At 46.1% G+C, this 72089-nt stretch overlaps 1 protein-coding gene across 3 annotated transcripts; it reads right to left on the minus strand.

The window, feature by feature from the left end:
• Window positions 1–4804: 4804 nt before the first annotated feature.
• ST3GAL5 (ST3 beta-galactoside alpha-2,3-sialyltransferase 5) lies at window positions 4805–54372 on the minus strand. Of its 3 annotated transcripts, none has more exons than XM_082672050.1 (7): window positions 54183–54372; window positions 28661–28784; window positions 26015–26126; window positions 15687–16030; window positions 11813–11999; window positions 10193–10351; window positions 4805–6018 (listed from the first exon to the last, which is right to left on the minus strand). In XM_082672050.1, the coding sequence occupies exons 1-7, from the start codon at window positions 54271–54273 to the stop codon at window positions 5770–5772; spliced, it is 1266 nt and encodes a 421-aa protein (XP_082528176.1). In that variant the 5' UTR covers window positions 54274–54372; the 3' UTR covers window positions 4805–5769. The 3 variants fall into 3 exon arrangements, with proteins under 3 accessions (XP_082528176.1, XP_082528177.1, XP_082528178.1); XM_082672051.1 differs by lacking the exon at window positions 54183–54372 and adding an exon at window positions 53636–53708; XM_082672052.1 differs by lacking the exons at window positions 26015–26126; window positions 54183–54372 and having other exon boundaries at window positions 28661–29110.
• Between the last annotated feature and the right edge of the window lie 17717 nt (window positions 54373–72089).

Genomic DNA, 72089 nt, shown 5'->3' on the forward strand with positions numbered 1-72089 from the left:
CTCTCTTACAACAAAGCTGTAGCAGTGGGTGTTAATAGACGTTTTGGATTTCCCCAGTGCATAGGCCAGCTGCAGGGCTACTGAAACCCAAGTTTGTTATGCAAAGGAGGTCATGCACAGAGACTTCAAAAAGCCTGAAGAAATGAAAAATGATCTAAATAAGCTTTTCTTCTTTCTATTTCATATCTCAATGCTAAATGATATTTAAAATCCTGTTAACTTTTTTCAGGAGTATTCAAAATTGGACAATAGAAATTAGATAGTCCTTTGTTTCTGCAGGAAGTTTTGACACAAGGCTGTGGTTTTTAAATCTGCCTCCTAGCTCCAGGCCAGAATCTCCTCAGTTGTCAGCCTAATTTCGCAAACTTCCTAAAGAGGAAGGATTCTTTCTAGCTGGAGAGAAGCTAAATCAATGTTTAGTACAGGATGTGAACAGGGGGTGGGGTGGGCAGAGAAAAGGGAGAGGGGAAGAAAATCAGGACTGGCTCTCTATAGAGAAAGGTTTGGGGAAAATTCTGGAGCAACTTTGAAGTAGCTTCAGGCTGAGATGTAAGTGGTCCGGAGAACCCCTTCTGAAAGTTACTCCAACTGTCTTGGCATAAATACTTTAAAAAAACACAAAATAAGTCACTAGGAATAAATCTATAAAGCAATGAGTATGGTGATTATACTATTTAAAGTCAAAACCAGGATATTTGACAAGCTAATTGGACAGTATAATTGGAACTGAGCCTGCCCACCCCTTCCAGATGAGAGGTGCCAGGCTGGCGTGCATGAACCCTAAATGCTCAGCCGTGAAGCAAGAGGTCGACCAGATGTTTCCTGATTCCTGGTCCTGTTTCCGGATCATGAGTGGTGGTGATGTTGGGAGAACAGGAGAGGTTAGTAAGAGAACAGAGGGTCTGTCCCTCTGACTTCTCCTCAGCTCACCCTCCAGGATCACAGCACACACCGTGTTCTTAAATTTAGGTCAATTTAGAGCAAAGTGACACAGATGAGCCACAGACGAGACAGAGGGGGAAAGGCCACTGCTGGGACATTCCACTCAACTTTTAACTTTAGGACAAGACTTTTGGTTTACACTGGAATCTATAGTTTTGCCTGTTTGGAGCATGTGTGTGTGTGTACGTATATTTTTTTTGAGTCTTCCTGTTCATACTAAATATCACACTGGAAGAGGAAGCAGCTCTAGAACAAAACCTCATAGTCAGAAAGTATTTTGTCCACCATTTATTTTATTATTTATTTATTTGTTGGCCACACTGTGTGACTTGTGGGATCTTAGTTCCCCCACGAGGGATTGAACGTGCACCCTCAGGAGTGAAAGCGTGGAGTCCCAACCACTGGACCGCCAGGGAATTCCGTCATTGTCTTTAATGTCATTTTTCTTGAAACTGATTTTCTTCGATAAATCAAAAGAATATAAGCCAGGTAACAGAGAACAGAGTGGAAATTCATTGCTCCTTTAGAAGTTACAAGTTTTTAGTGTACGAACAGTTATTGCTGTTATGACGTATCTCCTGAATAGTTTCTTACTGTACATTTTCTGAAAGTTCACTTTGTTAATATTTCCAGCTACACAAAGGCTGTAATGGCTACATCTGCCCAATCTTGGATGGCTGCCTGACACCAGAGCAAAACTTGACATCTCACTTCTGCCAGACAGAAGGAAACTTATAAACCTGTCATTCTTTGGACATGTCTTATTGACACAGCTCATTGGAAAAATCTGCTTTTAAAAAAGTCATAACTAAATTTCACAGCATGTAATTTATTCTCATTTCACCACAGCCCCGCTGAGTGGCTACTTTTCCTGTCTGCAGAATGGGTTGGAATTTAATACTGGGAACTAGTCAAATTGAATCATTTGGGTAATGAAAGTCCAACTACGAAGACTGCAGTTTCCTTTTGGGGAGCACTACTTTCTTGTCAAAATTTTTTTTTTTTTTTTGCGGTACGCGGGCCTCTCACTGCTGTGGCCTCTCCCGTTGCGGAGCACAGGCTCTGGACACGCAGGCTCAGCGGCCATGGCTCACGGGCCCAGCCGCTCCGCGGCATGTGGGATCCTCCCGGACCCGGGCACGAACCCGTGTCCCCTGCATTGGCAGGCGGACTCTCAACCACCGCACCACCAGGGAAGCCCTCTTGTCAAAATTTGAATGTGCATAAGAACGAATGGTTCTCTTCAATTTACTTCAGTTTTATGTTGTGTCGGTTGTAGGTAAATACAGATAAACACCTTGTTCTGTGGACACAAAAACAGGCTAAAATGGCATTGGGATGTAGGAAAGAAGAGAAAAAGACAAGTTTGGGCCAGGGTGCCTGGCCCTCCAGGGAAGGGCAGGGGGTGCGCTATGTACTGGGTCTTTTCCCCTGTTGTCTGCACTTTAGTCTGAGAGCTGAGGGTGCGGTCATCTGGGCGGCCTTCAGGGAGGGTCAGCGTCTGGGAAGACGGTGTCGGTCCCACGGGCAGCAACACAGAGTCCTTCGTTTGAGGGAAGCATTTTGTCACCATGTGCGTGAACGGAAGTCAGGCCCAGCGTTGCACAGTTCCTGCTTGCTACACAAGCATTCTAAAAGCTCACTTCATTCTAAGGGGAATTCTGCTAAATCACAGAACTAGTTATTTCCTTCTTTCTTAATGCGCTTGACTGAAGTGCACCAAAGAAAGGAAGAAAAAATAACCCACACCTGGATGCTGTAAACCTGCCAAGGAGAATAGATCCGATTTCAAAATCTTCCTATGATGCTGGTCTAAAAGTTTCTCCTGAGACAGAAATAAGGCAAACGTAACAATCCCTTTGATATCAAGTCCAAAAGCACTGGAGTTAGAATGTAGTTAAAATAAAGAGGTCCTTGGTTTCAGAAATCTTTAATACCCTGGGGAGACTAGGGTGTGACTACTTGTTGTTCTCTTTTACAATCAGCCCATGTCTGCAAACCAGATTGACTGTTGCCGGTCAAGAGGTCATAGTTCAACAGAAACAGTCCAGAAAGTGAGCTTGACAACTTATTTTAACTAATGGGTCCACAGATGATGAGACCCGCCCCCACCCCCAAATCTGTGAGAATAGACATCACCAATGCCTTATTAGTACCTTGTTGGGAAATTTAAAAAAAACACCACCACCACCGTGACACAAAAGTATCAGTGAAGAAGACAAGGTAACACCTAGAGGCATGAAGTTGTTCAGAAGATCCCAATTCATCTTTGCCTAGAAACATGGCACACGTCATCAGGAGATACTCATCCTGGTCCCAAAAACATTTTTCTACGGCCAGCCTAGGTTTCTGGAGAGAATAAGCTCTCTGTAGGAAAAAACAGAAAACTAAAACTCACTGAAATTTTCTGTGGCTCAAAGTTCTAGTGAGAAGTATGTTAAAGTACAGACCATGTGTAAGTCATCCTAAGTTGCCTCAAAACCGATGATTACATCCACGTAAGAGCATGTGTGCCTACAAGGCTGCACAAAGTTGAAAATGTGATGGAGGAAACTCAGTTACTGGAGACCAACCTTGTGACACCCTGGGGCACCTGGAGGTCTGTTCCCAGAAAAGCAGGCGGAGACACAACCCTGAAGCAAAGAAGCAACTTCTAATGAAAACTGCCGAAGTGCTTAAAGTTCTCAAAGATGGTCTCTGGTCAACTCTGATTGGTGGACACCATGAAAGGTCATTGAAAAAAATATGCCTTTTTATCCACTTAGGGCACTTACTGCCTGCCAGTAATTAAACATTGAGAGGCACGGGCAAAACAATGTAAAAATGAAAAAAAAAAGACACACAGAGTAGGAGGGGAGGGATGAGGCCAGGTCTGGTATCTGTTGAAAGCTGAGGAAGTGCTGGACGGGCTACTTCCCAGCAGCTGTGCAAGGCAGGGGAAACGGGACCACGAGACCACGCGCACCCGTGAAGGGATGCACCGGGAAAGCTTTCCAATTGTTGGACCCTGGCTGTTTCTTGTCTTTTCTACTAAGCATTTGGGCTTCTCTAAGTAGCCCCTGAGGAACGAGGGGGTGGAGGTGTGTGGTGCAGGCCTGGCCTCACCTGAAACACAGGACAGCTGCAGACCGTTTTCCTGAGTCTCCATATTCAGAGCTAAGTCTCACCGTTTAACAGATAGCAATTTTCTTTCTTTTTTTTTTTTTTGCGGTACAAGGGCCTCTCACTGTTGTGGCCTCTCCCGTTATGGAGCACAGGCTCCGGACGCGCAGGCTCAGCGGCCATGGCTCACGGGCCCAGCCACTCCACGGCACGTGGGATCCTCCCGGACTGGGGCACGAACCCGTGTCCCCTGCATTGGCAGGCGGACTCTCAACCACTGCGCCACCAGGGAAGCCCCAGATAGGAATTTTAAAGCATTTTTTCCTAAACAGTGTCTTACAGAGTAGAATCCATAGAAAATTTTAAGAAAAGACATAAAACCAGAGAAATCCTATTTTGCTACGCAGGCTGCTCTGAGCTTGACCCCAGAACCCTGGAGATCCAAGGGACTCATTCAGAGCTATGACCTGGCTCCTTGCCCCGCATATGCCGAGGAGCCGGCAGATGCGGGAGCCATCGGCCTGGCCTGGGAGTCAAGAGCTGCACCGGGGGCTGTGGGAGAAATAGAATTGGGGGAGGGGCGGCAGTAGCAGCCAGCGGAGGAGACCCCTTCATCCCCCAGCCTTCCTCACAGGCATCTGCAGTGAGGTCCTGACTAGCAGTGGCATCCAAGAAGGACATTTTAGCTAGACTTATAAACTTATTTTCTGGGGGAAAAAAAAAAAGCACTCAAATTAACTAGACTGTAAGAGTTCCTCAAAAGCTTTTATTCTTTTTTTTTTTTTTTTGGACCAGCACACTGCCTGGTACACACTGCCAAGGAGGCATTCAAAAAAAAAAAAAACGTTTTTTCTTAAACAGGCAATTTATAACACGGGGAAGACTTCATTTCAGTGTTTCAGAAAACATGATTATTCCTGGAAAGAGTTTATTTCTCTACGACTCTGGAGAACAGAGGTTTTGTCCTAATTTTTATAAGCCACCTCAGACAGACAATGGAATAATCTGGATTAACATTTAAGTGTTTGGAAGGCAGTTAAAAACTCTCAAGAAATCCAAGAGTTGTCCGCCTGGGGCAGCGTTGCAGTACTCGGAGGACACAGAAAATGTCTCTGTGTCCCTCCTTGACCTGGGACCTGCAGGACAGCTCCCCTGCTTGATTCCTACAAGTCTTCCTGCAGAAGGCAGATCAACAGAGAGGGACGGTGAACTTCTCCGACCGGCCCAGGCCTCATGCAGCAGCATGGCCCAACCAGTCCCAGTGGTTTAGCTACCCAGCACGTCACCCTGGAAGTGCTTCCGACATCTGTCCCACCGAACAGACTAACAGAGAACCAGAGTCAGGCATTCAGGGCTGTCATCAAAGGAGTCGCCTCCCTTCTTCCACATAATGACCTGGGATTCTATGTGCAGTAGACATGAACAGAGTTTTTACAAATTAAATAACTTTCTTAAAATACAATAAAACATCATTACATACAATTCTCTTTGGAAAGTCTTTCCCATTCTCAAAATTAACTTCCAAATTTTTGTGCAAAAACACTGGCTTCAAATAAATAGGGAAAAAAAGTGGGAAGAACAGAACTTTTTGTATTGTTTTTGTTTTTTAAATTAAAAGTTAAAAAACACCAGCTGCACTTCAAAGTTCTTGCAGGACGCGTCAAGAAGGCTGTGAAAAACAGCCCTCCTGGTCAGAACTGCATTTTCAAGTGAGGTTTTCTGGGTTCAAAATTCACAATGGATGCCTCCGCTGAGATCCCTCACCACGCCCTCTCTGACCAGCTTCAGGAGGAACCCCGTCTCTGTGGTCACATTGTGCATGGTCTGAAAGTTCATGGCAGCCATACAGAGATTGTCAAAGTAGTGCAAAGGTGTTCTGGGTTGGCTGAGGTCATAGCCAAAGCCTGCCAAACTGACTTCATCGCACAGATGCGTGGCTAAGACAACGGCAATGACACCAATCGTGGGGACGTTCTGGAAAGGAGAAAAGACAAAAAAAAAAAAAAAAGGTCTTAGCACAAGTCGCTGCTTTACAGGTAGGCTACATGCCATGCAAAGTGATGAAAGTGGCACTGGGGGCTGCAATTTTATACATCACACAATTTCAAATATCACCCAATTCTAAAGTCTGACTTGCCATCCAGGTCAGGAATCTAGACTCTAAATCATGGTCTGTGATGTGAATTCTTTTAACACACAAGCAAGAGGCAGCCTGGCAGGTCCTGCTGCACCAAGCTAAAAGGTGTTCTTTCTAAAACTTCCACCCACCGGTCCTGCACAGAAGGACCATAATAGCAAGACTAACCCATTTCCTCTCTCATGCGACAAACGTCTACAAGGTCTGCTCTGGGACAAGTGGCCACAGCCCTTCTCCGGACATGGTTTGGGAACCCGTCCCGTCTTGGCTGGCTCCTGTACAGCCTCTGCCTGAGAACAGAGCGGGCTCAGCTCTCGTTGGTGAAGACTGTTTTCACCCCTTACTTGTGAAGACAGTCTTACTTCACCCCTACTTGCCTTTCTGGCAAATAACACCCCCAGGCCATTTTCACACGTCCTGCAGCTCAGCCAGTTTCTGCTGGCTCTCTGTTCAGGCAAGTACATTTTTCGCCTCAAATTACGGGCTTTCACATTTGTTTTTTCCAAAATGTACCCCTGCTGACTTCGGCCTAGAATGCCAGATGTCCAGAATTTTGTATTCTGACTGTATCACCACTCCCTCTTCACGTCCAACATCTTGCCACTTGTACATCTGGAATTGGTTCTCTGGATCTCCCTCACAGACTTGGGTAAAGACAGCACACAGGGCGGCAGACAGGAATACGGAAAGCCCTGCAGTGCCTAAGCCCTCCTTGGAGACTGCTGCCCATCTAGTACTTGATATTCTCTTGTATCGTCTTTCATGTGCAAATATACGTCCTTGGTTCATCTCAGCCGAGCCTGTGACTTCCATAACCAGCTCTCCTTTTCTGTAAACTGGAACAACAGTGAACCTTTCACAGTTCAGAGATTAAGGTGGGAATAGCGAACATCCAGGGAACCCATCATTTGATAAAAACTGCTTCCTGCTCCCCAGTGTGTCCCGTCTACCTCTCAAAGCCAACCTCCCTTATTAAAAAGGAACTCAACAGTCATTTTACATGTTTGGAAATAAAAACCAAGGGAAATTGACCCTAAAGAAGCCAGCCTCCTGTTTGGGCTTAGGACTCTAAGGCAGTGTGTCCTGTCTTCTCCACCTGCGGCAGCTCGGCACACAGCACCTTAGGAGTACCCATCGGTGTCTGTGGAGGAGTATATAGGGGTAATGCATGGAGAGAAACTCAGAAACTATCAAAAGCTCCCCAGAGCACGTTATCTCCAGAACACGTCCCCCAAGAGCAGCCCTCACTGTCCAACAGGCTTCTCTGTCTGCTGGGAGGGCAGATGCATGAGGGAGTTTCTGACGATGCAATTTTAGATCAGAAGCCATCTTCCAAGTTACTGTTTTTATCCAAAAGAAGAATACCATTTTGACAATGATAAAAAATAAGCAAATATTCAATTCAAATGATAAATTATAAAGTAGAATGTAAAAGACTCCTATAGACTCACTCTCCAGAGAAGGGCATTCTTCACAGTTTGGTCATTCTTTCCAAGCTTTTTCCTATGCAACTATATATACATTTTTAGTTTTTAAACAAAAACGGGAATAAATGTTCTGTAACTTGATTTTCTTGCTTAATACATTGTGGAGGTGTTTTCATATCTATTAGTTTTTCTTCATCCTCGACAGTCACACGATATTGCATCGACTATACCATAACGTTTAAACAATTCTCTAATGATGAATGTTTAGGCTGTTTTTAGTCCTTTGCTATCAATGCTACGATGAACATCCTAGAATAGCCTTGCAGATTTTCTCTAATTTCCTTCTAATAAAATTTTTAGAGTCAAATTGCGGGGTCAAAGACTATTCATATATATATATATATTTTTTTTTTGCGGTACGCGGGCCTCTCACTGCTGTGGCCTCTCCCGCTGCGGAGCACAGGCTCTGGACGCGCAGGCTCAGTGGCCATGGCTCACGGGCCCAGCCGCTCCGCGGCATGTGGGATCCTCCCGGACCGGGGCACGAACCCGTGTCCCCTGCATCAGCAGGCGGACTCTCAACCACTGCGCCACCAGGGAAGCCCAAGACTATTCATGTTTTAAAGTGATATATGTATTGCCAAACCACCATCCGGAAAAAGTGCCAACTTATAATTCTACCTACATTCCTGCCAAACAAGGACATTATCAAGCTTTTAAATCTCTGCTAAGAAAACAGGCAAAAAATGTCACTGTGGCTCTAATTCGCTTTTACTTGATTACTGGTGAAGATGAACATTTTATCATGTATTCCTGGGCTGTACTAATTTCTTGTGTGAAATGTCTGTTCATATCCTTTCCTCATTTCTTTATTGGCTCATCTTTTTCTTTTTGATTTAATAAGATCTCTAAATGCTTTGAGAATATTTACTCTGTGATTTCTATGATAAATTTTCCCCCACTAACTTTGTTTCTGATACCCTTCGCCATTCAGCAATTTCGTATTTCACGTAATTAAATCTGTCCATTTTTTAAAGGTTATTTTTAAAATAAAATCGACCTGCAAGCCAACAAATGAGCATCTGCCTGTGTTTAAAAAAAATACTATGGAATCTAATAAAGAAACGGGGCAGTTTAAAAGATACAGAAATCTAAGTGCACTTATAGTGAAACCTCTTTATAACTTAGTTTAAGAATCTTGCCAAAGTATGTTGTCTTTTTTATAAAATTGTTTTGTTAAAAGTGATGCCAACAGGTTAAAAGTTGTAAGCCCACATTCCGGAGGAACCCATGTGCTCTGTGTGGGAGAGCCCAGCTAAAGCCAATCAGAGACCCGACAGTCACTGGTCGGGGGTAGGGCTGCTCTCCTATGAGAGGGAAAACACATCACGGGTTCTGGACACGTTCCTGCAATGGGCAGAAACTACATGGCCCTCCTGGGCTCCCCATGGATGGAGAGGCCAGAGCCCTGGAGGAAAACGGCGGACTGAGAAGGGAACAGCTTCCACTATGTGAACCATTTCACCCGAGCTGGGTGTTCAAGCCTGAAGTTGGAGCCAGAGTTGGATTTAGCTCTTACTGATCGCAGTGAAGAACTAGGTTTTTGTTTTTAAGGAGACTATTCAGGTATTTGTTTTCCTTAACAAGCACAGAATTCTTCCTTTAAAATTTACACAGTTGTGTTAAAGCATCTTTTTAATTAGAATTTGATTCAAAGGGCAAATAGAAGACCCTGCTCATCTGCCTATTGGATGAGGACCCCTGAGTCTAGCTCCATTTGCAAATTGCACCCTGAACCAGCCCCATTTCCTAGGAGGTATCTCAGGCCCCCAGTGTGGGTTGCAGTCCCCATGTTTCAAAATTCCTTGCTTTTCCTTAAATATAAATGTTTTGCTTAAACCATTTCCACTGCTTTTAAAAAAGTTTTATTTAAAGACACAGGTTTAGCTATTCAGATCATGAAGAAACAGGTAATAAAGGCACCTCCGCCCAGTAGCAACACAGGCTAATTGCAGGTAAAGAATCTACCGCAGTGAACAGCCTATAGCACCAAGGTTCTCAGAGCAGGCTGAAAAATAAAAATCACCCAGGGAACTCTGAAAATCCCAATGTACAGACCATAACATAGACAGATTAAATCAGAATGTCTGGGGTGGGATCCAGGCATCAACTGAAAAGCACTGCTCTCACCTATAAAGTGAGGATAAACGTCAATTTTCACCCAAGTGGCCTGTAGAGTCAAAATGTAAAGAACTTTCTGATCACCGAAGTTCCTTTCAGTGTCCTGCAGCTAATTATATGGAATCCTGGAGTAAGAATACCTTAAATAATATCTCAGTGACCGAAGTGCTAACGTGCCGACTGTACTAGTCAGATGAGCCACCAGGAGTGGGGGGATCAATCAGTGGGGAGCCCTAAGGTGAAGATGTAGAGAGGGAAAAACACATGGAACATCTAATCAATGACTAGGTTTCACCCCCGGAAGATGCTTCTGGGTATACAGCTGAGCCTAACTGAAAGCTGTATAGGTGCCTCCTTTCCAACACAGAGAAGAACAGTTAAGTTTCAGTAGCGACAAAAATACCTTATCTCGGCCCCAGAACCTTGACTGAGGCTCTGAGTATCGAAGGATGTCAAAGGCAGTCTCTTTGATGATAACCGGATTCAAAATCCTGAACTGTTTTGGCTGGAGTGGGATTTTTTCCGCCACCTGCTTCCAAAAGAAGAGTCGCACCCAAAACGGCTAAGGAAAGAAAGCAAGCGATCGTTAGGGGGATTTAATCAAGTCATCTTATCAGTGGAGCGGGCAGAGCGCATCCCCTGCTAATGAGGCCAGAACCGTGGGTGTGGCCCCTTGTGGGTTTGTAGGCTGCATTCTGTGGCCAAGTCACAGATCTATGCAAATCCAGTACCTCAACTCAGGCAAGCAACTCTAAGGATCTGATCTATGAAGGTGGCACTGGACAAGGAAAGGAACTGCAGAAGCAGCTCTTATTGATTTGGGGAAGAAATTCTTCAGGTAATGACCTGAGATAGTCAGCCTTTTTAGGATCCAAAGCCACCATTTTGCCCAGGGAAAACCAAGCAAACAGATCCAATTCGAGGGTATGAAGTGTTCTGGGTGCCCCGCCTGTGCTCAGGCCCCCACCACGCACCCCCTTCTCCACTTACTCCACTTCCTAGTCCTGTGATGTCTCTTGGTAACTGACTGTAAGTCATTTCGTATGTGCTTCATCTTTCAACTAGAACAACTACCCAAGAGAAAATCCAGAGGACCACAGTAACCTGTACGGAATCGAGCTTTGGAGATACAAATTCTCCAGCACGTGAAGCTTCTGTGAAAAGTCTGATATGTCCTGTTAACTTTACAGTCAGCTGGTTTGTGCAAGTGCATATAAACGCACACACACTGCTTAACAGCTGACCTCTGGAATTCATTTCAACATAATGTGGGGGGCTGGGGGACTATAAAGTAAGGTGATAAGATTATTGTAAAGACAAAGAATAGGAATATGACCAAGTTGGGGCCATCTCCTCCACATCTGCCCCTCTGGAACGCCGTGAATTGACTCCAGCGAGAACACCACCAGGGGTTTCCCCGGTGGCGCACTGCATAAGACGCCGCGCTCCCCATGCAGGGGGCCCGGGTTCAATCCCTGGTCAGGGAACTAGATCCCACAGGCATGCCGCAACTAAGAGTTTGCATGCCGCAACTAAGGAGCCCGCCTGCCACAACTAACACCCAGCGCGGCCAAATAAATAAACATTAAAAAAAGAAAAAAAAAAAGAACACCACCAAAGCATTTTTGGAGAATCTCTTTGAAAATACTCTTCGGAGAATTTATGTATATTCTTCTGAATTGCCTCAATAATGGTTTATATTCATGCACATAAAACTAATTTCTGAAAATAGTCAGAAGCCCTGTAAATTCATGTCTGGTGAATGAGGTGGGTGGCCAACCTCAATGATAGCCATTTTGGTCCCAAGCTTGTTATTTCCACTAAGTAATGATCCCAGTTTCCACATGTGACTCAGTCAAGTTCTGAAAGCAATTTCCAGGGGAAGTTCTGAGGGGCTTCTACAAAGGGAGTGTTTATTTGAAAGCATGTGTGTTAGTTTAAAAATAAAAACCTGTTAATTCCAATCAGAGGCCCCTTCGCTTTTTACGGAGGCATATCTGATGGCTGAATTTCTAGTGCTTACCAGGGTTTCATTTTTGACCATCGCCTGAAGCCAGTTGAAGTCAACACTTTTAAATAAAACAGCAACAAACAAGTCATTGGAATAATATTCAAGGTCAGACAGTGGTGCACCCTCCGGATAAGTCATCCTTATAGTAGTTTTATTTCCAACATGCTCTGAATATCCTTCAACCGGTGCACTGTTTAACCTATTTAAGTAAAAAGGACAAAGACAAACTGACATTAACCACTTTAACACATGCCAAATTCCTGCAGCGTGTTTTCCACATTTTTTTAGGACTGGGAACGAGGGTGTGGTTGGGGGGTAGGGCACCCCTCCCAGCAGCCCTGTCATCCCTCAGCTCTGCCCTTTCCAGGTGCTTGATGAACGCAGTCTTCAGTCTGCAAGAGACTCCCGTATCCAATTTCTGAATGACAAGCAATTCCATCTAGTCCTGCCACTTTAAGCCAACCCAAACACATTACACTCTGGGCACTAGTAATGTTTCCTTGAAAGCTTCCCATTGTGCTTAGATATTAGTGGTTCTTGCCAGAATTTCAAAAAGGGAATCAAAAAAGAAAACCTAAAAACCGGGGAAAGGCAGACACAAACCATAGTTATATATAGACAGGGATGGGCCCGAGGAGGGCACTGGGTCCAAGTGCAACCTGGTCTTAAATTAAAGCAGGAATTTGGGGCACTCAGAACTGTTAGATCAATGAAGGCTTTGCCAGGGTGGATGCTCTGGGGAAAATGCTAAGAATTCTTCCCAAAGCAGTACCACTCACACAGGTACACAGTTTTGAAATCTCAAAAAAAGTCTGTTTGGTTCTTTCCCTGTATTATCACACCTGTACAAACCTTTCTTTTCTATTCCACCATCACTTCCTCTTCCAGAACTCAGATACCTAACTCCTGGATTATTAAAAGCTATTATTAGGGCTTCCCTGGTGGCGCAGTGGTTGGGAGTCCGCCTGCCGATGCAGGGGACACGGGTTAGTGCCCGGATCCCGGAGGATCCCACATGCCGCGGAGCGGCTGAGCCCGTGGGCCATGGCCGCTGAGCCTGCGCATCCGGAGCCTGTGCTCCGCAACGGGAGAGGCCACAGCAGTGAGAGGCCCGCGTACCGCAAAAAAAAAAAAAAAAAAAAAAAAAAAAAAAAGCTATTATTAGACATGACAACTAAATGCACGGCATGATCCTGGATGAGGAATTTTCTTTTTCTTTTCCTTTCTTTCTATTTTATTACTTATTTATTTTTGGCTGCATTTTTTTGGTCTTCGTTGCAGCACACAGGCTTTCTCTAGTTGTGGCGAGCAGGGGCTACTCTTCGTTGCGGTGCATGAGCTTCTCATTGCGGTGGCTTCTCTTGCTGTGGAGCAAGGGCTCTAGGTGAGCAGGCTTCAGTAGCTGTGGCACGTGGGCTCAGTAGTTGTGGCGCACGGGCTTAGTTGCTCCGTGGCATGTGGGATCTTCCTGGACCAGGGCTTGAACCCGTGTCCCCTGCCTTGGAGGCAGATTCTTAACCACTGTGCCACCAGGGAAGCCCTCTTTTCCTTTCTTTTTAAATAATGGACACGACTGGAATAACTGGTGAAGTCTGAATAAGGACTGTAGCTAAGGTCTGTACGGCATCAGTGTTAATTCCCTAATTCTGAATATCGTCATGCGGTTCTATAAGAGAATGTCCTTGTTCTTAAGAAATGCACACTGAAGTATTTAGGGGTAAAGAAGGAGTTTGAGATGTGTAACTAACTCTTAAAGGGTTCAGAAAAGAATAATAGTATATAAAGAGAGAAAATTATAAAGCCAGTGTGATACAGCGTTATCAACTGAGGAGACTGGGAAAAGCGTGAATGGGAGTTCTTTGTACTACTCTTGCAACTTCCCTGTTAAGTTCAGAATTGCTTTAAACCTAAAAGGTACCCCGGGGGGGAGAGGTCAATTGGGAGACTAGGATTGACATATACATACTACGATATATAAAACAGGTAACTAATAGGGACCGACTGTATAGCACAGGGAACTCTACTCAATACTCTGTAATGACCTATATGGGAAAAGAATCTAAAAAAGAGTGGAGATATATATATATATATATATATATACACACACACAGCTGATTCACTTTTCTGTACAGCAGAAACTACCACGGCATTGTAAATCAACTATACTCCAATAAAAATTAATTTTAAAAATAAATAAATAAAATAAAAGTTACCCCAAAGAAGTTTTTCAACTGATCTCCATCATAATCAGTCTAAGTCCCCTTCCTTGGTCCCCAGTGCTCTGTGTCCCCCAGTGCCTGTGCCTGAAGTCCATGCTGTCCAGTCTGGCCTCACCATCACTGCGCATCGAGCCACCTGCCCAGCCCCCTTTCCCTCTCCCAGGCCCTCGTTCCTCCTGCCAGGTAAGCTTCCCCATCCAGATCTCCTGGCCACCTCCTTCCTAAAGGGCTAAATGCCACCATTCTTCAAGGTCAGCTCAAGGCCGCCCTTCTCTTCCACTGCATCTCTCCTCTGGACCGGAGTGCGCACCCCAGTTTCTTACCTCTTCTCCTCCCGTATATCGGTCGTACACCATTAGAAGGGCATATGGGGTCCTGTCTGCCTCCCCCAGTGCTGCCTGTGCACAGCTGATCATTCAGCTGCTTACATAGAGTCAGGGTGAGGTTCTGGAAGCCTCAAAACCCTGCATTCGGAATGCTAGGCTCTGGCCTGGACTCTGTGCCCTACAGTGTCTCTGTGTCCTCATGCCTGACACTGGCTAAGGGGATGGCTTCACTGTGGAACGAGAACATCCAGGGCACGTGACAGTGTCGGGCACACAGGAAGCACTCAGAGAAAGGAAGCAGTTCCCTCCTCCTTCACCCCACCAAAGCCCACAACCCCACTCCCACACCCTCACTTCCCACCTTTCACCTGAAAACGTAGTTCTTGTTTCTTCTATCTCTTGGCCCTTACAAACGTCTGGTTCTTTCCTACAAACATCTTACACCCTGTGTCCTTTCCTCCTTAGCTTCCTACACATTCTCCCAAAATAGCTGCTAACATGTACTGAGCATCTACCCAATTCTGACACTGTTCCAAGTGCTTTACATCTAGATGTGAACTCGTTTTGTTTTCACAGTCACCCTGTAAGGTCTGTGCCATCACTGCCCCCATTTACAGATGAGGAAACGGAGGCACAGGACAGTGAGGAAACGGAGGCACAGGACAGCGAGGAAACTTGCCCGAGGTCACAGCTACTGGGGCTAAAGGCATTATGGGGATCTAGCACCACTTTCAGGCTCAGAATATCTGAGATGGATCTTGTCATCCTCCCTCACTAGCCAGAGATTTTCCTCAACTTCTCCGTTTCTGACAGCGGTCCCACTAACGTCTCAGACCCCAGACTAGAAACCTTGGCGTCCCCTGACGTGACTGTCAAACTATCAGAAACTCCTGTAATGTAGGATGACTGCCTATTGCCTGTTATGTGGCTTTCAAACACCTCTGTGTGCTTTCTGGTCCCAACCGGTACCACCTTCCAGGGCTCACCTACCCCAAGCCCCACTCCCAGAAGCCAGGCGTCCCACGGACTCAAGCTCCCTGCACTGCCTCCTCCTCTGGGCCCTGCCTAGCACAGCCTTCCACCTTTGCTGGCTTATCTGAATCTACCGATCCTTCCAACCTTCACCTCCTCTGAAAGGGTTTTTACCAAAATTAGGGTCAGTACTGCACAGTTTGGGGCGTCCAATCCTTTCATGTCTTTGTTTCCACTTCTCAAACAGCGAGTCCCCTGCAGGCAGGGACATGTAGGGCTGCCTGGGTCCCTCCTGTTTTTGGTGCTGCCCTGACCCACAGCAGAGAACTAAAGTCCAGAGGGGAGAGGATGGTCTGAAAGCCAACGTACCTTATCACAACATCGAACTGGTTCAGGGCCCGGCCCAGCTCTAGCCCGTGGAGGATTCCACCACTTCCAATGACCACACAACGCCTGCAGCTCTTGGCTTTCAAGTGTGCAGGAAAGTCATGCTCGGGCAAGAGTTCCAAGAGGCTCTGGACTTTCTCGGAGAACTTGTGGAATCCGAAAGGAGGGTCGTACTTGTACTCGGCCTCGCTCCCTGCGGGGGCCTTCGTCACGAAAGGTGGCAGGTCCGAGGTGTACCTGTGCCTGAAGAGCTGCACCATCGACCTCTTGGCGAACTGGGGCCGGCATTCCTTCTGCAGGACTTCCTGGGCATACTGCTGGGCTCTCTGGAATGAAGCACACAGGCCTGAGCTTCAAAGGCTCTCAGGCATCATAAATTACTCTGACAGGTGACACTTTGTCCTGCGATGTTTGGTGTAGCTCCCTTGTGGATGACTGTCTTGTAACACAAAACGTCTGCTTTAGGGGGCTTCCCTGGTGGCGCAGTGGTTAAGAATCCACCTGCCGACGCAGGGGACACGGGTTCGAGCCCTGGTCCGGGAAGATCCCACATGCTGCAGGGCAACTAAGCCCGTGCGCCACAACTACTGATCCTGTGCTCTAGGGTCCTTGATCCACAACTACTGAGCCCACGTGCCACAACTACTGAGCCCACACGGCACAACTACCGAAGCCCGCGCGCCTAGAGCCCGTGCTCTGCAACCAGAGGAGCCACTGCAATGAGAAGACCTCGCACCGCAATGAAGAGTAGTCCCCCTCTAGCCCGCGCGCAGCAACAAAGACCCAATGCAGCCAAAAGCAAATAAATAAAATAAATAAATTTTAAAAAACAACAACAAAAATCTGCTTTAAAGAGTTAATTTATGCTAGAAACTTGAGGGGGAAACATGGGAGAAGCACATGACAAGGAGACAAACTCAACAAGGGTATTTATTTCACGGCACAAGTAGAACAGGAAGGACCCCCACCTCCTACCCTCCCAGCCTAAGCTGTTCAAATAAATTCCGGGTGTTCAAATAAATTTTGAACAAGATTTGAACAAATCTGAACAAATTTTCAAATAAATTTTGAACAAGTAAATTTTGAAGAAATTTTGAGGTGTTTAAGCTGTTCAAATTTGAGGTGTTTAAGATTTCATGTTTCATAAAATCCTGACATGGGAATTCCCTGGTGGTCCAGTGGTTAGGACTCTGTGCTTCCAATGCCGAAGGCCTGGGTTCGATCCCTGGTCGGGGAACTAAGATCCCGCAAATCGCGTGGTGTGGCCACACACACACACAAATCCTTACATGCGCTACAACGTGGATGAATCTTGAGGACATTATACTCAGTGAAATAAGCCAGCCACAAAAAGACAAATACTGTAGGACTCCATTTATAGACGGTATCTATCGGTCAAATTCGCAGAAATAGGAAGGACAGTAGTTACCAGGGGCTGAGGGGGAGGGGAAATGGGGAACTGCTGTTTAATGGGTAGAGTTTCAGTTCTGCAAGATGAAAATGTTCCAGAAATCTGTTTCACAACAATGTGAATATACTTAACAGGGCCAAACTATGCATTTAAAAATAATGAAGACGGTAAATTTTATGTGGGTTTCTTTTTTAAACACAATTAAAAAAAAATGATTTCCGGGACTTTACTGGCGGTCCTGTGGTTAAGACTCCGAGCTCCCAATGCAGGGGGCATGGGTTTAACCCCTGGTCAGGGAACTAAGATCCCACATGCTGTGCAGCACAGCCAAAAGAGAAAAAGATTTCCTATTTCAGGTTCCTGTCTAGTTGGATGAGAAACAGGCTTATTTATCAGAGGGAGTAATGCGCTTCACACAGTCTGGAATGGGAACCAGGTGTAACCTGCCACGGTGTCCGGTCAACAAAGAAGTTGCCTTGGTTTTGTATACCATCTTCCCTGCACGTTAATATTTTGCAACAACAAGAAATGACTGTTGAAGGCCAAGTACACTAGCCCGGCTGAACACAGCAAGACGCGGAGAAACAAGGGGCAGACACCCACTTGCCCCCCAGTCTGCCCTGGGCTCAGTCTGGCCAAATGCTGCCTCGGGATCACCTGGCAGCATCACTGTGCTTTCTGTCCTCATCGCCACAGCAGTCTTGGCCCTACCGTATCCCTCCTCCCACCAAGCTGCATGTGTGTGTGTGTGTGTGTGTGTGTGTGTGTGCGTGTGTGCGTGTGTCTGTGTGTGTGTGTGTTCCTCTATTTTATTTGCTGGGATATTTATTTTTAGGATTGAATATGTCTCTTGAACTGTGTCAGGACTATTATGAGGATTATTATTGCCATATACAGTTTTAAATGTTTGTCTCAACTATATTTTTCCTCAAAGTCTTGTCTGATTTTTGTATAATAAAATTTTTGTAGAAATAATAATCTTACTGCAGGAGAACCCCACTCCCTTTTCTTTAAATTACAGCTTCAAAAAGTTCTTAGTACTGGGAAGAGCACGCCGTCTACATCTTAAGAGTCTGGCCCCATGTCTGAAGAAGGGAATGGATTTTCTTTGAGCCTCAGAAGATGCCGCAGACACAAGGTCACTGTCTGAGGTCACCGGCACGACACCTAGGACGCCTCGCAAGACGGTCCTGAGCGTCTTCGCTTTGTGGGTTGCAGGTGGCACACCCAGGAAGAGGGCTGAGCTGGCAGGCTCACGTCGCCTGATCACCTCCCAAACCCCTACAATCCCAGCCTCTGCCCACAGAGAGCAGGTGACAAACACCACCACTGATACCTCGCGAGTTAGCATCTTCGCGAGGAAATCGGTCGTGACCCAGAACAGCCCCTGAGTGGAGGGCTCGCCCTGACCGGGCCTCCAGGTTGGTGACACTCTGCACCTACAGGCACTTAATGCCCAACTGGGGGGCAGGGCAAGCAGAGGAGCCACATGTACTATCCATACTTGTCTCTACACCCCGGGCCTGAGGGTTGTGAACAAGTTTTTAGAGAACAAAAGGTCTAATTCTTCACTATGGAAGGACATCCCAAGCATCTTGTTCTACAAATCTCCTGGGATGGAAATGAACATCCGAGAAGCGCCAAGAGACAGAAGCTTAGTGGCTGACTCAGGACTGGAGAGAGGTGTGAGGTGATGGAGCCGGACACCGGCGCACGACTTTCTGGGGCGCCAAATGTTCTAGTTTCATTTGGAAGGAGTGACATTTCATTCCGTTTCCATTCTGGCAAAGAGTTCCATCTCAGGCTTCAGACTTAATTTTCTAGACTGTGGAAAGAGCATCTTCTGATGGTGACCCCTCCCGTCCCTCCGCAGGTGCAGTCAATCAATCCCAGGGACAGTGTTCTAAATGCCACTGGAAATGGCCAAAGCCACAGCGATTCCTTTTCTTCTCTTGTTCCAACTTGTTTAAACACGTAACACGCCCCAGAAGCGTCTCAGCCTCCCTCCTTCCTCTTTCAGGTTTCAAAGCTCAGAAGAAAAATGCCTTGGGAGGACAGCTTGCCTCGTGGAGCTGCGGTCATGACCGCAAGCATCTCGACCTTCCTCTTCTCCACTGCAGACAGTGCCAAGCCTGGGAGCCGGAGCAGGCTGGAGAGGAAGGACGCAGTGGGGTCCGGATGGCATCCGTCTCGGATGAGAACCACTGGGAACCAGAGGACTGGTGACCTCCCCAAAGATACAGGAACCCCTCTTCTCCCAAATCGAAGCTCTTGTGAGCTTCATTTCTTGAAAGGCTTCAAGGCTGAGCTTGCTGGCTGCCCACAACTGAGAATAAACAGACATCAGGCAGTTTCAGTTGTCACTGATGTGGCGATGTACCACGGAAAACCACAATGTGAGAATCCCCTGAAGGATGTTAAACCACAATGTGAGAATCCCCTGAAGGGTATTAAAAAACGAATTTTCCTCAGTAAAAATCTCCATTTTCATTTCTACCCCGTAATTTTTAGGACAACCCTTCTCAGAAATATAGGTAAGTGGCATAATTCTTAGTAAAAGGCAATGTGTTCTTTTATTTATTGATTTAAACCCAGGACAGGGCACAGCATGTGGGATGAAGGAGAGTTTGGGGCCTGGAGCTGACTGGACCTGGGTAGGAGCCCAACTCCGCCACGGACCGCATGAACCGAGGGTATGACTTATGCAACGACACTTTCATTTCCACGTTTGTAAACTCTGGTTTAACTTCCATGAGTCAGCTGTCTGTAACTTTTACCGGTTAAAAGCAGAAAAATCTGAATAAACAAGTCACAGAGCGAACAGCACAGTAAAATCTCAGCCGATCAATGGTTGCCTCGGGCTGGTAGTTGAGGGCAGCGATTGACCACAGAAGGGGTGAGAGGGAATCTAACTTGTGTGCTGAAATGTTCTAAACAGGATTGTGGTGATGGTGTAAATTTAACTATAAATTTACTAACACTCCTCCAACTGGATGCTTAAAAGGTGGAAGTCTTAGGTATGTATATTTTATCACAATACACGGTTAAGAAGAAAACAATCAGACGATCTGGATCTAGACCCAGTTTCGGATCTCTTTATCAGTAAACTTGGTTAAAGCATGAACTTTAAGGCTTTTCAAGGCTTCAGTTTCCTCACCTGTATGAGACCACTGAAGGATGGTCTGGGAAAAGCAAGAGCAGGACCCAGGAGAGAAAGGGATCGGTTTGGAAGTGCGAGTGTCTGGACTGATTTAACTCAGCCCAGGGTTACTCTGCTTACTTTTTTTTTTTTTTTTGGGCCACACTGCGTTGCTTGCAGGATCTTAGTTCCCCGACCTAGGATCGAACCCGTGCCCCCTGCGCTGGGAACGCGGAGTCTTAACCACTGGGCCGCCAGGGGAGTCCTACTCTGCTGACTTTGGATATGTGAGTGTAGGTCTATGGAGTCACGGTGAAGACGTAAACTTGGCCATGATGAACCACACAGCCCAGGATGCAGTCCCCAGGGCGATGTGTGGTCTTTAGTTCCTAAGAGAAGGCCAAGTTCAAACTGGTGCTACCATGCGGTCTGAACCTAAATTGATGTGAATGTGCTCTTCACACATCTTTTTTTTTGTGGTACGCAGGTCTCTCACTGTTGTGGTCTCTCCCGTTGCGGAGCACAGGCTCCGGACGCGCAGGCTCAGCGGCCATGGCCCACGGGCCCAGCCGCTCCACGGCATGTGGGATCTTCCCGGACCGGGGCACGAACCCGTGTCCCCCGCATCGGCAGGCGGACTCCCAACCACTGCGCCACCAGGCAAACCCTTCACACATCTTTTAAGTGCAATTTCACATCTGCACCACATTCAAACTATCCAAGCATCCCTGCAGAGACCACTGTTCGTCTTTTTTCACAAATGGCACGTTCGGGGACATCTTTAAATAGAAAATATAAAACCCACAGCAAACATGGCCACACTTCCGCTGTATACATGCAGGCAGAATGCAACCAGGTGTTCAGAGTCCAGCAGGGTTATTGACCATTCAAGTCGTTGAATGTCATCAACAAAGCTCACAGGGCCCCACTCTCACGACCCTGAGACCCTCTTCTGCTAATACACAGCCACAATCATTCCGATTCGCCCAAACTCTCTTGGTAGTAAGGCTCAATCTCCACCGAAGCCTGGAGGCAGGGTTTTCTTTGTAGAGAGCTCACGCTGAACACCATCTCCCAGCCCTTCATACCAGCCGGCTTGCTGGCTACTTCCTCTATTCTGGGGATTTGAGAGAGGATTTCTCTTCTTGTTTAGGGACGTGTGACCAGATATCAAAGTCAGGAACTGCTCAGTGTGGCATTCAAGGCCTCTCACGCTCTGGCCCTGTCTCATTTTCAGTCTCATATCCTGCTACTCCCCACCCCAAATCCTCAGCAGTATCTAACTCTTGCTGTTCCTCTACTTTGCAAAGCCCGCTGAGACATGGGCTTTCTGCACACGCTGTCACGACCACTGTGAAAAGCAGGGCAATATGACAGAGTCAATAGTGCTAAAAAGCTACATTTTTTAAAAAAAAGTCTCAAGCAATAGAATAAAAGTCACCCCTCATTCCACCACGGTTAGAGCAGGCTTGCACTTTCTACTTTATTAATTTCTGAACGGAGACTTGCACAAACCTGTTTGACTTAACCGTGCCCCCGTTCCTCCTTCTTTCCACACCATTACGGGGGACTTTCTAATTGGAAAAAATAATGATCTTTTTAGAAGTCTTTCGGAAATGGGTTGACGTGGCTGTCACCGTGGGCTACCTCCTGGGTCTCCATTTCCTGTTCCTTCCTCTTCGGGAACCGTAGTGTCCTTCCTTCAGGCAGCCGTCACCCCTTCTCCACGCAGGCAGTGGGGCTTGGGAGGCTGATCTCACTCATCAGGTCCTTCCATCCCCCCATCAGGGACGAGTTAGGAATCCTTATTGGAGCCAGTCGGGACAGGGCACTAGCACCCACGAGAGGCTGTTACTGGCCCAGCAGTGAACTTAGGTTTAAAACTGGTCCCACCAGCCTTAAGGGGGGGACTCACATGCCATGGTTTAGGGGGAAAGAGAAGGGAGAGTCTGTTTACTGGGGGATAGGAAGAGTTGGATAGGAGGTATCTGTCCTATTCCTCAAAGGGATATTAAACTTAATGTACATAACTGAAAGTCCTCAAAGAATTGCCTGTTAAAATTTAACTGCGGATTTTCTGTGCAATCTGGAGTTCAAAGATGAGACACCGTGCTGAGGTTTGAGTAATATCTCTCCTCCCTCTGGAGTTCAATACATATAAGTACATATTCGTTAATGTAAAATGTTATCCCACAATCCCTATCTCCCAAGGGCTTGCCTGGAGGACAAATGGGGAAGACAAAACAGTTAAAGTACCACAGTGGTAACTGTCAAGATTAAGGTATGAGGGGGTTCCTAGAAGACAAGAGGGAAGGGTGATCGGAGAAGGATCTTAGGAAAAGTAAGCCCTGAGCTGAGATTTGATGTAAAAGATGAATAACAGAGAGGCAAAGGAAGGGCTCCAGGCAGAGAAGAAAGAATGCAGCAAATGCAAACTATTACAGAGAGAATGGATAAGCAACAAGGTCCTACTGTAGAGCACAAGGAACTATATTCAATACCCTGTGATACACCATAATGGAAAATATGAAAAAGAATATATGCGTGTGTGTGCGTGTGTATATATAAAATATAGAAAACTGAATCACTTTGCCATACAGCGGAAATTAACACAACAACATTGTAAATCAACTCTACTTCAATAAAATACATTAAAAAAAAACACACAACGCAGCAAACACAGAGTAAAGTGCTCAACAAAGATGCTGGGACAACTGGAAAGCCACAAGCAAAAGAATGAAGCTGGACCCTGACTTCACACCATATATAAAAAGTAGCTCAAAAGTGGATCAAAGGCCTACATATAAGAGCTACAACTAGAAAACTTTTAGAAGAAAACATTAGGCAATGGTTTCTTAGATATGACATCAAAAGCACAAGGAACAAAATGAAAAGTAGATAAACTGGACTTCATCAAAATTAGAAACTTGTGTGCTAAAAATGATACCATCAAAAAAAAGTAAAAAGACCACCCACAGAATGGGAAAAAAATAGTTGCAAATCATATATCTGATAAGGAACTGGTATCTAGAATATACAGAGAACACTTCAACAGCTCAATAATAAAAAGACAGGCCAATTAAAAATTGGGCAAAGAATCTGAATAGACATCTCTCCTTAGAAGACCTACAAATGGCCAAAGAGTACGTGAAAAGATGGTCAACATCATTAGTTATCTGATCAAAACCATAATGAGGAAGAAGGAAGCTCATTCAGAATAGGAAGAACCCAGGTTACGAAACCAGCCTACACTTTCCAGCCAGGTACTAGACGACTGCAGTGAACCACGGAATTCCAGGGCTGGAAGGGAGCACAAGGTCCTTGAGCCAACAACTGTCTGATGCCTGAGTTCTACCCCAAAATAGCTATCCTGGCTTTGGTCAAAGACCTCCAGAGATTTGCCACAAAGGTAGCTCAGTTTTTCCATCTTTGGACATCGTGGACCATCAAACCCTTCTCCTTGCGGCTTGGCTGTCACCCTTGACCCGAAGTTCTTCCAGTGAGGCCACCGGGGCAGGCTGACTCTCCCCCGGGCCAGGCCTCTGGCTTGTCGGCAGGAGCTGCCATGTGTCCTGCACTGGTCTTCTCTATGCAAATGTTCCCATCCCTTCAAAGGTTCCTCGGGGACAAGGTCTAGAATCTCTTCTCTGGTCCTTCTCAGAAATCACTAGGGAATTCCCTGGCGATCCAGTGGTGAGGGCTTGGTGCTTTCACTGCTGGGGCCCGGGTTCAATCCTGGGTTGAGGAACTAAGAGCCCGCAAGCCACGAGGTGGGGCCAAACAAATTTTACAAGTCACTAGAATTCCTTAGGGGAAACTTAAACAGACCACCACTGGCCTATTAATGTAGCTAAAAAGAAAACAGCTGTAGGCCGTCACAGCACAGTTGATGCAGACAGCGCTGGCCAGGCACGAAAACCACTAAGTTGATTTCACCCAAGGTGTTAGCAAACCACATCTTCTCCATCTATCTCACAAGTACACCCAGTGCTCTACTCTTGCACAGAGAGCTCACATCTCTCCTCAATTAACCCAGACTCGAGGGCAATGATCTCTGTTGTTGGTCAGGAGGTCAACGGCCTGATGAATGAAGTGGACAGGACAGAGGGGACGCACAGAGAATGCGGAGAAGTGTAGCGAAGGGACGAGTTCACAGATACCAGCAATCGTATATCACAGCGCCAAGTGTCAGCATTTCAGGGTTTTTCCAGGAGACAAAAAACAGAGACAGGATGTCTGCAAAGTTTATCCAAGCGAGCTGTGGAAGGCCTTGGAATTGAAAGGGATTTGGGAATGTCTGCAAGGCCAGCCGTTCGGGAGGGAAAGCCCGAGCGGATGATGCGGGACCACATCCTGCTCCAGCAGAGAGGAGGGGCTCATGCTGCCGAGATGAACTGAGTCGGCCAACATCTGAGGGACAGAAACAGCAGGGGAGGAAGGCCCCGTGATCAGCAAGACCCCTGAGACACAAGGGTTCTGCAAAGGCCAAGCTGTGCATGTATTAACTACAATACGCTCTTTTCATTTACATGTTTATACCTGTCTGTACTATGAAAAATGTGAGGTACTTCAAAGCACGTACAGAAGAGAAACATGTGAATAAAAACCAGGCCTAGAAAAGGAGCTTTGTGCCTACTAGCTTACTGGACTTGGATGACCACCCCACTGCACAGACGCTGTTATCTACACCTCATGGCTGAGGAAACTGGGACTCCAAACGATTCAGTCGCTTGCCTCGGGTCTCACTGTTACGAAGTGGCATTTAGATTTGAATCCAGGTCAGAAGTTTGAGCTCTCTCCTCTGCATCATGCCACCTGTAACTTCTGGCTTCCTCTCGGTGGACGCTCCCTACCCCAGCAGAGAGCAGAGTCATCAGGAGACGGGACTCTGAAACCACACTGCTGGGTCCAAGCCTTCACACCATCACTTACTTGCCGAGATAACCTTAGACAGGTTACTTAAGGTTCTTCCCTATACTCATCTATGACGTGGGGATGATAACAGCAGCTGTATCCCCAGGACTGTTATGAGGGTTCGATGAGTTTCTATTGCTAAAGCATTTTCAGAACAGCTACACAGTATATACTAAACTAGATTAACTAAAATAGTTAACTAAACTAGGTGTGAACTTGGGCCAGCAGCCTAACCTCCCAGGCCGTCATCTGTAAGATGCAGAGAACCCTGGGATATCTCTCAGTCATGATGATCACTAAATGAGATAATATATGTAAAGCAGCCATACATGTCGGTTATCATTATTACCATGCTACTTTACTTAAAATCACCTGTCTTTTGTCCAAGGCTGAACAGTATCAGATAATTTACAACTCAAACAATCAGTGAAATCAGGATTTAATATGTCAACTGATTAAAAAAATAAATATACATTGAAGGAAAAATCTTGAAATACAATGTGAAATCATTAAAACGAAAAATAAAACACAGAAATGACAAATGATACTAAAAGAATTTCTTCCTGATCTGCTTTAAGAACAGGTACGCTGGCAGCGTCATGGTGTATTAACTCCATGACAGGTGCCCTACGGGGTCAAATGGAACTCACCTCACCCCACGACTTCAGTACATGGGGGAAGAACAGTGAGTGTCAGGTGGGCGTTTTGAAGTGCTAAGGTTAAGTGTTTTCCCTTCTGTTTATAACTTTCATGAACATTTATTTATAACACTTGAGAGACAACATTACTATTTAAGCGTACACTTGGAAATATTCTAATTGAAACCACACTGATGGAATATCTAACCTTTATGCGGTTGGGGTCCACATAATGCACTTTTTTCATGTCACATTCTTCAGTAGTATAATTTAACTTGAGGATATAAAGGATCCACACTCCAAACACAAGCAATGTACACCTAGAAAAAAAAAATCAATTACGTATAATGACGTCGTCATGTGATAATCAAGAGAGATCATGTGAAACAACTGAAAACCTAACCCAAATAGAGTCTGCCTGCCACACAGCATAAAAGTACAGTCTTTAAGAAGACCTCTTAAAAAAAAAAAAAAAAAAAAAGAAGACCTCTTAATTTAAGGCAGCATTTCTTATTTTTCTAACAAGTCATTTATGACTGTCTTTGTTATAAGCAAATATAGAAAAAACATTTTTCTGCAAAGGTACTGCAATAAAATCTGAATCACAATATAGATTACTGGACTTAAAAAAAAACTAAGTAATAAATTTTGAACGACAGAATCTCAGCTTCAATTTTTTGCCACTTTAAAATAGTCAGTTCTGAAGATGGTTATTTTGAGACTTTAGTCTGCCATCTTCTCAGATGCCTGGCTTTCGGAATAAAGTCATATTCCTTGCCTCAATTAAAAAAAAAAAAAAAAAGTCAGTCTTGGGACTTCCCTGGTGGCGCAGTGGTTAAGATTCTGCGCTCCCAATGCATGGGGCCCGGGTTCAATCCCTGGTGAGGGAACTAGATCTCACATGCATGCAGCATTAAGAGTTCACTCTACAACTAAGGAGCCCACGTGCCACAACTGAGGAGCCGGTGAGCCACAACTAAGGAGCCCACCTGCCACAGAGAAGACCCGGTGTGACCAAATAAATAAATAAATAAATTTTTTAAAATTAAAAAAATATATATATATATAGCATTTAGCATAGTATACCATAGATGCTAAATAGTTCTTAATATTTGAGGATTATGTTGCAAGAAAGTATTGCTAGGAAGTGTTTTCAAGACTTCTTGATTCTCATTTCAATAGACTCTACCATGAAAACTTGGACAAGCATCTTAATTCTTCTCTGGGATCAAATACAACGCTAAGTGAATGGGATGCAACCATTTGCATAAAAAAGAGACGGTCGGGGGAGGGGAATACACACACACAGTATTTCTTACATACACAAGACTGCTAATATTGGTCATCTTTAAGTGGAAAGAGGAAATGTGGGGAGCAGGGATGGGAAGATGTTTTACTGAGTACCTTTAACATCTTTTGAATATTATGAATGCAATATGACCTATTCTTTTCTCCAGTCCCAGAAAAGGTATTATATTCAGTGCATTAATAATTCCCTTATTTTGATTATAAGAGAAAAAAAAGGGGGAATTCCCTGGCGGTCCAATGGTTAGAACTCCGAGCTTTAGATGCAGGGAGCACGGGTTCAATCCCTGATCGGGGAACTATGATCCCACAAGCTGTGCGGTGTGGCCAGAAAAGAAAAAAAAAAAAGGAAGGAAGAAAAGGTTAAAAGCAGGCCCAGAATCTACAGCCCTGATTCCGTTGTTCTGTAATTCCTGGTTGCAAGTCTGTCTCGGCCACACTGTAAGCAGCACGGGGCCCAGGTCTATCTCCCATGCGGCCAGCATGGTGCCAGGCATATGGGGGCCTCGATAACTACTGGCTGATGACAAAAGGAGATGGAAAATGATCTGAGTGTTTATTAACATACATTTCCTTTCCCACCTTTCTTCTTCTACACCTCCCGAATTAGTAACATGAGACGGGAGGCTAGATTTCAGGGTTGGATTTCTACCTGTCGCCATGAAAGAAAGGGTAGTTTACCACCTAGTTTGGCTGGTACCAAGTAAAACGGACAAGTTCCTCCTTTAACAATTCTATCTCGGGAGTTCCCTGGTGGTCTAGTGGTTAGGATTGGGTGCTTTCACTGCAGTGGCCTGGGTTCAATCCTCGGTCGGGGAACTGAGATCCCACAAGCCTTGCCGAGTGGCCAAAATTAAATAAATAAATACAATAAAATATTAAAAAAACAAAAAAACAATTCTATCTCTTACTAGGACGTACGGGTGACCTGGCTGGTACCCCTCTCATCCTTTTTAGTGTTTGATGTTCAATGTTATTCAAATGCCTGTAGGGGACTTTAATTAACTGTATTTTTAGATTCACTGGAAATGGCAAAGGCAAAGGGGACAGCCCTCTTGCACTAGGCAGCGGCTGGAAGGGCTGTGCACCGGAAGCTGTGGAGCCTGGAGACTCCCGGGCTGGTGCTGTGCTGCCTCCAAGCACAGCCTGATGCAGGAGACCACAGCACCTGTGCTCTGAGCCTTGACTCAGATGTGCCTTATTTCTTTTTTTTTTTTTTGTGTTACGCGGGCCTCTCACTGTTGTGGCCTCTCCCGTTGCGGAGCACAGGCTCCGGACGCACAGGCTCAGCGGCCATGGCTCACGGGCCCACCTGCTCCGTGGCATGTGGGATCTTCCCGGACCGGGGCACGAACCCGTGTCCCCTGCATCGGCAGGTGGACTCTCAACCACTGCGTCACCAGGGAAACCCAGATGTGCCTTTAAATGATCCTGAACAAGGGTGACTGCAGATGAGAGCCATCTTCAGGGTTCTCACTGAATTTTTCCCCCAGTTCTACCCAGTTGACCCAAATCAGAGGTGTCTTGCAACCTGAGGGCTCGTGCTTACTTGAGGATGTCTTTTAACAACAAGCTGGGTCTTCTCATCTTGTTCTGAGCACGGGTGTACCATTGCAGGGAGGGCCGCGAGCAATCGCTTTTCAGCTTCACACGGTTGTACTGGCTTGGCATTGCTGTGAAGAGAGGAGAGGGCAGGAGAAGGGAAAGAGGAAAGTGAGTTCAGCAGATTATGCTTTTAAAGAGCTTTTTTTTTTTTTCTTGGCCTCTCTGCGCAGCTTGCGGGATCTTAGTTCCCCGACCAGGGACTGAACCTGGGCCCTTGGCAGTGAAAGCGCTGAGTCCTAACCACTGGACCGCCAGGGAATTTCCTAAAGAGCTTTTTTTTTTTTTTTTTTTTGCGGTACGCGGGCCTCTCACTGTTGTGGCCTCTCCCGTTGCGGAGCACAGGTTCCGGACGCACAGGCTCAGCAGCCATGGCCCACGGGCCCAGCCGCTCCGCAGCACGTGGGATCTTCCCGGACCGGGGCACGAACCCGCGTCCCCTGCATCGGCAGGCGGACTCTCAACCACTGCGCCACCAGGGAAGCCCTCCTAAAGAGCTTTGATGTGGTATAGCCATACCACGAAATACTACTCAGCCAAAGAAATGAGTGACCGATTGATACACGCCACTGGATGAATCTCGAGGCAATTATGCTGAGCCAATACTAAAAGGTTACATGTTGCAGGATTCCATTTATATAATATTCTTGAAATGACAAAATTACAGAAATGTAAACAGATTAGGTGTCAGGGGTTAGGGAGGGGGTGGTGCAGTGGCTATGGAAGGGCAACAGGAGGGGTCCTTTTGGTGATGGAAATATTCTGTATCTTGACTGTACCCCTGTCACTGTCCCAGTTGTGCTATTCTACGGTTTTGCAAGATGCTACCATCGGGGGGAAAGTGAGTAATCTGTGTTATTTCTTACAACTGTGTTTGACGCTACAACTATCCCAAAATTAAAAGTCTAATTTTTGTTGAGTCTTTAACTATTAGAGATACTTACGGAACTATTTACAGATGAAGCAGGAGAAATGAAATCTGCTTCAGAAAAAACCAGGAAGGGGATAAGTGTTTGTGGGAATAGCTGACACAAGTTGAGCTTTAAACTGCTGTAGAATCTGGGCAATGGGTACATGGGGCTTACTATACAATTCTCAAAACTTTTTGAAATTTTTGATAATAAAAGTTTAAAAAGAAAGTGGTATATTAAAAGAGAGGAAAAGGGTTACACTAAGAAAAAAAGAAAAAGAAAACATAGCAGTTTAAAAAAATTTTAATGGCAACTTTAAAAGAGGTTTTCTTTAAAAAATACCTATGTTCTCTTGTATGCCTGCTTACTTATTCTTTTGAATTAATTTTATTCTCAAATTTTCAATTTTTAAGCAATATTACAAGGGGTATTGTAGTAGAAATCAAAACATCTCCCCTCATATCAGTTTCCCCCTTCCTCTCTCCTCTGGATTTTTAGCTGGGCACATGGCCTCCCAGAAAAAAGACTACATTTCTCAGCCACCCTTGGAGCTAAGTACAGCCTTGTGACTAAGTTCTAGTCAATGGGATACAAGCAAAAGTGACCCGGAGAACTTTCAGGGTGCTTTCCTTGGCATACGCCCTTTTCTCCTTTATCCCCCTTCCTGCTGGCTGAAATACTGACACTTGATGAGCCAGTTTGGACCACGCAGCATGTCACCCAAGGGATGGAGGAGCAACAAGAGAGAAGGGGCCCGGGTCCCTGGACCAGCCCAAGGACAGAGCTGCCAATCCACCTTAGACTGCCTGCCTCTGGACTCTTACATGACGGAGAAATAACCCTCCATCTTGTTGAAGCAACTGTTAATTAAATCCCAGCTAATACAGGCACCGATTGTGTTATGATATTTACATATTAATTCAAGAAATAATGTCTTTACTATACTTAGTCTTGAAGCCAGGAGAAAGTTATACCTCATTATTCACTTCATTTCCCCCATTAGTGCTGTGCCATTTTCTTTGAAAAAAAAATCTTTTATCAAATTGACATCCAAGTATTTGATTTCTTGCTACTGTAAACACTCTCCCTCAACTGCAATTTTAACTGTGTAACACTAGAGTACAAGAATTTTCATAGACTTGCATCACTCCATTTGAGTAGTTTCAAAAAACTGAGCCAAGGGCCTCACTAGCAAACCTCTGCTGAAGAATCTACTGAATTCTTAAAGGAGAAGCGAGATCAACTGAGACCCTGGAAGGTTTTCAATCACCACAACTTCATGGTTACTTAGATGCACAGTCAGCCAAGTGGTGGGTCCTAGGGGGCTGCCTATGACCAGGCCATCTATAAAAAGGAAGAGTCTATGATGCCCATGTTTTTATGACCAGAATGACACTTCATACCCGCGTGGACCTCCCGAGAACAAAGCAGACGGTGGTATTGGAACCGGGATCCCACCCTTGCCCACGGCTGGCGCGCTGGATGGCGCTGTGGGCTCCGGGCTCTACTCTGCCCCCTCTTTCTCATCTGCTCTGCCACTCAGGCCGCAAGCCTGCAAACTGCATTCCCAGACTCTCTCTTGTGCCACCCAGCTTCCTGAGGAACTGTGATTGTGTGCTGTCTGCGTGGAAAACTGGAAGGCAAAGGGAGGGGGCAGCCTTTCATATCTCCATGGTTTCTGGTTTCCTGCTGGATACGGACTGGGACATCAGATGACTCTCTTCTGCTACTTTTAGGAAAGTGGAACCAAACAGGAAGAGGTTCTGGAGGTGAGAGGAGGGTCTACAGTCCTGGACTCCTTCCTCTTCTCACCACTACTGCCACACGACACACTCATGCATCATTCAAACGCTCAAAAAAAAAAAAAAAAAAGAGAGAGAGAGATACAAAAGAAAAGAAAAAGACAGTTGTGTTTTTGTTTTGTTTTTCCTATCACACTGGAGGGGATCTCAGGAGAGACCCCTAGGCTCAGCTCCTCCACCTGCCACCTGAGAAGTCTGGGGCGACTGCCTCTAACTCTTGTAGCTCAGTTTCCCCATCTGGAAAATGGGTCCAATATTACCTACCTCCCAGGATTCATGTGGGAATGGTGGTTGCACATAAGAAGCACTACCTCAGTGCTGGCTGTTGCTACTGTTACACAGAGAGGGAAGTGACAGGCATTTTATACAACTATCTGACAGGGCTTTAAGACATCTGCATCCTTTAGGCACTCTCACTTCTGGCCACAGGTTTCCGCTCCAGCCCCATCAGGGGCCTGTCTTCAATCGTATCCATGTCCCTTCCTGGGGATCTCTGGAGAGGCAGCGTCCTCCCAAAGCCCCTCCTGCGCTCACCCAGTCAGGTCCCGGTCAGTCTCTCTCTCCCCAGCCCCTTTCTAAACGCCCAGCTTCCTTCACCGGCCTCTCCTCCCCACCCTGACGGCCCAGCCGCTCCTTCACTCGGTCTGCGCACCACGCCGGGTGCCTTAGAACCACGCTTCCCTCCCGACCCCTGCAACGGTAAACTCCCCTACACACGGTGCAGGACCCCAGGGTCCCGGTTCCCACCCTCAGCACCATTTCCTCCTCGCTCACGTATATTCACGACAAGGTTCACCACTTGCCTTTTACTCACCTCCTCAAGGGATCAGACCCCAAATCCATCACCCTCTGCAGGCCTCTCACCCAGCTCAGACCTGTCTAGCTAACGACCTGCCTGCTATCTTCTCCTCAAACAAAATCACAAAGCAGACTCTTTTCTCCCATCATTTGGTAGCTGTACCATCTACTCAGTCATCTAAGTCCAAACCTGCAGGTTGACCCCAGACTTCTCCCTGGCAACCCCAGGCTCAATCAATCCCCAGGGCCTCTCGATCACACCTTCCTGAACTTCCCGGGCCCACGGACATTCTCTTAGTGGAGGTCACTTACCCAGACTCCCCTGTCTCAGTTTTGTCCCTTCAAAGCCATCTTTCCGTGTACCTGCTTACTGGCTCCCAGCTCATCTCAGGTGCTGTGACGTCAGGTGACACCTTGTCTGTTACACTCTAGCCACAAAGAAGTACTGTTAGAAGCCTGGATGTGCCACACTGTTGCCTCCGTGCCTTTGTACAGATGCACGCTCCGTCTGGAATCCTGGTGGGAATCCCCCCACCAACGATCTGCCTGGTGAAGTGTCTCCTTTCACCCTTAAACCCTTCTCCTTCTCTGTGAAGATCATTTTCAACACCATAACTGTCCCTGGGCACTTCCCCATCTCTGTTTATGAACTGAAATGTTCTGTGTACATTTGGGGTCTCCTCTACCTTTCTGCAAGCACCTGGAGGACTGAGCCGCAGGGCCGGGGCTCTGCTCATCTTTGTAACCCTAACACCTAGGATAGGGCTTGGCACACAGTAGGCCCTTAAGAGACATCCCACATTGAATGGAATGTGCATGACTCGCCTATGGCCTGTTATCAAACAAGATAAACTCCCCCCCCCCACAAGTGTACTTTCCCAATGATATTTAAGATTAAAACTAAAACTGAATGTTAACAGCAATTCTAAGAGCAAAGAGTAAAGTGTAAACTCTACTGAAACATCTAACATGTCGAGCAGCACGGGAATTTGTTGGTAAATTATGGTGCAAACCACTTAGAATACTCTGCAGTTGTTAAAGCCTTTGCTACAGCAAGTGCAATCTGTGGCCACAGCCTCAGCATCAGCTGGGAGCAGGTTAGACTTGCAAAGTCTCAGCACTGCCCCCTCCATCTGCTGAATCACAGGATTCATACGAACGTTAAAGTCTGAGAAGCACTCAAGGTATTCGGTCCATACATTTATTGGCACAGAAAGATACTGCAAGAAAAAAGCAGGTCTGTAAAAAATTATGTCTATATACCTGTAATCATGTTCTAGGGTGCACATACTCAAGGCAGGAGAATTTGATTTCCCGTGAAGTCAGTGAATCCTCCTACTTGGGTTGGAATGTCTTCTTCCAATTTAGAAGGGACCATATGGATTCAACACGACAAAAGGAGGGCCAAGCAGAGTCATCTTCACACACGTGCTGTTGACGTACGGCTGGGTGGCCTTAAGATGCTCCCTCGGAGAACCTGGGGTTTACGTATTTCTAGTCATGATCATCTCTACACCATCTGCACTGTGTCCATTCATTGCTTTTGTCTTTAATGTGCTGTTTGGTGGAGGACGGGTTGCAATGAAAAGTGCAATTAAAACGCTTATCATCATGAGACGTGTTACACATCATTTCTGTCTTTTTAATGTACATTTATCTCTCGTCTTCCCCACCGGAATGTAGACTCCATGAAAGCAGGGGTCTTTGTTTTGCTCACCACTGAGTTCCCAGTGCCTAGGATGGTAAGGGGCACACAACAGGCAACTAATACGTATTTACTGAATAAATACTCAAGCTTCTTATGAGGTTTCAGAGGTGATGCTGGTTTCAGGCATTCCTCCCAGGACGTGTGTTGGCAAGCCATCACCATCTGTCCTGTGGCACTCTCCTGGCTCTGCTTCTCCATTTCCTTCACGGGCAGCTCGTCCCCTACCACCTCCTTCTAAGTGCTAGGGTCCCAAGGCTCATAGATGTGTCCCTCCTTTCATTCAGACTGCCAGAGTAAGAGCCTCCACTAACCCTTTCTACGCAGAAAAGGCCTGGCTTTCAAAATTATATATTTCTACTCACAGGTAAAACTGTCACAGATGCTTCTCAAGTGCCTGTATACCTGATGAAGAAATCATTCTTATTAAGGCCCTGATGAAGAAATACTAAGGCAAGGTCCAGGCCTTCAGTCCACTTGTAGAACTGGCACTAACGTTTTCAAATTAAGACTTAACCATCCAAGATAAGAATACAACAGACGCTGCAAAGCAGTACATGACAAACTGTCAGATTAACTGTAGAGCCAATTACTGGTGCAAGAGAGGGTAGGACATTAATATTTATTGGGAGGAATAAGCCTACACACGATATCATTAAATCCGAAAAACACCTTCTTTGGGGACTTCCCTGGTGGTCCAGTGGTTAAGAATCCACCTTCCAATGCAGGGGACGCAGGTTCGATCCCTGGTCAGGGAACTAAGATCCCACATGCCACAGGGCAACTAAGCCTGCACGCCGCAACTACTGAACCCACCCGCTCTGGAGCCCTCGCACCACAACTAGAGAAGCCCGCATGCCACAACAAAGATCCCACGTGCCGCAACTAAGACCCGATGCTGCCACATCAATCAATCTTTAAAAAACCCAAACGCCTACTTTTTTGAATTGCTATCTGCATTTAACCTGCCGAAGGTCACACACAGACAAGTAGGGAGCTGAAATTTTCAACCAACATCTATCCGTGTCCAGGTCCACGCCCTTCCACCGGGGGTACTTAGGCAGGGTAGATATTGGAATTAGGTGGGTATGCCTGTATGTGAAGGTTTTTCTGGTTCTTTATTTTTTTAATAATAAAGGCACGCCAAAGCACAGATTTTTAACAAAAACCTGAAACTGACAAAGCAGTAAATAAACCGACACAGCTGGAGCGGACAATCTGGGAAGATGAGCAGGTAGAGCTTAGATATTAACACGGCAGCCAGAAGAGCATATGCCCTTCAAGGTGGAAGGTGTCTTGAGAAGGACTTCACAGCAAGAGAGAAGGAAGCCTCACCCTAGGCTGTCCGGGGACAGCGGGGCACGACACTGGACGCTCGGGTGGAAAGGGAGCCTGAGGCCCATCCTGGTGAGGAAGAGGATGGGACGAGGACAGAGATCGATCAAGAAATGATGAAGGGGCTTCCCTGGTGGCGCAGTGGTTGAGAGTCCGCCTGCCGATGCAGGGGACGTGGGTTCATGTCCCTGTCCGGGAGGATCCCACATGCCGCGGAGCGGCTGGGCCCGTGAGCCGTGGCCGCTGAGCCTGCGCGTCCGGAGCCTGTGCTCCGCGACGGGAGAGGCCACAACAGTGAGAGGCCCATGTACCGCAAAAAAAAAAAAAAGAAATGATGAAGACTAGCGCCAAAAAGAAGCAGGCAAAGATCAACCTGGGTCCCGGTTATGGAAAGCAATAATTTTTGTGGTTTAGTGATGATGATGTGAAGAACTTGAGATGATAAATAACTCGACAAAGACGCCCAGGATGCAGCTGGAAATGCGGCCTGGACTCCGCGGAACGCCCCTCCCTCCGGCCGGCCTTTCTTGGCAGGTCCGAGACTGATTCTCTCCTGTGAACCTCTACTGGTACAAGTGACACGCCATCCACGGGAAAGTGGAGAAGACAGTCACTGAAATCATGCTTGGATTTTATGTTTTAGATGAAGAACTGTACTTGATAAAGGAGGACAGGAGACAAGACAGAAAGCCTGCCTCAGGGGGAGACGGCTTTGGAATGCGCAGAGATTAAACACTTCCCAGTGCCAAGGATAACACACCCAGCTACAGCAGGAGCAGAGGGGGCTGGGTGAGGAGGGGAGACCCACCCCGTGGGCAGAAGGAATGAGCAAAGCAGAGGCCTGGGGAGTCTGGAGAGCGAGTGACCAGGTACAGCTGCGAAAGTATGGCCTGGGGTGTGGGCGCAGGCAGGCGTTAAGGGCAATACTGTGGTCTCGTTGGACACCCCAGGGCTGGTGCCACATCTCGGCTGTGAGTGTTGACTGCTGACAGCACACCGCTGCCCCCTTCTCTGAGGATCTGTCCTCTGTCCCCAGCCAACGATTGATTGACAGGGGGACAAAAGGCCTGGGATTACCCTGGAGAGCAATTCAAGCTCCAGAGCTCCCTGGGGGAGCAGCTGAGACCACAATTCCTGTTCCAGGCTCTGCTTCTAGGGAACCTGACCTAAGACAGGTCATTGGGTCAGCAGGGTCAACATATGGGTGATGGCAGAAGGTCACGGACGATCATGAGAAGCCCTTGAAGATTTTATTCAGGGGGGTCATGAGATGTGGAAGAGAGTCGCCGGGGAGGCAGCAGGGACGGGGTGGAGGGGGAGAGCCAGAGACGGGACTGGTCTCAGCAGCAGACCCTGTGCCCCAGCCCCCATGCTGTGGCCAGGCGGGCAGGAAGGGCTTCCAGCTGCATAAGAGACAGGGCTTGAGGCAGGTCAGATGTGGCAAGCAGGCGGGCGGGAGGAGAACTCAAGTGTCAGGGAGGTCACAAGGAGGACGTGTGCCCTTGTGGAGTCCCCAGTGCCAGTGGGCCATTAGGCTGATAAATGCCAGCTTGGAGCCCTGGGGAGGGATCTAAGCTGGAGTATCAGTCAGGGGTGCACTTGGTCGCACGTAACAGAAACCTGGGCACCAGCCGAGGCTTTCAGCCAACTGGGGGTGTCTTTTTTTCTTTCTTTCTTTTTTTTGGCCATGCCGCGAGGCATGCGGGATCTTAGTTCCCCAACCAGGGATCAAACCCGTACCCCCTGCAGTGGATGTTTGAAGTCCTAACCACTAGACTGCCAGGGAATTCCCCAGGCGTGTGTTTTTCTTACAGAACAGGCGCAGTGGCTCTGCAAAGCTGTCCCTGTCCCTGGCTCCCACCAGCCTCTGCTCCAAACTCCAAGCAGGAAGGAGAAGAGGGATGAGCCAGAGAGGAAGGGGAGGCACCCCCATCAGGAAAGGAAAAACTTCCCCGGAAATCCCTGACGGGCTTCCAATTCTATCTTGTTAGCCAGAACTGCGTCACGTGACTACCCCCAGCGGCAAAGTTGGCCAGGAGCTTTTCACAAATTGGGCAAGCTGCTTCCACACAAAATTAGGATTCTGCCAGTAATGAAGGAGGAGAGAGGGAATCTCTAAATCAGCAGTAGGGCCAGCCACAGCCGAGATAAGGGCCTGGGGCTGTTTAGATAAAGGAACAATTAAGGCTGTTCTAAAGAGATTAGATCTCCAAGGGGAAGAACAAAAGGCAGAGCCTTCTAGGGGTTGGAGAGGTGAGGAAGAAGCACAGGAGGTGCTGCTGGAAATCAGAAAGGAAACCTCAAGTAAAATCTGTGACTCTGCTGTGACAGTTCCAAGCCTGGGTTCCATAACGCTCCGGAAATTCAACTATTTAAGAAAGGAGCACAACAGTTCCTAAAACAAAATGCATTTTGGATCGCTTTAACCTAAAAAAGTAATATGGGTGCCCCCACTGTACACAGAAAAAAGGGTGACTTCTAATTTCATCAGTTCCTCCAACATGCTCTGTGGGAATGCCAAGATGAAATGGATTCAGTCCCCGCTTTCTAGAAACCCGAGGTCCAGGGAAATGACAACAGGAACGTGACTCCAACTGCGTGGGGAGGGCTTCAGGAAAGGAGGCTGTTCACAAGTGTGGTGCCTGACATCCAGCGCAGACACAGGCACGGTGGCCTCCCCAAAGCCCACCCACAGGTACTATCACCAAAGCCACGGGGCTAGGGCCCAGAAGCTGGGAAGCAGTGGGTCAGAGTGAAGTTCTAAACTAAACTTTCTTCTGCCCCCAGCCAACAGGAAGGAGAAGTGGCGGGGGGAAGATGGTCTCGTTGGAAAAGTTCAAAAGCACACCAGCCAGGGCCTTATCTGGGGCTCACAGAGTCTTGGTGACCTGTGCTCCCTGTCCAACCAAGCTGACAGGCATCCTCATATAATCTAGGTGGCTAATTTCAAACCAGTTTCAGCCGTGGAACTCTTTTTGTGTTTCAAACAGGAACACTCGCTTAGAATCCTAACATATAACACAGATAAGAGGCATGGAGTTGATCGCTTGCAGGGTTCCTCTGCCTCGGCACTACTGACATTTGGGGCTGGGTAATTCCTCGTTGTAGGAGGCAGGGAGGCTGTCTTGTGCACTGTGGGATGTTTCACAGCATCCCTGGCCTCCACCCACTAGATGCTGCTAGCATCTCTGGTCCTTGCCCTCTCTCCCAGTTGTGACAACCAAAAATGTCTTCTGACCTTGCCAAACATCCCCTGGAGGACAAAATCGCCCCTGACTTTACCCATTGGGATAAAGTCACTATATATATTAAAATCTCAATACTGCTGTAGTTTTTAAAGGATTGCAGGTAATTAAACAATGCAAAAACTGAAAATCAAAGACTGTGGGCTGAAAATTGATGTTACTTGACCTTCGGTATCCAATCTTTTTCTAGATTTGGTTTGGGTTGCATAAGCTCAGAAAATCCTGATTCAGCAAGATACGTGGTTGTGTTCTCATGTGTACAATGGAACAGGAACCAACTGGCAGGCACAGCCCTGCATTCACACACCAGCCTGCTGAGGCGGGTTCACAGGTGTGCATGGGGGAGGAAGGACCGCTTTCACTCCTGGATCCATGCAACTCAAGCAGATCACCTTAACCATCTCAGTCCATGCCCACCGGCAAAGGGTGCAAACCTCTGCTATATGGGACCTTCCTATTTCTGCTGGGTAGGCAGTGTCTCATTTCTATTTTAGGAATGTGAGATTTCACCCATGATGTCAAAACCACAACAAAAGTGCTGGTGAGAGCACTGATGCTGAGATCACGCTCAGACATCTCCCCAAAGCTTCTTTGTTCAATTTAATTGATCAATGCCTCCACCCGTCTCAGCCTGCGGTTCTCCAACCTGACCACGCACAAGAACCACTTGCTGCTGTAACATCCCCAGAATTTCCCACCTGGCAGGACCAGGTGAGGACACCAGATGTGCATTTTAAGCACGTTCCCCCGAGTTCTGTGGGTATGGCCCTTTAGGAACCCTTGCTCTCCAGCAAGCTTCTCACAGCTGCGATTAACAACAGATCTCAGCCTAAAGATTTTCAGATCCTCCTGCAAACTGCACAAAATTATGAGGACCTGTCTTCTGAGAAAGCAAATAAAAGTGTTGCTCTGCGAATATGTAGTCTACACTCTACTAATTTTGACCACCTACCAAGAGGCAAGCAACTGCAAGATGATTCTGAGGTATGCTTTTTAATCTACTTCTAATCAACTGGTATAGCTCCAATGCGGAGAATACATGATGACTATCATTCAATCGCCTGCTTTTTATATGTTTAAAATTGTTCAAGGCAATTAACTGAGCCCTCACAGTACGTAAACATTTTCCAAAATGAGAACATGCCCGGCAACTGCAGATGGTATTTCTCCAAGGCTTTACTGAAGTGACAAAAGATATTAACAGGACATCGACTGTTGCAGTGTCAAATCTGGAGCCCTCTCCCCGTCCCTGCACTCTCCTCACTCGCCTCTTCTCTCTGCTTCAGCCTAGCAGGCCTCCTGCTCTTCCTCAAGGGGTGGGGAGGCCATCCCCACTTCCACTTCAGGGTCTTCACTGGTGGTTCCCTCTGCCCCTCTTCCAGAAGGCTCCCTCCCGCACCATCTTTATCCTGGTTTTTATTCAAAAGTCGCCTCCTTGGGCTTCCCTGGTGGCGCAGTGGTTGAGAGTCCACCTGCCGATGCAGGGGACACGGGTTCGTGCCCCGGTCCGGGAGGATCCCTCATGCCATGGAGCGGCTGGGCCCATGAGCCATGGCCGCTGAGCCTGCGCGTCCGGAGCCTGTGCTCCGCGACGGGAGAGGCCACAACAGCGAGAGGCCCGCATACCGCAAAATAAATAAATAAATAAATAAAGTCGCCTCCTTGATCACCCTCTGTAGCACTGCATTCTCACCCTAAGCCCTGTGATTCACTTTCCTGCTTTACTTTACCTCATACACTCATTACGACCCGTACGTATTTGCCTACTGTCTGCTCTCCCCCCTAAAACATAAGATTCCTAGACTGTCAGTGTTGTTCACTGCTGTAACCTCAGAACCTAAAACAGTGCCTAGCATGTAAAAGGCACTTAAATACTTGAACGAATGAACCAATGAATAAATGAATGCACTGGTCAGCAGCCTGGACTCAGATCCCCACAGAAAAGCTAACCCAAACTCAGCAAGATCCTAACAGGAGGCAGATGTGAAGACCAGACCCTTCTATGCGTCCAGATATCACAATCATTGGTTATTTGTACAGTCTCCAGGGCACACCTGGCATACAGAGAACAGGGATAGGAATCCTTTTTCAAACAAGAATCACTGCGTGTGTATGGTGAGGAAGGGTGAGGAAGGGAGATAAATGATTGTCCCACTCACCACCAAGGAAATAAAAGAGCAACTGGAACAACACTTATATGTGGAATCTAAAAAAGCATAACTCGTAGAAACAGAGAGTAGAGTAGTAGTTAACAGGGGCCGGGGGGGTGGGTGGGAGAAATGGGGAGGTGTCAGTGCCCAGTTATAAGAATAAGTTCTGGGGATCTAATGCACAGCATGGTGATTATAGTTAGTAATACTGTATTTGCATACTTGAAAGTTGCTAAGAGAATAGATCTTAAATGTTCTCACCACAAAAAAAAAAAAAAAAAAAAACTATGTGAAGTAATGGATGTTTTAGCCAAGGCTATGGTGGTCATCATTTGGCAACATACGAGTGTATCAAGTCAACATGTTGTACAACTTAAATTCATACAATGTTATATGTCAATTATATCTCAATAAAGCTGAGGAAAAATCCAATAGAAATAAAAGAGAGACTGGATCTGTTTTGTTTTTCAAGAAAAGAGGGAGAAAATACTTAACTGTTTGGCTGTTGCCTGTGTCACGGTGGCCAAGTCACCTCTCTGAGGATGTCTGCTAACATGTAAGAAGCAGGTTGGGTGCTAATGAAGTTACACTCTGCCTGGGAAGCCTCTTTCGCAGGACAGCTGGAGGTCTATTCTCAACCAGGCAAATGTGTGCATTGGAGTTGGTTGACCAGATACCCGGGGATGCAGCAGGAGCGACGCCTTCTGGGACAACAGTGGTGGCGACATCAACAGGGAGTTGGAGAAAGAACCTTCCTGTCAGGTGAAACCACACTGAGTGGTCTCTATCCTGTATTCTATAAAACCAGTTCTGAAGAGAGCTCAGTGTTGCTGCAAATGATTCAGTAGCAACCCTGGAAAGGGCAGCCACTGAGAGCGCTGGCCTCTGATGCTACACTGGCCGCGGCACCATGATCTGGAGGCTTCTGGGTTTTAAAAACTTTATTTTTGGACATAATCTCAAACTTACAGAGAGACTGCAAGAAAACTACAAAGAATTCCCCTCACCCAGACTACCCACTTGTTACCATTCTACCACATTTGCTTGGTGATTCTATTATATGATGCACATACCACTTTTTTTTTTTTTCTTGCGGTACACGGGCCTCTCACTGTTGTGGCCTCTCCCGCCTCAACCACTGTGCCACCAGGGAAGCCGATACTACTTTTTTAACCACTTGAAAGTAAGCTGAGGACACAATGACTTTCACCCCTAAATATTTTAGTATTTCCTAAAAACAAGGACATTCCCAGACACAACTGCAGTATTATGATAAAAATCAGGAAATTACTGTTACTTTAATACTGTTCTCTAATTTAAAGACCTCAGACAAATTTCTTTAGCAGTCCCAATAATGGCCTCAGAGCAAAAACAGGATCACATGTGGCATTCAGCTGTCATATCTTTTTAGCCTCCTCTGATCTGAAAGAGTTCCTTTATCTTTCATGACTTTGGCCTTTTTTGAAAAGTACAGGCTAACCGTTTTGTAGAATGTCCCTCAGTGGAGATTTGTCCGTTTCTTCATGATTCAAGTTACACATTTCCGGCAGGAATGTCACAGAAGTGGTGCTCGTCCGTCTTGGTGCATTTTCTCAGGAGGCACCTGATGTTGCTTTGTCCCATTACTGGTGATGTTAAATCAATTGGTCAAAGTTGGGTAAGGCAGCGGGCTTCCCTGGTGGCGCAGCGGTTGAGAGCCCGCCTGCCAATGCAGGGGACATGGGTTCGTGCCCCGGTCCGGGAGGATCCCACATGCCGCGGAGCGGCTGGGCCCGTGAGCCATGGCCGCTGAGCCTGCGCGTGTGGAGCCTGTGCTCTGCAACGGGAGAGGCCACAACAGTGAGAGGCCCGCGTACCGCAAAAAAAAAACAAAAAACAAAAAAAACGGATTCTGGCTCCACTATTAACGGCAATTTGCTTCATGTTTCTGAGCTTCTGTTTCCTCCTCTATGAAATGGAAATAAAAGTAGCATCTACTTCATAGTGTTGCTATGAACATGAGATGCCTAATACATGAAAGTGCTTAGACGTGTCCCAGGCACGGAAGAGGTACTCAGGCATTGGTGGCTGTCTTCCATCAAGGGCGTGCTTCAAGCCTGCACTACCGTCGGCTGGCAGTGTGACCATGACCTTTCACCTCTCTTGGTCCCAGATGTCTCATCTGCAAAATGTTGGTGGCACCTGTGTAATTGCTTCGCGGTATTGTTGGGATAGTAAACTGGAAAAGTTCTGCACGCACGTAAGATTTCAATTTGTTCTTAGTGGCCCCTTCTTTTTCCATTACAGTCAACAGCGTGGTAAAGGTCTCTTTTCCTGAGAGAGGATGCTGAGTGCTGGACACAGTGCTCAGGCCCAGCCTAGGCATCCACTGGTCACCATGTTGGACTCAATGCAAGTAACCAAGGCACCCAGGGAGATGCACTTCTTGGATCCTCCCAGGGCTCGTGAATGAGTCCAGAGCCTGGTTTTCTGTCTCTCCTTTTCTCAATTAGGGAAACAGTTGAGCACTGTGTGTTCTTTTTCAGGTCTCCACAAGCCCTGGGGGTGGGGGGAGGAGAAGAGAGGAGACAGGAAGAAACTCTCCCTGTAAAACTTGGCTTTGACAGAATAGCTTCCAGTTGCCTTGAAATCCAATCTTCTTTTGAACTTGAATTTGCCATCAGTCACATTCTTGGAAGGCAATGAGCTCCAGCCCCAGTCCTGACAGTTGGGAGGGATAATACCTTTCCAAGAACCCCACTCCTGGTGTGGTAGAAGCTGACCGCCAGCTAACGCTTCTTCTCACCTGCTCAGGGAGAGTGGAATGTCATGGACTTCAGCTCTGAGAGACCCTACAGACATCCTATGATCTGGTTCAGGAGAGAAAGTGCTCTCTTTCTACCTACTGTCTCTAGAACTGAGGGATAGTTTGATATCTCTTTCATACACTGTTATTGAATTCTCAAATGCTTGGCTTCCCCACTGCAACCAACAAAACTTGACTTCAGGCTGGCATTCACTAACTCATGAATTAATTAATTCAACAAATGTGTATTCAGTACCTACCATGGGTTCTAGGCATTTGAAGAACAGTGGACAAAATGAACAAAACACCTGCTCTCCGTCAAGTTCACCCCCAACACTTAGCCAACCAGCAAAAATCAGGACTGAAATCTGTCAGAGAGAAAGACTTGGACCACAAGTCAGAAGATCCAGGTCTGAGAGAGAGAGAGAGCTTTACCATGTAAAAGACGTCTGACACCAGATATACCACTTAGGTTCCCCGAGCCTCAATTTCTCATCTATAATGGGCATTGTATGGCCTGCTCATCCCCTGTCCTTGCAATGATAAAATGAAGGGAAATAAGTGAACTCATTTTGTATGCTGCAACATTGCATGCCAACTGGTCCAGTACAGATCTACCATGCCAACGCAAACTTTTTATTTGGTTACGGAAGGAACGTTTCTTGAGCACCTACTACGTACCCCGCATTTGGAATACAAGGATGAAGAAGATACGGCCCCTGCCTTCCAGTAGAGGAGACACACACAAAGCAGTTGGTTATACAGCTGTGTGATGAAAGCAGTGATGAAGCCATCCAAGAGAACCATGGGAGAGTAGAGGAGGGGGTCTAGCCCCATCCTCGGGTGACGAGGATGATGGGACACTTGAGCTGAATCTTAAACGACACATTGGAGGTAGCCAGATGAAGAGAGTGGGAGGGGAGGGGGATATGCTTGGTAAAAAGGTGCTGAGAACAGAAGAATGGAAACCAATGACAGCTCAGTCCTGTGGTTCTCAGGCATTGAGTATTGACAGGAAGTGATGGAAGAACAGCTGGCTACAGGAATGAGCTTCTGGAAGGCCTTGTCTACCATGGTGATGTGTTGGGGTATATTCTCTAAACAGCAGGGAAACATTAAAAGGCTTTGAGCAAGGACGTCAAAGCATCAGCTCTAGGTTTTAGTTACTGGTAGTTGTGTGACAGATTGGCTGAAGGGGCACCTGCAGAGGTTGTGCGACAAGAATATTGCTGTAGGGCTTCCCTGGTGGCGCAGTGGTTGAGAGTCCGCCTGCCGATGCAGGGGACACGGGTTCGTGCCCCGGTCCGGGAAGATCCCACATGCCGCGGAGCGGCTGGGCCCCTGAGCCATGGCTGCTGAGCCTGCGCGTCCGGAGTTGGTGCTCTGCAGCAAGAGAGGCCACAACAGTGAGAGGCCCGCGTACCGCAAAAAAAAAAAAAAGCTGTGTAAGGCAAGTTTAACTACTGTCAAGTTACTCTTTTCCCTTTGTAATTAATAAGTAACTTGATGGGAGATACTTAGAGACTAAGTAATTACCCTGTTCCTCATCCAATCTACTGGTTTCAGCACCCAGGATAAGGATACAATTCTGTGTGAGGTCAAGCAAGGTCAAAGTTCAGGAAAAAAATCCAGGGCTGGTTGAAGCAGTAGCTGATGAGCAAGACGTAGCATTGAGACGCCTCTACCAGACTTAATTCAAATAACCACAAGGTGTGTTCACTCTTTGCTATTAAGAAAAAAACACCTCTAGATTTGCTTTGGAGAGTATACCATGAGTGCCTATGACTGTGCTATTTTCTCTTACGTTGAGTCATGCCTGCTGGACACAGCCGTTCATTTACAAGTGTCCAGTGGCAACACCCAGGTTCAGAGGGCTGACAGCTACCCATCCTCCTGTGGAGGCCTGGTTCTCCAGGGGCAATGCTGAGGGGTCAGCTCGGTGATTTCTGGTCCGCTGTGGCATGGCACAGGGAGCTATATTCAAAAACAAAACTCCAACTCTCCCTTGCCTTATATTAAAGCACAATCAGGTTTAGGAACTCCGAGTTGGATTATTCAAGAAACGTTAAAAAAAACAACAACAACAACTCTGTTACCGCAAAGTTAGAAACTTCAGAGAGAACATTTTGAAATCACACACCGGTCGTTACACTACAGTGCAGTGATATCCACTGCTAACATTCTGGTCTATATTCCATCTGCCTTTCCTCTTGGCGTATGTATATTTTATCAGGTTTGGGATCATATTACCTATACTAGCCCTCTTCAGGCTGGGTCCACTGGAGATTAAGCCCTACAGAAAAGGATTTGAGTGTCTATTTTCTTTCAAGATTTTTTTTTTTTTTGACGTGGACCATTTTTAAAGTCTTCATTGAATTTGTTACAATATTACTTCTGTTTTACGTTTTGGTTTTCCAGCTGCGAGACATGTGGGATCCTAGCTCCCTGACCAGGGATCAAACCCTCACCCACTGCCCTGGAAGGTGTGAAGTCTTAACCACTAGACCGCCAGGGAAGTCCCTGAGTGTCTATTTTCTTAATTCTCCCAAGGATGGTATATAACTAGAATCACTCCAGAAGCACAGGAGAGAAGTTCATTCATAGTATACAATGGTGACCTTAGCGCATTAGGGCTTAATTCTCTTGTAGAGCCCCAGCTGGGGAGGGCTGGTCTGTACTGCTGTATAATTTCCTTTGTTCACCTAATAATCCTTTAAACAGACATTTAATAAGCATACACCAAGCACTGGGAATATAAAGAAAACTAAGACACAGCCTTTCTCTTGAAATGAAAAACCCAGCTAGGGAAAGCAAAAAATAGTTAACTACTCAAAATGCCAAATAACAGAGGAACCTGGAGAGCCCCGGGCCAAGGGACCACTAGCTCCATCAGACGAAATCAAGGAGGCCTCCCTGAGGACATGATGTGTAAACAGATCTTTGAGGGATAGGCAAGACCTCAGAGACAGAAAGAAGAGAGAGCAGGCACTCTGGATGGAAGGAAGGACATGTCAAGATGCCCAGAGAGGGCTGCTCAGGCCAGGTCACAGGGGACCTGGGGGAAAGTGGCAGAAGATGTGACAAAGAAGGAACCAGGCCCTCCCAACTGGCCCCAGAGGAGGAAGCGGCCTTAAGTGGTTCTTAAGCAGGGGGGCGGAGAGCTCACACTGGGATGTAGGAGGCGACGGGACGGAGTGGTCAAGGGGCTGCTGTGACCACCGCAGCCAGGGGTGATGGGGCAGCTGAGCCAGAGCAGGGACGGCGAGATGGGGGCCGACAAGAGTGGTGGAGGAAGAAGAGGCCACGGAACTTGGTGACTGAGCTGGCAGGGGCTGTTCTTGTCGCACCCAGCCAGCCGAGATCCGGCCTGCATAACAAATTCAGGCCGCTAACGGGAGAAAAAAAAGAAAAAAAATAGCAAAGTATGCAAGAAGGCTCCACCAGCTGCCACCATTCCACCATCCGCTGAGATGATTTCCCGGCGGAGGTGTGGGCACCCATCAAAGAGGAGGAGGCCAGAGGGAATAAGACGGGACACTGGGATAAACTGAGGAAACTGCCCAGAGAACTGCCTGTCCTCCTTGGGCCCCACCAAGCTCTAACAAAACACCTTACGTAACAGCTCTCTGGCGGTGGGCCTCCACGTGACAGCAAATTAGACGAGCAGAATATGCTACAGCAGAGCACGTCTGTGGCAACCTCATGAGTGCCATAAATAAAGCCAAATCTAGAAGCTGCCTTTTTAACGGGAGATTTCCCTCTTAATCTAAAGGAAATACAAGGAGTCAGGCTGAATAAAGAATACTTAACAGGAGAAAGTGAAAGTCAGTAGAATGAACAGTTAACAAAAGCAACTCCGGGACCCAACAGAAACAAGCTCCAAAATGGCGACCTTCCCCCAAACAGGAGCATAAAGGGAAACACCAGGTAGATGATGGAAAAGTGAGTGTGCAAATTCTAAAATAACCAAGACCCCACCCCAGAAAGAAAGGGTGAGGATATGGCTTCTTAAGGTTTGGGATTATGAAGAGACATCCCCAAACAGGACCTTAGCAATAGTCCTCAGGGAGCAGCTGGCTGGTCAATGGGGAAGGGAAGGTGGAGGATTCGATAGGCAGTTGATACACTAATCCGGTACAGTGGTCCCTCAGTATCCAGAGGAAATTGGTTCCCGGACCCCCCCTTGGATACCATATCCATGGATGCTCAAGTCCCTTATGTTAAACGGTGCAGTATTTGCATATAACCTATGCACATCCTCCCGTATACTTTATTTATTTTTCTTTTTTTTTGCGGTACGCGGGCCTCTCACTGTTGTGGCCTCTCCCGTTGCGGAGCACAGGCTCCGGACGCGCAGGCTCAGCGGCCACGGCTCACGGGTCCAGCCGCTCCGCGGCATGCGGGATCTTCCCGGACCGGGGCACGAACCCGTGTCCCCTGCATCGGCAGGCGGACTCTCAACCACTGCGCCACTGGGGAAGCCCCCCTCCCGTATACTTTAAATCATCTCTAGATTACTTATAATACCTAATACAATGTAAATGCTATGTATGTAGTTGACACTATGCGGCAAACTCAAGCGTTGTTTTTCGGAACTTTCAAGAAAGTTTCCGTTTTGAGTATTTCTGAGCCACAGTTGGTTGATACGGAGGGCTGGCTGTATTCAATAACCCTCTTTGTTCTACTGGAACAGAAGAACCATACTAGTCATGTAAAACCCCAAATCCATTACCAGAAAGTGGTAATGACCCCAGAAAAGGAACTGGAGGGACAGCGACAGGGAACAACCTGGAGGCTGACAGGCCCTGGCAGTTGAGAGACTTGAAAGAGAGGGAGCAAACACAGGAGACAAAGGAAAGTTTTGTTTGGGTCGCTTTAAGCCCAGAATAAGTTAAGCATGTTTGAGTTCCTAAAACTGACAACATGTATTTAGGTCTGTAAGAGGCATGGTTAAAACATACAGTTGCCTTTCACACCCCAATCACATGTCCCTTTTACTCTCTGCTCCAAAAATTTGGGAAACCAGCACTTGGGCAAGCTCCCAAACAGGCATACTGTCATTCACGTAACCCCGTTTTTAAACAGGCAGGGAGTACGTGCCTGGGGGTAGAGCAAGAAGCAACACAGAAACAGCCTCTTCTAAAAGCTCTCATCTCATTTTCAAAATCAGACAAGTAGATCTAACACCAATGTAATTATTTTCCTCATTTTTCTTTTTAACTCACTCTACATTGGACATGAGGGCAGTGTCAGGAGGTATTTTACATTTGGAGGACGTGTGTATGTGTGTGTTTGGGAGGGGCTTAGAAAAGGCTCACCCCCACCCCAGGAAAAGAATGGGTAGGACTTGCTGGGGGTGGGGAGACAGGTGCCGCCTGAGCAGGGACAGTAGGCACTGAGGGGAGTTTCTGAAGGTCTAGCCCCAGAGGGAACAACGTACCCAGAGGCTGGGAAAGGAAGCAGGTCATGCCATGGTGGGTTGGAATTTTATCCTAAGATAAAAGAAGCAACTGGGGGTTGGGGTGTGGATTTGAACTGGAATTGGAGTTTGGAGAGACCTCTCTTGAGGCAGGACTGGAGACGGGGAAGTCCTTTTGTGAGGCAGGACCAGTGAGGAGGCTGTCGTGGAGACCCAGCAGAGTGACAATGCTGTGCCTGGAAACGCAGGAACCTGGACCAGGGAACAGAGCTGCCTCAGCCACCTCAGATCATCCTCTTAGGAGCCCTTCTGAGGGGTGGGGTAGGAATGTCCTGTACACTGCAAAGACAGGGATGCATTTGCCTCATCTGCGCCCTCCAGGCCAGACTGCCTGAGTCTGGATCCCGGCTCTGTCCCCTCGAGTTTCTTAGTTTCTTAACCTCCCTGAGCCTCAATATCCTCATCTGTAAAATGGGGATAATAATGGTACCAAACTCATATGGCTTTTGTGAAAATTAAAAGAACATATATATATATATATATATACATATATATATATACACACACACACACATATACGTAACATGTCTAAAACAGGTAAGGACAAAGTGAGTCAGTAGAGCATTTATCTTTGTTTCTGTCCTATGTTTTGTAGCATGTGGGTTTGTTGGGGGGGGGTGCTTATAAGATTTTCAAAAAGAGCCACCCTCTGCTAACCACAAAACACTCTTAGATTCCCATGACCCTCGATTCACTTGGCAGATAACTGAACCCCACCACTGTTAGCTCTGACTGTCCTGTTTATCACCACAGATCTCCTCAACATTTACAGGAGGCGAAGACACCATAGTCACGTGTGGCTGCTGAGTAATTCAGACATGGCCAGACCACATTGAGATGTGCGCTAATAAAAGTATAAGATACACACAAGGCTTTGAAGACTTAGTTTGACCAGAAGAATGTAAAATAGCTCAATAACAATTTTTATATTGATTTCATAATATATTATACATATTGGGTTAACTAAAATATATTATTAAAATTAAGTCACCTTTTTTTAAAAAATTCCTTCCTTCTAACTCCTTGGATTTATTTTAATTGCTGTGTTCCTAACTTCTTCCTAATTTAGCTGACTAGCTCATTAGTTTTTGACTATTTTCTTGCTAATATGAGTAATTAAGACTGTGTATTTCTCTTTAAATACTGATTTAGTTGCATCCCACAAGCCTTACGTGTACAATTCATTCTACAAGTTTTTTTTTTTTTTTTGCGGTAAGCGGGCCTCTCACTGTTGTGGCCTCTCTCGCTGCAGAGCACAGGCTCCGGACGCGCAGGCTCAGCGGCCATGGCCCACGGGCCCAGCCGCTCCGCGGCATGTGGGATCCTCCGGGATCCGGGCACGAACCCGTGTCCCCTGCATCGGCAGGCGGACTCTCAACCACTGCGCCACCAGGGAAGCCCCATTCTACAAGTTTTGATTTATATATTTTCATTGTTATTACTTCTTTATCTTTCAAATTCAAAATTTTTAATTTTTAAAATTATATTCTTAAATTGATACATAATTTAGTTTCACTGTGTTCAGAGAACTTGGTCAATACGATACCGATTATTTTAAATGTTAGGACTTACTTTATGACCTGGTATATGTTCGATTTTTGTAAACATATAATCTTCACTTGCTGGAACTATGTTTTCTATTTAATCAGTTTGATCAAGCTTATTAATTGTGTTGCTTGTTGAATCAATCCCTTATTGGAAAAAAAAAATCCCTTACTGGTTTTTAGTAAGCTTGTTCTATCAATTACGGAAAGAGATATGCTAAAATCTCTCACTATTACGGCAGGTTTGTCAACTTTTTCTGTCATTCTGTCACTTTTTACTTTATACAGTTTGAAGCTGTGTCATTAGGTTAGAAGAATAAGCATAAGAGTTAGAAGGTTTTTTTTTATCTTCCTGGGAAACTGAAACTTTGATCCACTGGTTTCCTTTTAATTTTTTAAATGTAGCTACTAGAAAAATTTTAATTATATACATGGCTTGGGTTATATTTCCGTTGGACAGAGCTGGTCTAGAGGAAGAATAAGCAAGGAAACCAGCTACCAAATCCTGGGCGACTAAGGACTTGACTGCAGAAAATGACAAGCAAAGAGAGGAGAGTACTGGCAGCCCTGTAAAAGTACCACAACTCTGTTCTCCTCTCTTGCTGCTGAAGTCTAGATTGGAAATGAGAACAAGACGCTTGTGAAAAGCAGAAAGGAGTTGATGAACTCAATACATATAAGCCTTTAATTATGAAAATGACACCTAGTCTTAAAGGCAGACTTCATGTTCAAAACACAACCTACTATTCCATCAAAACAAATTTGTTATTTGTATCACTTTTTCCCTGTTTAAATTAATCAAATCATACCACCTGATTCTGAACTATTAATTCCAGATATTTAAAACTGGAAAAGGGGAAGAATTCATGGGTGTAAGGCGTTGATGAACCATCCAGTAACTTAATCCTGGATGTTCTTCCACACGCTAAAGGGGGAACAAAAATGTCTTGCTGAGTTTGGAAAATCTGTTGAACAGTAGTATACTTATGCCTACTTTCCTAGTATGTATGCTCTACTTAGAAAAACAAAGAAAAAGCTGTCCAGGTAAGGAAAGCCTGGTAGCGTCCTTGTAGCCCTCCAACCTCGTTTTTCTCCCGCTCCCCATCCCTCTTCCTCACTCCCCCTCTGCACGTGTGCTCAAGCTGGGTCTCTCTCCCCGGACAGCCTGCGTGTCACCAACCACAGTCATGCAGTCATGGCTCCCTCCCACACTAGGCCATTGATTCACCCACTTCTGGATGCCTTTGCTAACTTATACCCCTCATACCGATCCAGCCCTTGCTTCTCCTTCCTCAGCAGTTAGGGAAGTTCGTTCCATCATTAATGTGTGTATACTCCCAGTTGCTTTAATTCTGCCAAGGCTTCCCAGCTAGACCAAAAACATAGAGCATGCTCTCTGGGAGTGTCTCCACAGGCAGTTCAGATTAAATCGCTTCTCAGGAACTAGCAAGGTGTGGAAAGTGAGGTTTGACCCTCTTCCAAGACTAGCCCTTCCGCCCTCAGCACCTGGATGACTCACACAGAGGACCCAGAACCTTTTTTACTGTCCCATTCACCTCCCAAGAGCCAACCTGCTAGATAAACTCCTGCCAAACAGACCAGCAGGGAAAGCAGGGAAGGACTGAAGGAGACACATCAAAGAACAAAGGGTTTGTTCTTATCCTGTCTTGAATATAGTCTTAAAATTCAATACTACTACTCAGCCATAAAAAAGAACGAAATAATGCCATTTGCAGCAACATGGATAGACCTAGAGATTGTCATACTAAGTGAAGTCAGACAAATATCATATAATATCACTTATATGTGGAATCTAAAAAAATGGTACAAATGAACTTATTTACAAAACAGAAATAGAGTCACAGATGTAGAAAAGAAACTTATGGTTACTAAAGGGGGTGGGGGGAGGGATAAACTGGGAGATTGGGATTGACATATACACGCTACCGTATATACAACAGATAACTAATAGGGACCTACTGTATAGCACAGTGAACTCTACTCAGTACTCTGTAATAACCTATATGGGAAAAGAATCTAAAAAAGTGTGGATATATGTACATGTATAACTGATACACTTTGCTGTACAGCAGAAATTAACACAACATTGTACATCAACTATACTCCAATAAAAATTAAATTACAAAAATTCAATACTAATCTATTGTGGTAATATGAAACAATTTGGCAGTCTGTGCCAAAATTATCAGCATTTTCCAAATAGGTAGTCATAAATGTGCATTTTTAGAATTTCTGCCTGTTGGCCCTCTCCGTCTTCTACAAACACCTTCGTGCCTTCCCACCTCACCCATTTCTTTTCTCGCCTAGAGGAAGACACAGCTACTAATCGTAACCAAGGTTCATTTTATCTTACAGAAACAGCGGCACTCAGACAACGGAAAGACACATGAAAAGGCTAACGACATTCCAGTCACAGGGCTCTGCCAGTTCACATTAGTCTCTCCTTGTCCCAGCACTGACTGGAATTTAGGTGATCCCCTGCTCTACGACTAGAAATTTAAGACATTCTTCTAAACCATCAAGCTTTCAGGATTATGTGAGTGAAACCACAACCCATCCTGACAGTTTTGAGTTTGTGCCCCTTCACTCAACAGACAGGATTCCTCTTCCAGGTTCAGGATAGCGCAACTCTTCTGTGGAAGAGGATTACCAAGAGAAGGGCTCCGCTTAACACCAGAGGGCAGGAGATGCGTCTCCTTTCTCTTTGTAATCCCAGCACCCAGCATGGTGCGTGGCCTAATGAGCAGGCAACCCGAGGGTGCCAGATGAAGGGTAGCAGGTAAAACCATTTTCCCTTTTAAATGAACAATACCTAATGAAGCAACGTCGTAAACATGAATTAAGACATGAGGACATAAATTTGTCTTTCAAGTCAGCTAATGATTCTGCAGGACCCTCTTCATCGGTCAACACATTTTGCAGTCAGAACCACAGAACCAGGGGCCTGAAAGGGGCCTTGGCCATCAGCAGGTCAAACCTCCCAGTACAGATCAGGAGATGGAGTCCTACAGGGGGATCAGTGTCCGCCAAGGTCACCCACCTGATGTGGGGTTGGGCAGGACCCCTCGCCTCTTCCTATTCGAAGATGCTCCCCGAAAATCTTGCATTACTTACACACTAAAGGCTCATATGAATGCCACTGCTTACAATTCAGGAGAAACCAAAGGTCACCAAAACGTGTCTCTTCCGCAGGGCTGGCCGCATTGAGGAAGCAGGGAAGATCACTGGCGAATTTCTACCTGCAGACACCGCACGCTTTCCCGATGGATGCAAAGGTCAGTTTCCGGAGCTGCTAGTCATAGGGTCCCCCAATTCTGTCCCGGGGAAATGAGTCAACTCTGCTCTCCTGGGCTCGGAAGCTTCCAGCAATGAATTAAACCCCAAGTCGATGTGAAAGACTGAGGGGAAAGGGACACCGCGCCTGGACCCCACGTCCCGGTCGTTCACCCCTCCGCCTCCACCGCGTCCACACTTGCCCGGGCCGCGGCGCCTCCCGCCGGTCCACTCCGCGCGAGGCCACGACTCCCAGCCCGCGCCCCCGCCAGGCGCGTTTTGGGGAACCGTGCCCTGGGCGCTGCCCGCGGGGGTTTGGGCGGAGTCTCCGGGCCCAGCCACGCGGGGGCAGGGACGGATCTGAGCCGCCGCCCCCTGCCCGCGGGCCCCGCTACGCAGAGGAGGGGGCTGCGCCACGTACCTCGACCGGCAGGTGCCGCCGCCGCCGCCGCCGCCTTGGTCCGCGGCTGTAGGGGACGCCGCTCCGCGCCGCCCTCCGCCTTCGTCCGCATATTAGGGAGGGGGCGCCAGCCTGCCACCAGTCCTGGGCCCGGCGCCCCGGCCCGCCCCCTGCGCCGCGCTAGCGCCCATTCAGTCCCGGACCGTCCGCTCCCCAGCTCAGATGCGGAGGAGGGGCGTGGGGCGGGGCCTGGAGTCACGAGGACACGAGAACCAATCGGAGCGCGCGAGGGCCCCAGAGGCTGCCCTGCTCCACCGATGCTCAATCCTCCACCCTGAGGGCTTAGGGGAACTGGCCACCCCCAGCCAGACGCCCGTAGCTGGAAACGCGCTTGGCTGTGTGCTGGCCCGGGTGAGGGTCCCGGGCACCCACCGCCCTCTGGATCTCTGCGTGCGGTTAGATGGCGAAGGAACAAAAGGTGTTTATAGGCTGGTTATAGGCTTTTACTGCACAGAGGACTCGTAGATGCGGAGCCGCTGAATGAAGGGGCTTTATGTAGTCACGTGCTTTATTCTCTAGGACGGACCCGCAGGCAATACTGGTTTGGAGTTCCTGGAGCCCTCGACACAATGAGAGCAGCCTGAGTGTGTCTGGGCATTTGCCGAACAGCTTTCTGTTGTTCCACGTATCAGAAAAAATCGAGGGAGCACTAGTTTCACAGATGGGTAATTAAGACCCAGAGAGCAGAAGTGAGTCACCCTAAATCATTAGGGCATTTAGTGGCAGAGCCAGGATCAGAACCTGTGCTTGGATCTCCCATTTCCATAACTCCGGAGTCCCCCTCGATTCTGGAGCGGAAGTGTCATACAATTTTTAAAAGTGTGAATATTAGTGAATCCCCAAATTCAGGAATTAAGAGGACTTGAAAGCACGGATATGTTATTTCTTTAACACAGGCAGGTGTGTATAATGCGCCTGGTACATTGCTGTGCCGTAGGACTTGTTGACTCTTCAGTAAAGTCAGTGAAGTTGATCTGCTCTCATAATTTCCTTTCGGGTTGGTGAGCACAGAGCATCGCAGTCGTGTGCCTGTGATACCGGTTCCAGTTCCCGTTTGAAAAAGAAGATCCTAGACAAGGAGCAAAATACATTTGCGTGCACCGAGAGTCCTGTCACTCTTTTTGTTCAACAGCTTGCACACGGTTTGTATAGCTCCAGACTCTCTTTGGAGCTGTCTGTGTTCTTCCCTGGGTGGGGGCAGGGGTGCTGGGGGGAAAAAAAAATTGTGGTATCTGGGTAACAAAATCAGAAGGAAATCTCGGAGATGAAGGGTTGGAAGGACTCTGCCTTCACACCTTTCAGAGGGATTTTGTAGTAAAATGTTTCTGGATTATTTTAATTTGAAGACACTTGAGCATTTTGAAAATGTTGGAGGAAAAGCTGTCACTAGGAGATCTGAATCCAGTGTATTGGCCAAGGCTGGCCAACAGAGCAGCAGCCTAGCTCCCTGTTGTCTCCGGGGTCAGTGACAGCTGCAAGGAAAATGCTGAGCACCTCCCCCTCCTCTCTTGGAGACCAGCAGAGGCCTGCCTGATTATCAGATACTCTTTACCTCTACTTGCCTCAGCGGCTTTTCCCCTTTTCTCCCAGATACTGCTTGTCCATAAAGCCAGGCCTTGTTTGGAAGTATTTATTTAGAGCAGGAACAGTTGACCTTCCAGTCAATCCACCACTAGCAGAACCATGATGAGGCCTTATCACCACCACTGTCCTCTCCTGGACAGGACCCTCATCCATCCACCTCCGCATTTCAGCCAGCCCTGAGGCAGGCATGGCCCAGACACCCTTTATGGCTGGCACGGGGGTCAGCAGTACTCTGGCTTGGAGGGTAGAGAGAGAAGCTGACCCACTTGTGCAGCAAGACAAGCTGTGCCCTAAACATCCTTTCCACTGCCCGCAGGGTCACCCTTAGTTACTTTTGGCCACACCACAGGGCATGCAGGATCTTAGTTCCCCGGCCAGCATCTAACCTGCACCCCATGCAGTGGAAGCACAGAGTCTTAACCACGGGACCGCCAGGGGAGTCCCTGCCACGCTTACTGTTCAGGGTTAAGACAGAGATCCCCAAACGGTAGATGAGAATCAGCCACTGGATCTCAAAGCCTCAACTAGAATCTCTTCAAGTCAGTGACTGGTCTCAGAAAAGCCTTTGGACCCTGACTAGAAAAATGGTGGGGCTATTTGTGAATCTGGGACAGCACCCATGATTTTGTAATTTGTTAGTTCCTTATGCTCATTACTTTGGTCATTCTTCTAGCAGGCACTGACCCCAACATCCATCCCATCTTCCCTCTCTGTGATGCAACATATGGTTTAGGTAAGTCTGCCCCACTCTTAGCTCTATGACTGGGCTGCGATTGGTGGTTCTCAAAGTATGGTCCGCAGACCCTTGGCTGGGGAGGGGCGGGGGTGGGGATCGGATCCCTGAGGACCTTTCAGAGTATCTCTGAAGTCAAAATTATTTCATTATAATCTAAGACTTTATTTACCTTTCTCACTGATGGTGCAAAAGCAAAGGTGTGCAAAAGGTATGCAACTGTAGTAGTATTTTCACCACCACACGTTCATGGTGAAAAAAAAATGCGGTTTCATTTAAGAATGTTCTTGATGGAGCAGCAAAAATGTGATTACCTCATTAAAATCTCAATCTCTGGGACCTTCCTGGTAGCGCAGCAGTTAAGAATCCGCCTGCCAATGCAGGGGACATGGGTTCGAGCCCTGGTCCGGGAAGATCCCACATGCCGTGGAGCAACTAAGCCTGTGAGCCACAACTACTGAGCCCACGCGCCTAGAGCCCATGCTCTGCAACAGGAGAAGCCGCCACAATGAGAAGCCCGCGCACCGCAATGAAGAGTAGCCCCTGCTCAACGCAACTAGAGAAAAGCTGCTTGCACCAACCAAATAAATAATTTAAAAATTAAATAATTAAAAAAAAATCTCAATCTCTCTTGAGTACACACCTTTTAAATATTTTATATGGCAAAATGGAAACTGCACATAAAACACTTTTGCTGCAAACTGAAGTATGATGGTTGTGTAAGGAGAAGCACTCGTGCAATCGTTTGAGTTGCAAGCTGAACTAGCTGGTTGGTTTTTGTTTTGTTTTTTTCATGGAACACCATTTTTGCTTGAGAAAACAGCTGACAAATTATGGTTATTTCAACTTGGGTATTTGGTAGACATTTTCCTGAAAATCAACTAAGCAATCCTGTCTCTTCAAGGACAACAATTGACTACTTGTTGCCAATGGTGAAAAAATTCCAGATTTCAAAAGGGATTTGGAATTTTGGAAAACTTGTATCACCATCAGCTTGACAGCTTGTCAGTATTTCAGGACTTTTCTGATGTGATCAATGGTAATATAAATGAAGGTGATTTTGGGACATTGGATAATGTATTGTGTGCCAATATTTGGAAGACCTGCATTTACTCAGTGAATCGATGTTTTCCAAATGGCTAATGCATGATGTTACAAAATCATGTATGGGTAAAAGATCCATTTTAAATGCAAGGCAGACAATAGGTTTTCTTTTATTTTATTTATATTTTAATATAAAACAGATTTGACTTGTTTATTTATTTACTGGCCGAGCCACGTGGCATATGGGAATCTTAGTTCCCCAACCAGGGATTGAACGCCTGCCGCCTGCAGTGGAAGCGCGGAGTCCTAACCACTGGACCGCCAGGGAATTCCCCAATGGATTTTAATTTAACAGTATGAAAAGTTCATAGATAAGGTTTCAGATTCCACAATGCAACAAACTTTTAAGAAATCACCTCTTGTAGAGTTTTGGTGTACTATCAAAGAATATCCACAATTATCCTAAAAGGCCATTAAAATATTCCTCGCTTTTCCAATTACATGTTAATGTGAAGCAGGTTTTCTTCACGTACTTTAACCAAAACGATTTTCAACAGATTGAATGCAGAAGCAGATATGAAAATCCAGCTTAATTCTATTAAGCCAGACTTAAAGAGACTTGCAAATATGTTTTTTAAAAAAGCCATTCTTCTCACCATCTTTTTGTTTTGGAAAACATAGGCTTTTTTGCCAACATATTAACATATAATTTTATTATTTTTTATGAATTATGTTATTTTTAAAGAATTTAATTTTTTCTTCCAGTTTTATTGAGATATAATTGACATACAGCACTGTATAAATTTAAGATGCACGACATAATGCTTTGACTTACATACATCATGAAATGATTATCATAATAAGTTTAGTGAACACCCATCATCTCATATAGATACAAAATTAAAGAAATAGAAAAAAATTATTCCCTCATGGTGAGAACTCTTAAGATTTACTCTCTTAACAGTGTTCATATATAATGTACAACAGTGTTGATTATATTTATCATGTTGTACATTACATCCCTAGTACTTATTTACTGTATATCTGGAAGTTTGTACTTTTTGACTGCTCTCATCCAATTCACCTCCCCCCCATCCTCTGCGTTTGGTAACCACAAGCCTGATCTCTTTTTCTGAGTCTGCTTGTTTATTGTTTGCTTGTTTTTAAAGTATAATCAACCTACAACACTGTGTTAGTTCCTGTTATATAGTATAGTGGTTCAATATTTCTATACATTTCAAAATGATCACCATGATAAGTCCAGTTACAATCTGTCACCATATAAAGATATTAAATAATTATTGACTATATTCCCCACACTGTACATTTCATACTCGTTACTCATTTATTTTGCAACTGGAAGTTTGTATCTCTTAATCACCCTCACCTATTTCTTTCCTCCCTTCACCTTTCTCCCCTCTGGCAAAAACCTGTTTGTTCTCTGTATCTATAACTCCGTTTCTGTTTTGTTATGTTTGTTCATTTGTTTTTTAGATACCACATATAGGTGAAATACAGTCTATGTCTTTTTCTGTCTGAATTATTTCACTTAGCATAATACCCTTTAGGTCCATATATGTTACCACAAATGGCAAGATTTCATTCTTTTTTTTATGGCTGAGTAATATTCCAGTGTGTGTGTGTGTGTGTGTGTGTGTGTGTGTGTGTGTATCTCACATCTTCTTTACCCATTCATCTATTGATGGGCGCTTAAGTTGCTTCCATATCTTGGCTATTGTAAATAATGCTGCAGTGAACATAGGGGTGCATATATCTTTTTGAGTTAATATTTTCATTTTCTTCAGATAAATATCCAGGAGTGGAATTGCTAGATCATATGGTAGTCCCATTTTCAATTTTTGGAGGGTTCTCCATACTGCTTTGCATAGTGGCTGCAACAGTGCACAAGGGTTTCCTTTTCTCCACATCTCCGCCAAAATTTGTTATTTGTTGTCTTTTTGATGATAGCCATTCTGGCAGGTGTGATGGTATCTCTTTGTGGTTTTAATTTGCATTCCCTGATGATTAGTAATGTTGAGCATCTTTTCATGTGCCTATTGGCCATTTGTGTTTCTTCTTTGGAAAAATGTCTATTTAGATCCTCTGTCCATTTTTTAATCTGTTGTTTGTTTTCTTGATGTTGAGTTGTATGAATTCTTTGTATATTTTGGGTATTGACCCCTTATTGGATATATCGCCTGCAAATATCTTCTCCCATTCAGTAGGTGACCTATTCGTTTTGTTGGTAGTTTCCTTTGCTATGCAAAAGCTTTTTAGTTTGATGTAGTCCCATTTTTTTTATTTTTGCTTTTGTTTCCTTTGCCTGAGGAGAAATATCCCCCCGCAAAATTACAAAGACTGAGGTCAAAGAGTATACTGCCTATACTCTTCGACCTTTCAGGTCTTACATTTAAGTCTTTAACCCATTTTGAATTTATTTTTGTGCATGGTGTGTGAGAGTAGTCCAGTTTGGTCCTTTTGCGTGTAGCTGTCCAGTTTTCCCAACACCATTTATTGAAGATGTTCTTTCCCCCATTATATATTCTTGCCTACTTTGTCGGAGATTAATTGCCCATATAAGTGTGAGTTCATTTCTGGGCTTTCTATTCTGTTCCATTGATCTCTGTGTCTGTTTTTGTGCTAGTACAATACTGTTTTGCTTACTGAAGTTTTGTAATATAGTTTGAAATCAGGGAGCATAATACCTGCAGCTTTGTTTTTCTTTTCCAAGACTGTTTTGGTTACTTGGGGTCTTTTGTGTTTCCAAACAAAGTTTAGAATTATTTGTTCTAGTTTTGTGAAAAATGCCATTGGTATTTTGATAGTGATTATGTTGAATCTGTAGATTGCACTGGGTAGCTTGGTAAGTTTAACAATATTAGTTCTTCTAATCTATGTGTATATCTTTCCATTTGTTTGGGTCATCTTCAGTTTCATCAGAATCTTATAGGTTTCTAAGTAGAGGTCATTCACCTCCTTAGTTAGATTTATTCCCAGGTATTTTATTTTTTTTGATGTGATTGTAAATGAGATTATTTTCTTAATTTCTCTTTCCGATAGTTCACTCTTAGTGTATAGAAATGATCTCTGTATTAATTTTTTATCCTGAAATTTTACCAAATTCATTGATGAGTTCTGGTAGTTGTTTGGTGGGATCTTTAGGATATTCTGTGTATAGTATCATGTCATCTGCAAACAGTGACAGTTTTACTTCTTCCTTTCCAATTTGGATTCCATTTATTTCTTTTTCTTGTCTGATTGCTGTGGCTAGGACTTCCAATACTATGGTCAATAAAAGTGGCAAAAGTAGGCATCCTTGTCTTGTTCCTGATCTTAGAGGAAATGTTTTCAGCTTTCACCATTTAGTATAATAGTAGATGTGGGCTTGTCATATATGGTCTTTATTATGTTCAGGTATGGTCCCTCTATACCCACTTTGTTGACAGTTTTTATCAAAAATAGATGTTGAATTTCATCAAAAGTTTATTCTGCCTGTATTGAGGTGATCGAATGATTTTTATTCTTCAATTTGTTAATGTGGTGAATCACACTGATTGATTTGTGGATATTGAACTATCCTTGCACCTTTGGGATAAATCCCACCTGATCATAATGTATGATACATTTAATGTATTGTTGAGTTTAGTTTGCTAACATCTTGTTGAGGATTTTTGCATCTATGCCCATCAGTGATATTGGCTTGTAATTTTCTTTTTTGTGTGGTATCTTTCTGGTTTTAGTATCAGGGTGATGCTGGCCTCACAGAAAGAGTTCAGAAGTATTCCTTCCTCTGCAATTTTTTGGAATAGTTTGAGAAGGATAGGTGTTAACTCTTCTCTAAATGTTTGGTAGAATTTACGCATGAATCTGTCTGGTCCTAGACTTTTGTTTGTTGGGAATTTTTTGATTACTGATTCAATTTCATTGCTGGAAATTGGTCTGTTCATATTTTCTATTTCTTCCTGGTTTGGCCTTGGGAGATTGTACATTTCTAGGAGTTTGTCTATTCCTTCTAGGTTGTCCTTTTTATTGGCATAAAATCGTTCATTGTAATCTCTTATGATCTTTTGTATTTCTTCGGTGTCGATGAATTTAATTTCTAATTTGGCAAGTATCAATAGATAAAATCTCCATTAAAAAGATTCTTTGGTCGCCTCGTTAATTTCTGTGAGTGTAAAGGGGTTCTGAGACTATAGTTTAAGACCTACTGGTTTCAACCACCCATAGTTGTCTCATCCTCCTTGCCACTAGGATTGGTTTATGGGTGGCCATAGGAACAAGACTGATCCAATCAGAGGAGATCCCAGGAATTTATCAAGTGGTGAGAAAGAGATGCTCTCATATCCTGCAAGACAGGAGCCAGGCAATACGTAGTCTTAGAAATTGCTGAAAAGGCAGCCAAGTAAGAAGAACTTACCTTAAGAAGAAAATAATGTTGTGGAGAAAGCAGAGAGAGAGGTTAGAAAGAAACCATTTCCTTTTTGACATTTTGAGCCACTTGATCAAACCAGACCTGCAGCCCATCCTACTTCTACACATTCCAGTTTTATGAGCCAACAAATTCCACTGTGGTTAAACTAGCCAACCTCAGGTGCCGCAGTTGATGCATTATGTACCTGTTTGTGTGTATTTCTTTTTTTCCTCAACAGGTGCCTGAGACCTCAGGATAATATACTTTCTAGGGTTTACTCATCCAGTCCTCATCACTGCAACACAAATTAGCTTCTAAAGTGAACTTGGAAGGCAGAGTAGGATCTGGGAGGAAAGGAACCTAGCACAGATGAGTGACGTCAAAAGTGCCAACATTTTTGAGAGGAACAAGGAACAGTGGCATCTGATCTTGAATAGGAAGATTATAGCAGATTTTTATTTTCTTTTGCTTTTATGTATTTTCAGATTGGATAACATGAGCATGTATCACTTTTATGTTGAGAAAAAAATAGAACTATATTCTTATTTTTTTAATAGCCCATCGAATGGGGGCAAGGCTTTGCAGGTTGGGATTGGAGAGCAGATTGCTCCCACGGCGAGAGAACTCTTGGGCTAAAATTGCTAGCAGGGATGTAAGATCTGTAAGGCATGCAGATGGGCCTAGGAAACAAACTTCCTTTCATTTCCAGCTTTGCCAGGAGTCAACTTCAAAGATTCAGGGGAATGAACAACATCCCGAAGGGTTAAGGAATCATTAATTATGCCTCAATCAAATTGGCTGGAATATTTGCAGTTAAAAAACAGAGAGAGAGAGAGAGAGAGAGAGAGAGAGAGAGACAAATGTGAAGATTATTCCAACACTGGAAAAGGCTTAAGACAGAACTTAAGTGGAAACAACAACAACAAAAAGAGGATACAGATTGTATGCAAATTTCTCTCTATCATGTGGCCAAAAACTGGAAGATAACTTGGAAAAAGAAACCAGTTGTGGCATTAGGGTGGTGAGATCATGAATAATCTTTTTTTCCTTTTTAAGGAATGTCCTTCCAGGTTGCTAAATGTTTTTTACAATAAATAAAAATGCGGGGAGTCATTGGTTCAAATTACCGAGGTCTCAGAGGCCTCTCCAGATGGCCTGTTTCTTTTCACCTGCCAAATGGCTCTCATCTGACACCAGGACAGAAGCTGTGCCTTCCCCAGGGCCTGGCATCCTTGAAGCTGTTAGTGGTGATGCCGATACGACTCCTTTGTAAGCGGCCAGAAGGAAAGAAGGGAAGGAAGTTGTAGCAGCCAAGACTGAGGATGAGGGTGAGGTGAGGATTCAGGAATCCCTCGCCCTCCACCACCACCTCATGGGGGTTCTGCCCCAGGCACTGTCTTTGTCTTTTCCCCCTGGTGTGCTTCACCTTCTGTTCGACCCCCATCCGAGTCCTCCGGAGGTGCCGTGCCTTCCTCGGCCCCAAGGGGCTGGAGCGCGGCTGCAGCCAAAACAGCACAGACTCTCTCTGCTGCCCCGAAGCACAAGGAAAGCTGGTCCCTTGAGGTTTTACTAGGAATGTTTCCCGTGAACAATCAAGGGAGAAGCAGAAGTAAAACACAAGGGAGGGAAAGAGACGTTACGAAAGCATCAGGAGAGGCTGTCTGTGGGCAGAGGACGGCTTATTGAGGAAACAATTCTGCCCATACTGAATCCTTTTGGAAGCTGTGGGACATGTCTTCACACACAGAGATTCAAGCAGGCCCTCGTTCCGTCCATCCTCCACCCCTATGTTCGTTGCACAAACATTTGCCGAGTGCCTATTATGTGCCGTAATTATTAGTAGTATATGGTATTATGCTAATCAAGGTGTCGGTCAGGGCTGTGTTTTATCTTCACGACTCCCCTTTGAGGTGAGGGATGTCTTACCTAAGGAAGTTGAGGCCTGGGGAAACTTAGGGAAAGGAAGTAACCTGCACAAGATCACATGGCTAAGAAGTAGCAATGTCAGGATGTGAACCCAGGCTATCAGACTCCAGAGCCCACCTAAGACATGGTCCTTGCCCTTCAGGACCTTCAGGACCAAATGGTCTAACTAAAGAGAAAGACACTTGAAAAACAAATGAGCAAACAAAACCAGCCACGCCACGAGATATAAGGGAAAGAAAATGAACGAAGCACAAGGGAGCATCAAGAGGACATGGCTGGGTCTGCCTCAGAGCTCAAGGACATCTCTTGGAGGGGTGAATCTTGAATTTGGCATCAAAAGGTAGGGTAGGTAGACTGGCAGGTACATTCATTTGGGGCTGTGTTCATTTTCGGTTGCTGCATAAATCATCGCAAATTTAGCGGATTAAAACAACACCAATTTATTATCTCACACTTCAAGTTCAGGTACAGTGTGACTGGATTCTCTGCTCAGGATCTCACGTGACTGAAATCAAGGTGTTGGCCTTGACTGCAGACCTCACGTGGACTCTGGGTCCTCAGTCAAGTTCACTGGTTTTTGGCTGTTTCCTTGCAGTTCCGGGGTTGCGGTCCTCACGGTTTTTGCTAGCGGTGGACCAAGGACCACCCTCAGCTCCTAGGGGCCGCCCACAGCTCCTTGCTTTGTGACCCCATAGGAAGTTCACAACATGGATGTTTGCTTTCTGCCAGGCCAGCCAGAGCACAGCTCCATGACTAGCTCTTCTGCTACTAGTCAGATAAACTCTCTGCTTAAAAAAAATCTCATGTAATTAAGTCAGGCCCACCCAGAAAAATCTTCTTATTTTAAGATCAGCTGATTTGGCGGGCTTCCCTGGTGGTCCAGCGGTTAAGACTCTGTGCTCCCAATGCAGGGGGCCTGGGTTCGATCCCTGGTCAGGGAACTAGATCCCGCATGCCTCAAAGAAGATCCCACATGCAGCAATGAAGATCCCAAGTGTTGCAACTAAGACCCGGCATAGCCAAATAAATAAATGAATATATTTTTTAAAAAACAGATTAACTGATTTGGGAAATAATTACATTTGGAAAATCCCTTCACAGCAACACCTAGATTAGTGTTTGATTGAATAACCAGGAGAAAGTGTGTGTACACGAGAGGCTTGGGATATGGGGGGCCATCTTAGAATTCTGCCTACCACAGTAGGCAGGAGTTAGCAAATGGAGATTTAGCAAATGGAGAAGATGAGGAAGATCAATCCAAGAAGAGGAAATAGGATTAGCAAAGGATTCCGAGAGACCGTTGGAGAATGAATATAGAAAAGTGAATGCCATGTTTCCAGCAACATGGCAGGCCAAATTCTGGAGATATCTGCCAAGTCAAAACTCCTTAAGATGCTGGGGGCTTCCCTGGTGGTGCAGTGGTTAAGAATCTGCCTGCCAATGCAGGGACACAGGTTCAAGCGCTGGTCCGAGAAGATCCCACATGCCACGGAGCAACTAAGCCTGTGCGCCACAACTACCGAGCTTGCGCTCTAGAGCCCGCGAGCCACAACTACTGAGCCCATGTGCCACAACTACTAAAGCCTGCTCACCTAGAGCCCGTGCTCCGCAACAAGAGAAGCCACCGCAATGAGAAGCCCACGCACCGCAACGAAGAGTAGCCCCCGCTCACTGCAACTAGAGAAAGCCCAAGTGCAGCAATGAAGACCCAATGCAGCCAAAAATAAATAAATTAAATAAACAAATTTATTTTAAAAAATCCTTAAGATGCTGAGGATACTATCAAAGGCATGTTTTTACAGGAAGGCTGAGCTGCCACTCTGAGGCAGAAACAATGGAAAAATGTGACTATAGAGAGGTGAGTGGGAACCAGAGTTTGCCTTAGAGCCATCTGTTAATTCTTGTCAAGTAGATTGGAGATGGGAGACAAAACCTAGGCTGAAGCAGAATGTGAGATTAGAATGGTGATCCTTATGGGTAGCCCAGAACCTCAAAGGGTAGAAGTTTCAATGGGTGTAGTCAGATTTCACTCCCCAAGGGAAACAGTGGAATACTCACTACAGGTAATTACTTACCTTAAGACACCTAATTTTAGTTCAGAGTGGAACCAAAATAAAGAGGAAATTTTCCCCTGAGAATTCTCAACCAAAAGCCTGCACTCATACAGGTTTGGGGCTGGAGTTCACATCACCTTCAGAACAAAAAACCTTTTAAAGCGGTCCTAGGTTGGTAGTTCTCTCAGATCCCTGTAAGAAGGAAATCACCTCTAGAGACATGCTTTTTAGACCCAAGCCTAAGACAATTCCCATAAATTTCCTTCGACCATCAGGGACATGTCACTTCTGCTTATCCCAGAGGGACAATTCATCCTTTGTGGCCATTTTACTAGGATCAACAAGGGAATAATCACAGCTTTTCTATTTTCTATACACTTAAAATTAAAATTTTTACTGAAGTATAGGATACCAACCAAGAAGTTCAAAAATCACAACTGTACAGCTCAGTGAATTCTGACTCAGTGAAGATACCATGTCAACAAAGAGAACGTAGCCTACATTCCCAAAGCTTGCCTCACAACTCCTTTCTGGTCACCATCTCCATCCTCTCCTCTGCAATGGTAGCCACTCTTCTGATTTCTACCTCATAGATTTTAGCCTTTTTTTTTTTTTTGCAGTACACGGGCCTCTCACTGTTGTGGCCTCTCACGTTGCGGAGCACAGGCTCCGGATGCGCAGGCTCAGCGGCCGTGGCTCACGGGCCCAGCCACTCCGTGGCACGTGGGATCTTCCCGGACCGCGGCACGAACCCATGTTCCCCGCATCGGCAGGCGGACTCTCAACCACTGCGCCACCAGGGAAGCCCTAGCCTGTTTTTGAACTTTATACAAAAGAAATCCCACTGTAGGGACTCTGTGTCTGGTTCCTTTCATTCAATGTTGGGTTGGTGAGTTTCATCTGTGTTGCCGAATGCAGCTTAAATTTGTTCATTTTCATTGCTGCCTAGTGTGGATATATGACAATTTTTTTATCCCTTTGATTGACATTTGGGTTGTTTCAAATTTGAGATTATAACAAATAGTGATGCTGTAAATGGTCTTATTCATGAGTTTTGGTGGCCTTGTGCCTTGTTTTAACCTTCAAGAAGAGGAAGAACAATCTTAAGAGAGTAGTGACGTCACTAGGAGTCCCGCTATCATTCCACCCTGTCACTCGTGATCTAACATTTTACCGAACCTAGATGATCTGAGATAGTTCTTGTACTCAGTATAGCTATGTGGAGACGCTTAGAAACTCAATGAGAGTCAGAGATGGAAGAAATCTTATATATCATCCAGCCCAGAATTTCCCAAACTTCAACTGTACAAATGCCATAGCTGTGATTTTTGCCATATTTTTGTACCACCTTACCATCACTTAATATTTTTCTTTCCACCGTCTAACTTTTTATCATTTAAAGATCTGCTTCAGCCTTACCTTAAGCAATGACGGCTGCTTTGAACAGATAGCTTTGATGTGCTAGCTATGTTCTTTCTATTACACATTAAAATAAACACATGGGGACTTTCCTGGTGGTCCAGTGGTTAAGAATCTGTCTTGCAATGCAGGGGACGCCGGTTTGATCCCTGGTAGGGGAACTAAGATCCCACATGCCACAGGGCAACTAAGCCCACATGTCACAACTAGAGAGAGAGAAGCCCGCGTGCCACAACTAGAGAGAAGCCCGCGTCCTGCAACAAAGAGCCCGCGTGCCTCAATGAAAGATCCTGCGTGCCGCAACTAAGACCCAACGCAGCCAGAAAAATAAATATATATTTTTTAAAAAGCTTAAAAAGAAAGACTACAGTTTCAAATAACCTCCTCTTCGAACATGAGACAGATATTTTAAAAAAATAAACACATAACTATTTAAATAAATTTGTCAGCCTGCTTCCTGTGTGATATATTCTCCGTGTCTCATTTTGGTCCAACCCCACCTTCCTCTGTCTGGGAAGCTGACCCCTGCAGACCGACTCAAGCAGCTCCCTTGTCTTCTGGCTTTTGCTGTGTTCAGCTGCGAGGCGTTGGAGGGTAGCTAGAGGTCAGGGTATTCATGCCCCTGGCCTCTGCCCTGCCCTTCCCCAGTCGGCAGTGGCCACATTCTCTATCAAAGGCCGCAGATCTGGTCAGGCAGACGCTCTCTCACAGCTAATAGTTTCATCTTCTTGCTCCTTGTGATGAGAAAAACAACTTTTTTTTTCTGAGTTACTGCCTAGGCATTTTACAGTATGATAACCCTGCTCACACCCAGAGTGTGGACATTTTAGATATGGACTTGAGTTTAGGTTACCCGCCCTAAGTTCCCGCCTTGTGAGGCAGTTTTGTTTCTTGTTTTTGTTTCTTGTCCATGCAGCATGGCTTGTGGGATCTTAGTTCCCCGACCAGGGGTCGAACCCAGACCCACAGTGGTGGAGGTAGGAGGTCCTAATCACTGTATCGCCAGGGAATTCCCAGAGGCAGCTTTCGAATAACCGTTTAGAGTTAAGCCCCGGAAAGCCTAGTGACCTCCACCCCGGCTTGCTACCCTGCTCTCTCTGTCCTGCTCACTCATGACCTGGGATGTAGGACTGCCCTTCCCCCAGCTTCTAGAATCTTGTGAATAATAAATCTTATGACTCTATTTCCTTTGTGTGGGTGTATTAGAGCTGTGCCTTCAATCAAGCTGACGGGTTTCACTTCCTTGAAGTGGGAGCTTAGATGCTGTGGGAGCTCCGGGCCATGCCCCCCCGAGGAGTGGCTCCGTCTCCTCATTCAGCAGGTCATAATTGGCATGTTCTTTTTTTAAAAATTTATTTATTTTTATTTATTTATTATTTTTGGCTACATTGGGTCTTCATTGCTGCGTGCGGGCTTTTCTCTAGTTGCGGCGAGCTGGGGCTACTCTTTGTTGCGGTGCGTGGGCTTCTTACTGTGGTGGCTTCTCTTGTTGCGGAGCACGGGCTCTAGAGCGCAGGGGGGGCTTCAGTAGATGCGGCATGTGGGCTCAGTAGTTGTGGCACGCGGGCTCAGTAGTTGTGGCTCGTGGACCCTAGAGCGCAGGCTCAGTAGTTGTGGCGCACGGGCTTAGTTGCTCCTCGGCATGTGGCATCTTCCTGGACCAGGGCTCGAACCCATGTCCCCTGCACTGACAGGCGGATTCTTAGCCACTGCGCCACCAGGGAAGCCCCATAATCGGCATATTCTTAATTCAATACACCAGCTTCTAGCTTCTCAACACATCCCTTCAGGTCGAAGAGTGGTCATGGCTTCCAGGTGTTGCAAGTCCCTGGCATTTACCGTCTCCTTTTGGCACCCTTAATCGTGCCCATCCCTTTGTCAACAATCCTTTCCCTGAACCCTCCTCAACTCCTCCCTTTCATGGGGCCATCTGCTTCCTGCTAGGAGGAATGCGATGTCAAACATCACCAATGGTAGGCATCCCTTCCTTCCACCTGCACAGGTGCTAGCTGATACCCAGGAGGGAACACACTCATCCAAGGTCCCCCAGCTGTGAGTGCCAGAGCTACGAATGGTCTCCCTAATTCAATGCACTTCTCACCGTAAATGTTACTTCTCAGGGGAGAAACTGGTCAGTTCTGATAACAGTGCCCGAGTGTTCAATACAGTAAGTCCCCTACATATGAACTTCCAAGTTGCGAATTTTCAAAGATACGAATGTGCAGCTGGTTCCAGCAAGGAACCAGAACCTGTGCCATCCACTTCAGGCGTGAGTGGAATTGCAGCTCGCCCTCCGTCTCCTGTTGCTGACGATCCTTCAGCTCTACCATCTCCCACCTCCTCTCCCTCCTCCGGTCAGTAACTCTTCTTACCTGTTCACTCGATGCCAGCCCTGTATGTATGCCAGCTGTTGTACTGTACTATTGCACTTTTCAAGGTACTGTAAGATTAAAAATGTTTTCTTTATTGTTTGTTTTTTATGTATTATTTGTGTGAAAAGTATTATAAACCTACTACAGTACAGTACTATATAGCCCGATTGTGTTAGCTGGGTACCTAGGCTAACTTTGTTGGACTTACGAACAAATTGGACTTAATCACCGTGCTCTTGGAATGGAACTCGTTCGTACGTAGGGGACTTACTGTATTGCAAGTCCCCTTAGTAATCTCTCTCTTACACTCCCTTCCCTGTCCTGCTCCATTTGTTGCTGGGCCCCAGATTTACCTGGATCACAGCTGGCTCATTCCTTCCTTCCCCTAACCCAACACTCACGTGTGTCCCACATCTGGCCTCCCAGAGTACTTGCCTTTTCTCAGACACACCGGCATTTCACCTCTCTGTTTTGATCAGGAGGCCTTCCCAGGGGAGGCCCAAAGGCCCGACCCACATACTCTTCTTCTATATATGCTTGCTGCCTAACTTTTCTCCTCTATCCAGAGAGAATCATGCCTCCCCTGTTCTCCCCAAACTCTAACAACACTGGCCCCAATGGTGACTAGTTGTGTATGTGTTTTCCTGACGACACTGCTTCTATGAACGATCCTGCTGGATTTCTCTTTCTGACTCAAATAGCCCCTTCACTGTGCTATGTCGAATTAAATTGCATTCATTGGGGCCATCAAGAGCATTAGAGTGTGAAAGATGTTCTGATGAGTCCAAGGGGAATGTCTATCCTGGTCATTTTTAATGATTATTTATTTTCAAAGGATAGATGGATAAGATGGTCTGAGGCAAGGGTGGGATCCCAGGGCGGCCTCTTCCCATTCTCTTATTCGTCCCCTGTGAGGCCTGAGGGAAAGGGGCAAGGCAGTGGTCATCCAGTTTCATTATGGGTCCGGGGTCCTCTAACTAAGGTCCTTAGATGGGCAGCATCGGTCCGATAAACGCCGGTAATCACGTGCAAACTGTTGAGTGAGTGTGCCCCTGGGGAGTGGGGCGGCGGAGGGTCGGGGAGGAGCCTCAGAGCTCTCCTGGAATTCCCAGAGGGACTCAGCTCCAAAGAACACTTTGGCCTCCCTGCTTCCTTCCTTCGGCCTTGAAGAGGAAGGAGGCCTTGCTGAGCTCCACATCTGAGGTTGGGTCAAAGCCCCTGCAAGTCATCAACTGTTCTTGCTGGACTTTTTCCTGTCTGTCTGGATCTCCCACGGGGGCCTTGAGGAAGGGTAGAGTTGGCCTCAGGGGCAGCTCTTTTGGGATCTAGGTGTTTGAATCCAGAGTCATAGCCATGTTATTGCCTCTTTCAGACATCGTGCCTGTGAGCATCTGTCCAGGGCCTGAGCTTGGGGGGCAAAGTCCTTTCTGGAGAGCATCCGGAGCCGCCTCCGAGTTTACCACTGATGGTGGGCTGACCCACGACCAGTCAGCTCCCCGCTCTGAGCACCTCAGGGACCCTGGACTGTGAGCGAAAGGGGTCACATGTCAGGAGGACAGAGTTCCCCGAGGGGCCAAGTTCTTAGACAGCGATATCGGCTCTGGCAGGGAAATCTGGAGCGTGTAGTGAGTGTAGGGCTGGCTCTCCAGGACTGTCTCCTTTCGAGGAAAAGAACTGGGTGGCAGGGTGGGGTTTGGGGATTGAGGTGTGGCCAGGGTTTTACTGCCCACTATTCTCTTCTCTTTACTGTGTCTCACTCAGAGCTGAAGGAAGAGGCCTCGGCAATGGGTGAAATTTAGGGGAGCCTAACTGTGGCTTCAACCCTAGCAGGTGGTGGTGTGCCCAAGGTCCTCTGAACCCTTCCACCACACATAACCCAGACTGCCACAGCTCCTACCACCCCCACACGTGGGAAAGGGCACCAAACTGGACATCGGGAGCTCAAGTCCTAATTCTCCCAACACCAACTACTCGTGTATTCTTGGGCGAGTCACTTAACTTCTCTGGGTCTTGACTCCCGCAGCTGTCAGAGGGAGATAATAATCCTATAAGGTTCTCAGAGTGACTTTGAGGATCGAGTTGATACGTGTGAACGTCTTCAATTTACTCTAAAGCCTGATCGGTATATATTACTAATATTTACTCTGGAACCCCTTCCTTGCTTTGGGCCCTGCTACATGAACCAACGTGGGAATGGTGAGTAACAAACTTTTCATTTCCGTTTCCGGACAATTATTTGCATTTGTAACCAAGACCTCCCATGTCTTTGATCAGAGAAAAGAGTAGGGAATAAATTTCAAATTTGCAGGCAGGTGGAGAAGAGGG

This window comes from Grampus griseus (assembly GCF_964374135.1).
Source record: "Grampus griseus genome assembly, chromosome: 15".
In the NCBI taxonomy this organism is placed as follows: Eukaryota; Metazoa; Chordata; class Mammalia; order Artiodactyla; family Delphinidae; genus Grampus; species Grampus griseus.

Coding starts and splice junctions, on each gene's coding strand:
- ST3GAL5 (XM_082672050.1), bottom strand. CDS start 54,273: ATGCGGACGAAGGCGGAGGGCGGCGCGGAGCGGCGTCCCCTACAGCCG. Junction 28,785..54,182: donor GGCGGCACCTGCCGGTCGAG/GTACGTGGCGCA, acceptor CTCTCTTCACAG/CAATGCCAAGCCAGTACAAC. Junction 10,352..11,812: donor TGGTCAAAAATGAAACCCTG/GTAAGCACTAGA, acceptor TTCTTTCCTTAG/CCGTTTTGGGTGCGACTCTT.